This window comes from Colias philodice, chromosome 1 (assembly GCF_061535455.1).
Source record: "Colias philodice isolate Cphi_HAF_F1 chromosome 1, ilColPhil1 Martin Lab GWU primary, whole genome shotgun sequence".
Taxonomy (NCBI): domain Eukaryota; kingdom Metazoa; phylum Arthropoda; class Insecta; order Lepidoptera; family Pieridae; genus Colias; species Colias philodice.
In genome coordinates, this window is record NC_143086.1 from 5,503,330 (window position 1) to 5,575,418 (window position 72,089).

The window sequence follows — 72,089 nt, forward strand, 5'->3', positions numbered from 1 at the left end:
AACCTCGCGTCGTATAATATTTTCTTGGAGGGCCGGTATTGTTGATGGTGAATTGCTGTATACGCGAGACTTTAAATATCCCCATAGGAAAAAGTCGCAAGGTGTCAGATCTGGTGATCTAGGGGGCCAGGGTATGTCGCCAAAGCGACTTATTAATTTTCCGGGAAAAAGTTCTCTCACTTTTGCTATTGAGTGTGTGCAACAAATGGGAAATAAAACAATTGTGATTATTAATAATATTATGATGAAATCATTTATTCATATGTACATTCAAAATAATTGCGATTATTAAATCTGATGTAATTATTTGTTCATAAATATATAATTACAGATATTGCACTGCTAAATATTTACGTGGACACTATTTTGGATGTTCTTAATTGTATATTATAACATTTAACTAAGTAATGCATTCGCATTGGGATGTACAATCTGATTAGAAAATAATGAGGACAACATACCTATACATAGCTTTGATTTTAATTCAACAGATACAATTAATTTGTATTAAGTAATTTCAAATTATTATGTAATTTCAGAATTAAAATCTTTCTGAAATATTGTTTCCTTCTGGGATTTCAATGTAGATTTACATCCGTGAACGGAACAGTTTTTGCGCGCCATAATAGAATATGTAAGTACCTATGTATAATAAAATTATTACACAAAAAATACGACTGCGTCGTCCTTTCGCGATAGTTAATGCAAACTCAGCATGATTGCATTAAGCGGCCTGCGTCGCCCGACCCCCCGCCAGTTCCCCTCCGTTTCTCTGCACAAGTACATTCGTCGCCATACTGTAGGAAATATGGTAATACTGTGGTAATACTGTGAAACTGTAGTAAGAAAAGAAACGTAGATCTTCAATTTACTATAATAATATTATTATGTTCGTAATGATAAATTAATAAAAAAAAGACGGGTTGCACTCCGGGAGTGCCGGCAGAAGTGAAAACTTGATTAATAACGTTCAGAATGTTTGATATTTTGGAATGGTATCCGTCTTACGCATGGAATATAAGGGCTAAAAAAAAAACATTCGTCTTACGCTTTTTCGATCAGGCCACGTGTCCTGACGCGAGTTTAAGATTTTATACCCAACGCCGCTAAAGAAGTTTTCACTTCAAAAATATACAAGAACTGTCTTAAAGTAACTGTTTTTTATTACCATTTCTCTTAAATATTATAAGAACAAGAATATAATTTATTATTTATTTATGGGATCACATAATTTGTTTGTCTACAGAGTTCTTATAACGGAACGCAAACTTTAAGGAACACGCGCTTCGTGTGACCATTGACAGATGTCAAATTGTGCTGTTTTGTTTTGACTGTATGTATTTGACGTTTTCAAAGTATAAATTCAAGTTTACTTCTATTTCTATGAATAAAGTTGATTTCAAATGAACTGTATACCTGTGATTCATGAATATTGAATACATTAGAGCAATATGTCTGCACCGGCTGAATTAAGTTTCGATGAAATACTAAAATTTATGTTAGCACACAACGGAAAGGTTACAAATCATGATTTGGTTAAACATTTCAAAGTATTTTTGATGAACCCGAATATGAGAGGTGAGTGAAATGTTCTATGACACATAATCTAGGTTATTATCATAACACACTAGCGTTTATAGCATTATATACATAAAGTTGAAAATGGCATGGCTATTTAATTTTCAAACTCAATGTTATTGAACTTTTTAGATGAAGCAAGAAACACTTTCAAAAAACATGTCAATGCTCTAGCAATAATTAAAAATCAAAATAACGAGAAATGGCTGATATTGAAAAAGAAATACTTGCCAAGCAATTTGAGGGAAAATGAAGGTGTATCTCAATCTGACAGTAAATTAAATGAATCAGTAACAACTCAGAATGAAGAAATGGCAGAAGTGGAGAAACCCGAACCTGTGGTTGAGCCGCCATACAAACCTCCTCCACCACTTCAACTAAATCAAGATTTTAACATCCTCGGGACAATATTACAAGACACTGTTATGGCCACATCACCAATCCAACCACTAATAGAAGAGCAAGATGAATCAAAAGAAAATGTAGAAGCAATAGAGGACGTGCCCCCAAAAGTACATCCTAGAAGGAAATCGTCAGAGAAGTCAATAACTGAAAAACAGCAGAATGTGCTTAATATTAGTCCAAGAATGTCTATACCAAATGATAGTATGGATATGAACGAAACCCCACCGACTTTGACATCATCAAGAAGTGAGAGCATGCTTATTGATAATGAACAGAAGATTTCAGTGAAGGAAAGAAAGCAGATGTTTAATAGAATGGCTTCAGAGAGTGATGTGTTGAAATCTAATAAACTAAGCTTCAATTCATCGGTAAGTTATACATTTTTTCACTTTATGGTCTATTGTTAATTACTTGGTTACTGGGAAATCTTGGATTGGTTAGTTGTTGGATGAAGCTAGAAGAAATATCTTTTTAGTGCTCAGGCTACAAAGACTGCATTGCATGTTTATAAAAATAATCAGTAAAAGAAATGTGAAAAAACTTATAACACTTGTAACTTTAAATTAATCGTTACATACTATCTTATTGGTACAGAATTTTAAAATATTATCACTACATAGTATAAAACAAAGTCGCTTTCTCTGTCCCTATGTCCCTATGTATGCTTAAATCTTTAAAACTTCGCAACGGATTTTGATGCGGTTTTTTTAATAGATAGAGTGATTCAAGAGGAAGGTTTTAGTATATAATTTATTATGTTTTAGACAAAGCGGGCGAAGCCGCAGGCGGAAAGCTAGTATTATTATAATCCATATTACATAGCACCAATATTGGTGAAAATTACTAATATTTAACTGAACTAAATATTATGATAGTCATATATTAGTAGTATGTCAAGCTTCCAAGTTAGGATTTTATGTTACAAAATCATAATTAATGTTTTTTTTACAAAATGTACATATACTTACATATATATATATATTGAAATTTGGGTTATGTGAACAACTTCTTATATTTCATGTCCAAAATAATATGCTTTTTTACTCTATTTTATCACGGTCATACATTTAATAGTTTCAGTCATTGTCTGATATAGGTTACTATGATCATTGCATACTATTAGGATTTATGCATCATCATCATAGTCGTCATATATTAAATATACATTCCCACTGCTGGGACATGGGCCTCCTATGACGGTACAGGCTATAATCCACCACGCTGGCTAAGTGCAAGTTGCTAGATGTCACAAGTCGTTGAACTTATGATTCTTTGACATATTGGTTTCCTAGCCATGTTTTCCTTACTGTAGTGGTTATTCATATAGATAAATTGAAAAATATATTTATTTTTTGCACGCTCGCCTGGTCTTGAGCCCCCCTTATTAATTTTAATTCCAATGTCTTCACCACTGAGCCACCACTACACTTACATTGTTTTCTCTTCTATGTATTTTAAGCAAATAATACAAATCTGAATTGTTCACACTACCAGCTGCGCACGTCTATGGATTTTTTACTATTATTAAAAAGGTCGGAAAATACAACTAAAAATGTTAATAAAACCAACCAACCATTAAGTATATCATTTATTGTGATTAATTATTTATTCGTTTTGATTTGAGATGTTTTTTGTCATAATCGTGTATTAGACACCTAATCACATTAATAGACATTAAAAAAAAATCTTCATACAGAATAAATAATAAATAACGCTAAAGCAGAATCGACTTCAACATCAGTTCATGTTCCACCCAATTTGTTTACGAAATCGTCAAACCAAACGTCTCGTAAAAACGTTTTAAGTACCTAGTACTAACTAATTGTATTTTAATTAGCGCTTTCACTCGCATCGTTATGTATTTACTTAGGTAATTATAAGTTTGTATGCGGTCTAATAACTTAAATTTTGGGCCTCTGCTTGAGGTGCGCACCTGTTTGCCGGCTGTGTAGAAATATTTTGACGTGATAACCGTCGTTATAATGATTTAACTGTGTGTCACGATGTTTTGTAATGATTTGGACTTAGAATTGAGACATGATTATGTTTTTGTGTTGATCCGAATTGCCATCAATGTACATAATTGGCTTAGTGTGTTTTCGGATTGGTTTTTGTTAGTATTTAAAAGGTTTAAAGTTGGTAGCTTCGCTGCCTGCATCGTTACAACTGTTTAACGAGCTCTATATTACCTACATTGAAAAATATTCATAATTAATTCAATGTACCTACCTATTACGTTCCCATAAATCTGATGGAATACTTTGTACACGAGACTATCTTACTTTGCCAAATTGAATGAATAAATATATCTAGATTTTATTGCCATCAAACATTATTAGAAAAATAATATCTTAATGTTCAGTAGGTAGGTACTTAAATTGATGCTCATATCTTAACTCGAAAGCAATGATTATGGTAATGAAAATTCACCACTAACCGCTAACGTATTCGTGTTTATGTTCGAGTTTTAAAATTAACTCCTTATTCAAATGTGACATTTAATCTATAATTACATAATTAGTGCCATCTAGCTAATATACGACATAATCAGGAAGACGGCGAACATTATCGGAATGAGCACTCGGAATTAATAACAGTAGTTAGTTTTAAAACGTCTGCAAGGCCAGAATGTCACAACTATGAAAGTCGTGTTTGTTCTAATGAAGCTCTTTTGAATAATAAATAGTTGTTTTTGCGGTTTGGGCGAATGTTCTCTACCCGCCAACACCTGGCACGGCTAATTGAATTGTAAAACCGTCATGACCCTTTGGCGGTCGGAATGACGTGAATCAGATTATTATCGATATTAATTTTTCGTGATCGCGCCGGGATATCGAGGAGGTAATGCGAACGGCTAAACGCTCTTCGCGGCGCCCGAGGAAACCTGCATAATATTACAAACCTGCAAGCTAATTTCTATTATACACACCGACCCCGTCAGCGGCCATAAATTATTTTTATGAATATATTAATATTAATATTATAAATAAAAACGTACGAGATACGCAATGAATCCCAATGGGGACATTTAAAAATACCCCAATATTAACCCATTACGGAGAAAAAACTTCAATACGCACGAATGGGGCAGCCCCTGCGAGGGTTACAATGCGAAAAACAAAAGCATCTAATGACAAATATTAGGCCGCAGTTCGCACGCCTCCGAACCTAATGGCTCTGACAATTGCCTACCTACTGCATTATACTCCATTTTGGTTTGTATTCTCATTGAGATTAATACGTGATCTTTATTTGGGATCATAATCTGTTCAGTTCAGTTGTAATAATTGATTTTATTTTCTTTTATCGTTTAATAAGTAGGTACCTATCGCGAAAATAGCTTTTAATCATCATGAATATTTTTCCATAAATCAATGAAAACGATACGTTTAATTTTGCATGCCAGCTAACGAACATGTGGTCGAATGAGCGACATCAATACATCAATGTAAATACTTAAACACTCTATCTAACAATTAGCGACGCACTTACATGCTTTCAAACAGGATTGACACGAGTTTATGTGATATAGAAGTTCAATTACGGCCGACGCGGAAGCTAATAAATTATAAAGGAACAATCCACTCACTAATATGCCACATTGCCACCCGGCCAAGGAGATCCTGTCGCATAAATCAACACTGAAATAGACCGTCGACGCTCGCATCCGTTCGTCAATTGAAATACTTTCTAAAAAATTAATCTACAAAGACTTTATGAAAGTGTAGTCCTCTTTCTCCTATGCTATAAACGGATGCTTTAAACCCGAGCGGCTTATAATTTTAACTTTATTTTTTAACCGCTTCCTCTCGAAGGGCAATTTCGATTTTCAATCTCGTACGGTATCCAGTAAATGCGAGTAATGCCGTAATTTCGTTATTATTTCACAAATTTCGACGAAATTAGAAGTATAACATGTGCTGATATCGGGCAGGCTCAAGACACGAGGCTTTAAATCTATAATATCAAAATACATATTATTATCAATATTAATATTTACAATTTCTGCGTTGATTGGTTCCTAATTACAAGCCCAAGGGTCTAATTACAATGTTGGAGGAGAGAATCAATTATTTGACGCTTGAACTTTCTTGGCACTTTGTCCATTTTGAAGATAGTGAGGCGGAAACTTTGTTCTCTCGATGTCTTCATTCGATACATAAGTTTTAAGTTCCTAACAAACGAAGTACATTCTGTAGGTATCAAGCTCTTATGTTTCTTTTTGTAAAATCTAACAGATTTATTTAGCAACATTGAGTCGCAATAATCATATCTCAAACATCAGACAAGATAAGATTACATATCTCTAAATATTGTGCCAAAATTCATTCGCAACATTTATCAATCCATATAAGCAGCTGTTTGTGAAATTCACTCGACATTCCGTAAGACGAGTGCACGTAAAGGTGAATTTGCCGTCGCACCTGAATGCCAGGGTTATATATTCTCAGATCATCAAACTGTAATGGACTGCGCTCGAGCCTATATTGTCTATAATGTCAATATCATCATCATTATTCATGGCGCATAGTGTTTTGAATACACCCTCGTGACTTGAGGTCGATTGTCCCTCGACAATTACCATAGTGTGACTACAAAGCGCACGTGCGGCGTTAATATCGGACTCTAAAAAGGTCATTCGTGCATTTTGTCGTCAGTACTTTTGGCTCTCTTAATACACTCTTCGTGACTGCTCTACCCGATCTGATATCCACTGATTTAGCCACGAGCTTAATTTTACATTCATTTTTATGACATTCGAACCTCTTTATTGTCAAGTTAATGTGTATTCCAAGAGGCTAGCTTAATGTCATGATTTTAAAGCTTCTGCTAAGTAAGTCCTAAACGCAAAATTCAATTCCTTTTTAGTAGTGTACTACTCCTGTAAACGATTTTATTACCATCGCCCCTACAGACTCTGGTAATTTTAAAGCTACTGATGTCATTACGAGCTCTGACAACATGTCCTAAAATTAAGCATCATGATTGGAGATGGAGATACATTGTTACAGTTTATTTTTTATTGAACAGTGAAACATTAATGTGTTTAATAATGTTTGTTTATATTTTTTTTTCTTGTAATTGTAAGTAGAATATAATGATCGTAAGTACTTAAATGAATAAAAATACATTTTGTTGGACTTTTGGAAAAAAATAATAAATAATAATATGAAATATATCCTCGTAGAAATGTTGATTTCTTACACATTTTCAAACCAACAAACAGAACATAAATATTGCAACGTTCCGTTTAAAGTCGCAAACAATGCGATATGTTTGTAATAATAACGGTCTTGTATGTTTAACTATTCGCAGTACAACATAATAACGACAATCGTTAGATCAATAAATTGCGAAGCAGTTTGGATTTGTTTCCATCACATTTTGAACGTCCGCCGCAGTTTGTCGTTCACCAGCCGACACTCGTGTGAATCGGTTAGCTGTATTGTTGTAGGTACAGCAAATCATCTGCGTTGCGACAAGCTCGCCACTCTATCATCGATTGTAACACAATAATAGTCTTAATTAATTTTCCCATTAACGCGTGTACGTTACATATATCAATTAATTACTAATATTAAATCAATTCACGGTTGCCGCATGTCCATTTACTGCGATGTTCAACTGACACCGATCCGTCAAGAAGTTAGTGAAAATAAGCATCGTCAGTACTTACAGGACGTCATTGTTTTGAACGAACGCAGCACAGTTGTTATGCACGATGCGAGCGATAAGCGATCACGGTCCGTTGCGATCTGGCAGGAAAATATGACCGATTTCATTGTTCTCGCGCTGCTGTTGCGGCCTGAGAATCACTTGCAGCCATCAACGGCGCGGATGCCGCGACCAACGAGCCTTGTCGATCCTATGGAAATAGGAACGGATGAATTAGCTGCCACGTATCGAAAGATACGAGGTGATACACATTATACGCTCCGCGAGAAACAATCGAATATGGACTCAGGAAGTCTACAGAAAAAGTGTTCAATAGAAACGATTTGCATATACACGATAAAGAACGGCCTGCAAATTAATAGTCGAATTAAGTTAAGATAGTTCCGTGGGTATCTGATGTGCGATAACATCTTATCGTGTACCGAAAGCTCCGTCTAATCCCCTTGTCTATAATGATTCTTGTCGTACACAATCAGATACAAAATGTTGTTTGCAATTGTGTTGATCGGTTGTAGTTATGTAAATATAGTTTTGTCTTATCTTGTTTCTAATAACAGGTCTCGACTCATCATCTGTACGGTCATGAATACTGAAAATTACTTGCTATTTTATAATTATGCTAGACGTAATTTTCCTTACCGTCGCGTGTTGCAAATTATGGTCATAAATGTTGTTAGGAGTTTACGAAAAATAATAGATGTATTTTAATGAGATGTAAAGATAACTAGACAATCATAGTTAACTATAGATAAAATAATGAACGTTTGTTTAGGTGCATGTGTTTATTCAATTCTTGACAACGATTTTTTTCTAAATTCCTGTTGTGTATTCCATTGTTTATTCTTTTGGTATAAAGTAAACTAAACTTGGGTAATTTTATCATTAAATCTGCGGAAAATCTGAGAAGCATTGGAACTAGATTATTTTCGTTCGACCTTCACATTACGTGTTGAAATGATAGCCGTGATGTTTATGTATTTCTTTAGATTTTATCTACTAGATGATTTGTTGTCTTTTAATGTATGATAAGACATTTTGTTTGCTTCTTTAACTGACGTTCCCAAACACAATGAAGGTTTCCAATGCATAGAGTATTCTTATTTTCTAAAAGTTGTCTCTATAAGGATTACCTACACCTTTCTTTAATATGACTTCCTCAGCGTTTGTAGTCGACCTTCATAACTTTTCTGTCACGTTGTTCTCGTCTCGTCTTGTCTCTGCTGGACGCAGGGCTTTGTCGAATGCTATGTGTATCGATCGTAATGCCGTGCCGTCGCCACCATAATGTGGCTTCGCACACCCTGACGCGGCGTCCCGTTGTGACGCACGCACGCCCTACGGCGACGCATTGGCGTCATGACTCCTTTCAATACGGTCGTGCTCCTCTCGTAAATTTTAAGACGTCACCTAAGTTTGTCCTTTGCATAATGATAACGAGGAGTAGACGTTAATGTGAGCGTGCTGGTAGTTGGGATTTCATAGGAGTTTATTTAGATGCTATGCACGCTCCTGTGCTGCTGACCATATGCCGTTGGAGTTATGTATAAAATTATCCTTAGCTTAAACGATGTGTACGGTTCGGATGTTATACGACAATTTAAAATATTAAGAAAATACCACCAACTTTGTGTCTACTTTGGATCGTATATCAACATCGACAAAATCTTATCTTCAACACTCAAAAATGTAACGTTTTTAGCTGTCGCATTAACAGTCGTTCAACCTTCAAGAGACATGCACTACATGTTAATCCTATTCATTACCACATAGATTAGTTACGTGTTAACAAGGAACTGAGGCTTTATTGCTACGTAGGTGCAACAAATTAGCCTTGTTTCCATTTTATTGCAGACAATTTCCTAGACGTCTAGTCTTAAAGCTTAGACCCTCCTTAAGACTCGGGAAAATGTTAATGACTTTGTATTAAGGAATTGCTTCATGTTAAATGTTTACAGCCCTTTTAATGGCATTAGATCTAATATTTTTTAACACTAGATGTAATGAAGTATTTATTTATTATTTAATATCGATTGATATGAACAACATAATATAAGCCTATTTAATTATTTTGATATATATGTATTAGGTTCCTAATGTATCGGAGTTATTATGTATCGATAAGCGAAATACGACTTGACAGTAATTACTATTAGAATAACTATAGTGGAGCCAATTTAATAGGCAACATTTGACGTCTATCAATTTTATCTTCATAGGGTGGTAACCTGCATAAAAACATCGATTAAAGTGAATTAATCGATACGGACTTGAAACATTTGTCAATCGAACTTGAAACACATGTCAATAATTTATGATAATTTTTATTCCCAAGTAATCAATGCATTCGATTCTAGATGTCTGATTTCGATTTTTAGAGTAACGTCTCTGGTATTTAAAAAGAAAAAAGGTTTATTGACACAAAATTGTAGCGACGTCAGTTCTTTAAATCAGAAATTGTTTATAATGTTTAGAATGGTTTATCAGTAAAATCAAATCCTAAAATTACTTATATCGGTCATTATTATAATAAATATGTAATCGTAATTGAAAAAAGTTAAGCAAATGTGCAGTTCTAACAAAACGAAATATCATGTTATTCTATGTTGTCGTTACTAGGTTACGTTGTTGAATTTTGTTGAACTGTCAAATGTTGCCTATTAAAATGGCTCTACTATAATATTAATGTGTTTCGGACAGAATATTCAAATGACTAATGCGTATATAATGAGGAAGTATAACAATACATCATTCTAAGATTAATAGTTAATTGTTGTTACCTAAGTACTTAAAAACTGGGAACGTACAAACTTAATCTCCTTATTAAATCAAACACATCACATTAAGGATGTTATCTTGTCAATATCGAAGTCCCTAACAGTGGGGCCAATAGTGTAGACATAAATATGTAACGACAGGTGGTAAAGTGGTCATGCTGGGCAACGCACGTCCACTGCTCCGAGCCGAACCGAGCTATCTGCTACCAATTGTACTTCGAAATCAAACCTTATTATTAGCCAATAAGTATCATTATCCTCATTATCTCCAACTGCCGCATCTGGCACTCCATTTGCGCCGTCAATCGCATCGCAAGCCTGAAGACGGGAGAATTCGAATTTATTGACCATTAATTCAAAATATTATTTTCACAATATAAGTACTCATTTATTAATTTTGAAATATTAGGTTCCGATTAATTTATATGTGTCTTTAAGATATTTATTATGTATGTAAATATCATCTTTATTTATAATACTAATTTTTTTCAGACGATGACTGCTGCGGTGTACTTGATTCAATAATTCTTGAATATGCATGTTTAAATGCTAGAAATGTTCAATAAAATTGTCGTTTATGAGTCTCATATTATGGTCAGACCGAAGCGGTATTATCGCTCTTAACCGATGGACTATAAATAGTTGAAGTGTTCCGATACGTAATCAGTGATGCAATATCTAAGAAATTTGTTTATTTTCAGAGTGTCGACGAGGAAGATAGAGTTTCGGTGAGTAATAGATGATAAGAATTACCATTAGCCACCTATTTATAACTATTAATACTTAATATTAATTAGAGAAAGTCAGAAAGAAAAAAAAAGATAAGGATTTCAATATAGGAAAAAACAAATAACTTCTTGTACATAAAGTCAAAAAATATATAGAGAATATCGTCATCACTTGTTAATCTAATTTGTTGTCCCTATATGAGAATTTTAATAATTGTAAATATCGTGTAAAGTGTCACTAACGTTAATATTATTAAGTTCTTTTCCACATTTAGGTACTTACTGCCATCAAAATGGCTTTCGTTCGTAATACGTGTAGTTCTATGATGAACTATAATATAATTTCTTCTCTACTCATTATTTATGTAGTCATGAGCATATCAGATCTCAGGCAGAATTACACCACAGGTTTCGCTCAACTGGTAATTTAATAAGTATCATCCAATATTTTAAATATTTCATATTTATTAGTTAGATCACAAGGAATCAGATCCTCTGGACTCGAGACAGAAGCAATGGATCCTCTGCGCCGCTCGAGGTGAATATCATGTCCTAGCCAAGATGTGTAAGGAGAACGCTAAATTGGTTAAGACTAAAGTAAGTGATTTTTTTATATTTATATTCCTTTCCCTTAGCTTTTATCTCTTATAACGGGTAACGCATTTGCAGAAGTTAGACAGACGCGGAAAAACAGATGCGTTTCCCGCTTTAAAGAGATTTACATGATGCATTTGCAGACGCCGTACTTCTGGAAATGTACTTATTGTATATGGGCAGTAGTGATCGCATACCATCAAGCGAAACACTAACTCGGATGCCCGCGCTATTCTAGAAAAGCATATCCTTCAACTTGCCTTTCTCGCTTCGCTCGCGTTCATACATTTCATATAACTTTGAAATAAAATAAGGTCATATTCATCGTTTAATCAACGTTATAATATTTAGGTACGGCCAACTTACTTGTTAGCTGATATACTTTTCTGATGTGGATTCGAAGCCAAATTGGATCGCTGAATGACTGTAACGGAGTTTCCATTATAATATTAACAAAAACCGTGCCAAAAAAGCTGTGCCAATATAAAATTTTGATTTGATTTTAGCACATTAATCAGCACAGCCTGCAATCTCAATGTCCCAACTTCCACCGGACCAACATACGGGTCGCCGTGACACGGGACCAAACTATTTCCGTAAACAAAATTGGCGATGTCAAAAAGGCGATAAACGGTAACGGATGGAGGTCCCTCGAGAGCACATGTCCAAGGTGTGCTTCTAATTGGGTATCGAGATCCCGGCGCCGGCGCAAGCCCCCCGCCGCAAACTATCTTGACATATCTACGTCCCTTTTATTTTTACGAGCCATCTCTCGTTTTTTTCGACTATTGTTTATTCCGTCTGATATATGGACGTCATATTATTCGGAGATTGCTAATTCTGCAATGCTGCAAGTGGGTTTATTGTTCTATAGTGATGTATTACTATTGTAGTGCTATGTATCGGTAATAGCGTATAATTCGCTATTGATATCATTACTGTGGGTAACAACGTATGATAGGGTCATCGGTATCGATATTGGTGCCATCTTCGTAACTTTAAATTTTGGTACACGTCAAAAAACCTTATGAAGTAACAACTTTTTTTCTTTGAAAATAAATATTAAACTAGGAAAAAAAAAGTGTCAGCAATCCACGATATACATCATTATTTTATACGTAGGTACCATTAATAATGGATAGTAGAACCACGCCAAAATTTGTGAAATAGAAAGTGCGGACAACATGTAGGTAAACACTATTTGCAGACGCTGTAAAGAATCGGATGAGCTCAGGAAATGGCTCAACTTTAAATAGAGAACGATTGCACTATTCCGCCCCTTAATCGGATTAGGATTTTAATTGATCGTTTGTATAATGTATTTAATCATTTCGTTGATTAAGTTTTATATGACATCCTGGCGCTCGCGAGACTACATTACTTTTATTGTGTACGCAATAAAAACTGTTGTGATAGCCTTCTCATTTATTGATTCGTTGTAAATCAAGAGTCGACGCAATTGGATTTGAATTTTATTGCCATCCTCTGCTATCCGAATAGTTGTTAAATGAACTTAATGAGGATTGCCACGGGTTTGTCTCTTTTGTATAGATTCATGTGCTTACACGAGGTTTTCTGACCTGTTCATTATTCCATTTATAAAAGCTTCAAAATTTACAAATTTTACGAATTCAACTCAAATCGTTATATTCACAGCTTTGCTTACGAACATATCATTTCATATGTTATGGCCATTTATTTGATTCGCTTGATATTTCTTTTCGCAAATAATATTGTACAAACTCACCGCTGTTGCTTGTTGTTTAATTCGGAGCGCACAGTGTAAACGCGACACGACATAAAAAGCGAATCTGAAGTCACCAATATAACTGGAACACGACTAATGATAATATAAAATTTGTCTCCAATTAGTCCATCAGTGCGTCTACAGCACATAACATCTGCTTTGAAATTTCTAAAGGCGGCTGTTTTCATTCTCTCATACACCGGGACCTAATAAAGCAACAGTAAATATTGTCAGACAATATGTAACACGTGTTTGCTACTGTACCATACTGTTTGACATTTGTCGTCTCTCTACTAAAAACACTTTGATGATTATTTTCGTATTTGCCTCTCTCGCTGATGGAGTTATACGTCGGTGGAAATATCTCTGTGTGGGTCCGCGTGTCATTTTTTATATGGTCCACTCGTATCAGCAATGAGACACTTAAATATGTCATCGTTACTTCCTATCCCAGCTCGGATATTAATTGACTAAAGACCGCCCGCCGCGAGTCTAAGTTTTGATTTCCGTTCAAGTGGCATTCTTCGAATTTTTAAACGGCTATTTGGTAATTTTTTTTGTATATTTTTACCAATATTTTACTGTCAAACGTGTTACAGTTTGACTCTAAAACAATCTTACGTAATCAGATAGGAAGGCCGGGTGTAAAATTAAGGATGTTATGACGTCAGCTAATTCCAAGTTAAACGTCATGGAGATTCGACGAAATTAGGTCACCTTTTAAATTTGATCCACTTTAAAGCGAGCGTTTTTGTGTTGAACTAAATATTTATAAGATTTTAGATGTTCAATACATTCTTCCTTGTATTCTATTGGTTTACCTCTGTCACGTAATTATAAATTATTGTCAAGAAGAAATGCGACCTACCACATTCCGACAAATATTTTAATGTATAACACATTTTTAACAAGGTACATTTGAAATACTACCTGTCCCTACGTAACAAAAACAAACATCTTGCAATTTATCTATTTGAGATAAGCACATGCGGTTTTTTCAAGTTTCGTATCCTTATTCCCGATGGAGAACAAAATACCTTTCTCGTATTACAAACAAGACAACGTGATTTAAGATAATCTCCTAAATGCCTGTATTTGAATGATAGATAATGACACTGTTGTCTTTATAGATAAGTGTTTAGTTTTAATTATGTGATGGAGTGTTCTTTACAGGATGTACCTAAATGTAATATTGCAGTTAAAAGTATGACACATTTTTCTTTTGTTTTTATGATTTTAGAGAATACAAATGTCGGGGAAAATATTGGTAGGTTATCAGTATTTTTGTAACATTTATATTGTATATAGTACTATACAATAATATAATTATGTATAATAATGCTATTAAATAATGTCTTCATTCTTAAATGAATCTATTAAGTATATCGAAGGCATTGTTATGGGGTCGTTTACGACTATAAGACGATTGTTTGCTTTTCATCCCCATTACCCGTTCTCAAAATACCAAATCAAATTTATATAACTGTCTCTTAACGACCATGTAATTGTCATGATAAAAGTATATTTGGTCAATAAAGAAGACGAAAGCTTAGCTTTATTATGGTTGATTTACGAGGGACCGCGCGGGCCGGCCGATCGGAATAATTAAATCGAAATTGACGTTTGTTAACAAACCTTGTATTAAATTAATAAAACGCAATACAATAATTATTAGCCTGTTTTATACGAATAAACTTTATATCTTTTATTCGGCTGAGATTTTAATCAATTCCTGAGCTCGCTGAGTCATAAAATATGTAAAATATTATTTTTTCATAACAAATTATTACCATTCGAGCTCTGGTTTATAATTAAATGATGTAGTAGCGTAGTTTTAAAGGAATGTAAATTGAACGATGTGTAGTTACGTATTACATTTCTGAGTGTAGGTACTTCGAGCTAAACGTCCAATTAGTTCTCTCCTACGGAGCTGTATTTAAATAAATCTTGGTTTTCTAATCTTTTTTACACATGTGGGTACGCTCAGATGCCCGAGATTCTATTTCAAATTAAAAAAAGATGGAAAACATTCGTCTAAAATTTCGGTTGCACGCGCTATTAACGCCCAGTCGACGGTGGGAGTGTCGTTGCGGAAAGCAATTTAAGTCCTGATTTATTCCGTCCCGAGACATCGGGCTCCGTTGACATCTCTCATTCTAATTAAGACACTGATTTTACTCGATGATTTATGCACATCTATATTTACATTGCAATTTAATCGGCCAATTAAATCCGTCGCCTTGCATCGCTGCGATTGCGGTTTATTCGCGTTTATAAATAGCGAGCAGATAAGGATATTCTCCGGTTAGATATTTCAATAATCGATTCGAAGTCGGCCCTTTCGTTCCGCTAGCCTGTTACGTCGTGAAGTGAAGCGCGACCCGGACGAACTTTTGGTGTATTGTTGTAGTTTTTTTGTCGCTTTCGATGGGTGTGCTAACTTCTCAAATGTGTCGAGCGGCGCCAACGCGCTGCAACCCGAGAGCCTTCGCCGCGCCTCATTTGAAGCGTCGTCCGTGGAAGGCGCGCGCTCTTGTTTGTGTGTCGACTGTCGAATGCGGGACCGACAAATATGTTTCTATATTATACAGTTTTTTGGCATGTCATCCATCATGAGTATCGAATTCATTGACACTAAATGGAGTAAAGGTTAGCCGGAGCAGCATTGTATGAATAGATTTTTTATCGTGACATATTATGATATTTTAAAGCCATTCGGGATGTCGCTTGGAATGTTTTTGTATGATCAATTAGTTGATTGTACTCGTATATGTTTTGCATTGTTATGCTGATTTCGTATGATAATTTACTATTAAGTAATAACCCATTTAGGTTTTTTTTAATTTTTTTTTATTCAAGATAGCCAGGCATTTGACTGCATCCTACCTGATGGTAAGTATAGTGATGCAGTCTATGAATATATTTACGTATAAATAAAATATAATGAACTTTCTCGACCAGTCCTGTTAACTTGATCTAATCTTGGCCCTAATTCATTTCCGCCAATAAAAAAGAACAACCAGAAATTAGAACAAAATAAAGGTTGCATTGAACCGATAAAACGGTGAATCTAAATACATTGTTAAGACGCAGCATAAGGCACTTGCGCGGGATTGCAAGTCATTCAAACAATAAGTGATTTCGAACAAGGTGACGAAGCATTATTATAGCTGTTTGTTTAGTGGCTCTACCTTACTCGTGTATCGAACTAATCATATATGCCTACAGTTTTGTTTTTATAGGACGTTTCATTATAGAGTTCATGGGCGTGTGATGTTGGGCACAATCAAATTTGAAAGAAGACAGGTTGGCGTACCCTCTGCTTGGTAATTTGGTTCTGGCGCCATGGACGAGGTGTTGGCAGTGCCCTATTCAAACTTACTCTTTGGATTTTATTGTTTCGTTTCCTTATTGTTAAATTGTGTTTTACATTGTTTGTCTATTATTTTATGTGCGACGTTTTTAACGTTGCTGTTTTAAAAACTGATTTTCGAATGTGGCATGGTTAGTGATTGTTGCGCATACATACAAAATTCAACAAAGATGCGAATGGCGTAGCTATGTTCAGATTTAAAAGCCTACATTTACCGTATAAGAATGTCTTACTATTATTATTGTAGTAGATAGTTTATATCTAAATTTCATTGAACATTAAATAGGATTGTCTGTTGATATCGATTAGAGAATTTATAAATAACAATACATTTTATTAAGAAAATAGAATAGGATACCATTTCTTTTCTTTTAATATTATCTAACTTGCTACTAGCTCCTTCATAAAATAATAGGGTATAAAAAATGCTTTGTTGTTCTTTGAAGATTAAACTAAAGAAATTTAAATATTAAAATGATTATAATAGCCCGGAGCCGTTTCATGTACTTATAGTCTCGTCGAAAAAAGGTTAAATACAATGTTATCGATATAGTTGTTTGTCACGTGAATTAGGCCACAGATCATTCAAGCTTTTTTTACTCGGTCACAAGTGACCGTATAAAGAGGTATGTTGAACCTCTGAATGAACGAACTTCTAAAAAAGAAAGGTCTCGTTCGCGTCGGATTTATGTATTTCCAAAAGGATGCAGGCATGTGGGTGTTTGGGTCCTTGGTCGGAGCTTGTTGCCTCGGGAAGGGGATAAATAGTGTCCCGAACGACTTATACATTTGTAACACGCACAAATTGCGCTAGACTTGACGATATATTGACGACGCTTGCCAGTTTATATTGGAGACAAATATAACTGAAGATATTTGCATTATTGTAAGGATTGGTGACTGTTGTGGGCTTTGAATTTGTGGGGATTCTTGGTGTTTGAGTATGGCATAGTATAAAAAATGGTAAACAAGATGTTTCGCTAGAAGTATTTTTTTTGCGGCTTTGTGGTTCTTATAAGCTCTTGTTTAACTGCAAATTAACAAGTGATTGGACCTTGTTTTGTTATTTTTAAGATGTTTTTGTTTTAGATTATCATTGTCATATCATGTTTTAGATTGTTCAAGGATATTTGTTTCATTCATTATATCTACTTTAATTTCATTTTTATTGTACGCATCGTAACTACAATTTTCGACACTGAGTCTGATCTTACGTTCCTTACTTATTGTGCATACCTTAATCAGTGCCAACCTCAATACAGCACACACTTAGAGCATTTCACCAACTGTTATCCTAATATAGAATTCGATTTTGCGTGTGCCATCGCAAACAAGCGTGTTTGATATACACCAGGGATGGGATAATGAAGGGGAGAAGCCGTCACTCAATACACCGAAGATCGCGACAACTACACACTAATATATGCTAGCGATATTATCTATATGGGTCATATAGTGTACGGTGTAATGTACGCAGTGACGAATGTAAATAGACAGGTTGAGTACGTAGTGCTATTTTATTCCATTATTCTTGGAGGAGATACGGTGTTATTGGTAGGAGTACAAGCGCTTGGCTCAAAAATTAGCAAATGAGATTTTGTTTTAGTTCCTATTTTAATTAACCTATATCATTATATAGGTAAGGCCTTGTATCTCGTTAATGTTTGTATAAGCACATAAGTGATTAATCAGTTTGTACTTGTTTGTGACTTAAGTAATTTATGTTTAAATTTTAGCGTTATCTATTTCATTTATAAGAAGTTACAAAGATTTTGTGAACACATTCGTGTACATAAAAACGAAATAAAACAATTGGATTATGATGTATAAAAATTATACAATTTATTTAATTTATAAGTATAAATTTTTATATAACCCAAGGAAAATAAATTTATACAGGACTTGAAGCGTAATTTTATTCAAACATTCGCATTGAATGATCAAATATTTCAACCGGCGATCCCTGTAGTTGCTCATTTAAAAACAAATTGCGATAACGTCATTTTCAAAGAAAAATAATAATTGAACCGAACCAATCACGCAATACCTCGTAATAAAATCAGCAATTTGACAAGCATCCAGTCTTTATTACGGTAATAATCTGTTACGGTACTTTAGTTTTGAAAAAAATATGCGGCCCTCACGATAAATTGATAAATTGATAAGGAACGTTAATTTTTTTATCTAGACTAAGCTATCTTGTAAAAGAAATAGCGTGGTGTTATTCTATTGTTTTGCAAGCAACCGCTCATATTTCAGAGCGTTGATGTAACAAAATGCAGCTGCTCTCGAGGATAATTAGCGTGATAAGTTGTGCCTTGAAGCAGTGGCTTTTATTCAATATCCATATTGTTAGTGTTGCAGTCTTTTTCTTGTGTAAATATTACTTTATCGGGAAATTATATTTAAAGGAGAATGCGTTTTCATTTTTTACATCTTATATAAACTTTTAATAAAAATGTAAGAATGAATTTCTAATTCATATACTTACATCAAGAAAAACTTTTTTTTCTTATTTTTGGTTTGCGTAAAATCTGGATAAATATTGGCCCTTTAATCTCGGGCTGTTATACTATGCAATAATCGCGTGCTATTGGGGGACGAAGCGACAAACACTTTCGCTTGTACAATATTATAATATAGATTATACGACTAATTTCACACCATAACAAATACAAAACAAAATTGGCTTTCAACCCCGAAAATTCGGATACGTCGTGACAGAGTAAATTAATACACTTTTTTAATCCACCATAACCCTCACAAGCTACAGACAATTAGCGTTCCATCCTTTATTTTCGGTCACCAGTGTTTAGTCGTGAAGTTTTAATTTGCTCGAATCGGAGATATCGTACATCGGGGAGATGGGTGCACAATTTAAACTCGTCGGGGACGAGGGAAGTACTACCAGGCAACATTAATTAACCGCTCGGAATCTACATACGGTACGTACAGCGCCCACTGGTGGCAAGAGTAGATTTACGACTCATTCGACCACCATCTATCCGATAAACTAATTGCATAGCCCGGCTATTGTTTCTAAACACCGGCACAAATGGAGCTCCCAGTTAGGCCTACGATTGTCCGGTTGGGACACATCGTTAGAATCTTTGATTTGTGATCGATCGAGACTGCTGTTTATGCGCTTTGGGTGTGCTCTTGTTTTGTTCTGTTGGTTGTTGGTTATAACTTTCACGAGATTGCGTAAGTTATGGGACGGAAGATGATAAAGCTTTCACAATTATGGCAAATGGATTTGTTTGATTGACATTAAAGCGGATATTTATTTTCTTGATAGGTTTGAGGACGATTTGAGATTTCATACTAAACTTTTGTTTTCAATAGTCAATTCATTTATATTTTCGCAACGTAGATCCAAATTTCGATGGACTTTGTTTTAATTAATATACATCATACAAATGTTGGTCCCTTAAATTGAACGCTCCGTTGTTATTGCGGTAACCGGTAGCGCTAAAAATGTTCCATGTGTAGGTATTTTGACGGTTGCATTGAATGCGGCGTAAAGCCTCATTTCTCGTCGGCCGCCGGCGTACACGGCCTTTCCCTCTGGCCAAATTGCTAACAGCTCCCGTCTGATATCGGTCATATAGTTTTAACTACTTTTCTCAGAAACCACGTTTGATACGGCGCAATCGAAAATTCACGTTTGCTCTTTATTTACGCTCACTTAGAAATATTTACAAAGAACAACAATTATTGGCGTGTGCACAATAGTCTCGCCTGCCACTAAAATAGCAGCTAACACATGTTTTTTTCGGTACATTCAACGGCTAATCCTTGCAAATGGTACAGGCGTCAACGTGTCTGCATTCACTTTCATCTCGAACTATACTTATAATTGTATCAGAAGACAAAAATAATTGTAGGCGCGAAGCGGTAGGCAATGCGAGAAACTCCGTTAAGCCACTACAATTCGTTTGCGGCGGCAATGAGCGGCTTGTAAATCAAAGGGATTCTAACATAATTAAGCTCATAATTAATGTAAAGACTGCTTTATTTATAGGCGCAGTCATTCTTAAAATTACTCCCGTTTTGATAAAACCCCTCGGAGAACGTGATTAACACATGTAATACGTTAATGGGTGTAGATAATGAAATCTCAAAACCGTTTCGGAACGGCGCATTAAAATAACAAAATGTTATTTGACATAATAAAACAATAAAAAACAAGCTAGAGATATAATAAAATATGAGTTATTTTCATAAAAATTATCGCTGCCGAGTTATGTTTCCTTTAAAATCATAATCGTAACATCTTCTTTAGACAGGAAACGTGTAAGTTATAAAATCTACTTCGTATTTAGGACGCTGCCGTGGCTGATTTACAACTGTATCGTCAAATATTTTTATTCCCGTAATGACAGCGCTCCAGTGTGATCCAGAGTGTCATCTATACCCCATACGTCAGAGAGATCTAAATTACGTCCGCCACCGCACGCAGGCTCCCTATTAATTTGTTTATATTAGAGCCGTTCACTTGCGCAGTCAATCACGATTGTCGTCAAGCGCCCGATACACGATTTGTTTTCGAAAGATCTTAACCGTGTTTCGGTTATTTCTGTACAATTGAAGCTTTTAAATTTAGTGTCACCGCAACTCTCCGGAGACGCTCTAAACATTTGTCTTGGAATATTTATCGCCGCGGCACGCGGAGTATATCATCCGGCCGCTATTGTGGCAATCGATCAGAAGCCGCGTGGGCCACGCCAAATTGATTATTTATTCAGGCTTAGTTAAATCTTTGAGAGCGGTCGCGTTATTTGTAGACTAAAGAGGCATGAGACTGTTAAACGCTATTGAAATTTAATTGTGGCGCGCCGCGTCTTCATTCGTCCGTGTGGTTTTTGTAACAGTTTCAATTATGCAGACGTATTTTATGGAACGCGTTACGTGACGTTAATGAGACTGATGATCCTAAACTTTCAATTCGGTGGAATCTATTAATGTAGCCTAATGTTATAACGAGGTAATGATAAAGTTTAGGGTTTGCTTAGAAACAGTGAGGAGGTTAATTTGGGCTCATCATTATTGTTAAGGGCCCAGACAATAGGCGCACTTTCGTACAATGCGAGTACATTAATGAGGAGCGGTGGAGTTCACAAGTCGAATATTATGGGGATCGCTTTACACACAAAACGTTACACATCCGGAACCAAAGCTCAACCGTCGTGTCCCTTTGTAATTATGTTACTTGACTGTACTTATGTTTGTTACGAGGGCCGAGGCATGACCTCCTGGGGCAAACGGGGATGAACACGGCGCACTCCGGTGAAAATATAAAACATGTTCATTATTTTAAGGCTAATTGGGGAAGGCCGCTTGCAGCGAAGTAGGTGAGAGAGGCCGCCCGCCCACGGCAGTACCGAATTCGAGAGCTGTGTAACAGCCTCATTATATACACACGGATTATATACCCACATGAATTGTGTCTACTGTCTATTGCACGAAACGGAAGCGCTATATGTGCTACTCGTGTTTATGTTATGGTGGTTAAATTGTCCAGAAATATATTATTTGTGCAATGTACCTACATGTTTTGGAGAATTTATTAACATAGAAAAGTATTCGTTTAATATCGCAATAGAAATAATTATGTAAAATATAGCTAGTAAAAGATGCCGTCCTATCGTAAATATTCAATTCCCTCGACCCTTTTCTTTCGAAACAACAGTTGTATTGTGATCGAAGGAAATAAAACCGTGAACAAGGATCAAATATTTTCTAGTACTTGTCCCTTTGTTAACCCTTTTATATTATCGCTTTCTTTTAAATAATGATCTTGGTAAATAGATGGGCAAGTTAGGGATTGTTCTCAGGTTTGAGGATCTCCTCGCCCGAGGCGTATACGTTATTGTAAAACTTTTATATTTTGTTGCAGATTCGGCTTTGTTTTACTGAAAAACTTCTCTTCTAGAACACAAAAGAAGTTTAGTACAACCCTTGCGTTAATACTCTTTTGAATGTAAAACTTTTAATTAAATTTAAAAGATTCTCGGAGTTGTCTAACCCAAACTCGAGTATTGTAAACAATTTTATTTTAGCGATAGGCAAATGTCGATACGTCTCAATGTGAAAGTGGCATTCATTTTTTGTTTGTTTTCTCATAGTAGGCTATTTCGTATATCTCGTGTCAGACCTCGTCAAATATCAATTCAAACGTCGCTGTTGTCATGTCAGCTAGCCCATCCGTCCATAACAATAGACGAACAAACTACACTGTTTCGATCTAACGTATCAAACAATCGAACGTTCATATAGCATTTTATCTGTGTCATTTTCATCCTCATACTTTCACAGAGCTATTGTGAATTCATTAGTATTTCCCTCGGTAGTGGAAATGTATAACGTTCAAATTAACAAATCCTTACGGGTCGGCTAAATTGAGTCGGGACTCGGGACGATTTGCTCGCAAACGATTCCAAGTCTAATTCCGAGCGAAGACACGGCCCGCGCTCGGGACCAAAGGCGGGCTATAGTTAATCACTATTCGCATCTGTGATGAAGTGTGGCACGATTGTAATTACTTCGTGTGTTGATTTAAGCTTTATCACGAAGCGGCGCGAAGGTAACCGCGGTTCGGCTCCAGCTTCATTCAGTTTATCCCTCCGGAGATATTTCATACAATTACTGGGCGAAGTGCCGCCGCGGAAACCTATTAAAATATAAGAGATAAGATCAAATTTTTAGTACAGCCGAAGTGGGCCGGGCGCCGTATAAACAATAATCGGATGCCGGCTACTTCCACTCTCTCAATCTCGTTTATAATTTCTGTATCTTCAATTGTTTTTAATTGCGTACCGTTCAAACATTCAATTCAATATTGTTTGTAATTATATAGTGCTGTTAAATTTTATTTGTAATTAGTTCTTATATTGGCTTCTGATAACGGATGGAAGATATTTACTGTTGTGTCATAGGGCGTGAATGGATAAGTGTCTTGTTCATAGAAGAAAAAAGAAAGTTAATATTGTTGTGGTTAGAATTTAGTCATTTATATTAATCTCATCTATCAGATTAGTTAAGCAAAAGTTTTAAAATAAGAATTTGTTACTACTTTTCTGGGGCGTACTAAAATTTTTCTACACCATTGTTACATCGACGAATCGAATCGGGAAATGTTGAGATATTTGTAGTCCATTACTTAAGTAAATCCATTGCTTTATAGAGTAACAGATAAACAAAACAGAAACTGGAGACAATCAGCCGGAGTGAGGAACGGCCGCGGGCCACCATCTGTGAAATATACGACTACGACTGGATATAGTTTTTAATTAGGACCTGCCTACCGACCCGACAAGACCTCTATTTGTTTAACGAAATAAAAGGACAAGTGAGATGAGGAGGCCGATAACCGCTATCACGAATTCTCGACTCGGGATTTTATTTGCGAAGCGGCCGTTAGAAAGATTTACGCGCAGCTGTACCGGGACGGGTTAAGTACCACAATCAATTGACTAAATGGAATTAACTACAGATAGGGTAGACCCCTAAACAATATTCGGTACTGTTTTACAATTAGGCTATTATGGAATTTGCATTTTCAAATTGTTTTAATGCTCCGCTGGTAAAAACGCGTACGTAAAGACGGTCTGGTCTGGCTTGGATATCTGACGCGTATTTGTTAATAAATAGTAAAGTTGTAAGATCACGCGTAAGATTGATGATGTTGCTGTCATCCCAAATTAAAATTATTCCGAAGATTTTAATAAGGCCTTTGTCAAGTGAAAGTTTGGGATTTATGTAAATTACTAAGTTTGCTGTTTGACGTTCGTAGGTATTTGGGGATATTGATATACGTCCAAAATTCGTTTACCATCCAGTAATTTGAATTGCTGATATTAAATTCTCTTTTTAATGTTGCTCTTGAATTTATGTAGGATTAATTTATATTTGTAAACTACATTCGCTACATGAATGAATGTTTAACTAAAATATATAGATACGAGCATGTTTTAATTGAATATGAATTGATATTTGGTCCAAAAAGGCGCCTCGTGTTACTTCGAATTGTAGCGATGCAATCTGTAAGAATCATTTATATTTATATTCGCTACCGTCGTTGAATTGGCCCAATGAATGAGCCGTTTTGCATAAAAGCCTTCCAGCTATTTACAATAATCGATGATATGTTTTTACGTTTTCAATTTATTGATATTCATTTTCGGTTGAACGATTTATTTATATTGATCAAAGGCTTCTGTTTATTTTTAGTCGCGTAACGATGACGGGTTTATGAATGTGGAATCCGTTTTATGTATTGCTAATTACAAGGTAATATCGAATTCGTTTTTTATCTCGATTCCGAGATCGGTATCGACGTTCATTGATGAAATTTGGGAATGTCGTGGAATACGAATGGGTAAAAAAAGGAGCGGACCAAAGTGGATCCTTATTGTTTCCGTTGTGGGTTATTTTTTTGGGTGTCCAACCGGAGTGAACCTCGGGAAGGCAATGACTCCGGTGCGCTGGGCGCGTTGTTGGCGCAACTAACCGACGACAGCGAGTGGGAACATTTTTTCACTTGGCAGAACGATAAGTGCATTTGCTTGTCGCGACACGGCGCGGCGCGGAGATCGCCTACGCCCTTAGATATACGCCCTTCTGTAATTAACGATAGTAAAAAGAAATGCATATATCTCTGATTTATTCGTTATCGTGCTTTTTCGTCGTTTTTCGGTGATAACAGAATCGTTATCTCCTTTTGTTAAACATCAGTTTAATTTTAGATATTCATTTGTTTGGCGGTTGTAATGATTGATAATTGAAAACGCCTCCAAATGTTTATTCGTTTGTTTTAGGACGATGGTAGATTGAATGTGTCGATTTATAAGATAGTGATTTGTAATATCCTTTTTTGTTTATTATCGTATTAGATTTTTGATTAAGTATATTTTTCAAAAAACCAATATTAGCAAACTTTAAACAATAACATATGCGTAATTTACCTACATTTGATATTAATACAATATTACATTTTTGTGTTACATGTTATGTTATTGAAGTGTGCTTATGAAATACATATTTATGAAATTGCTCAAATGATGAATATTTTAACATGTTATTAAAATATATTATTCTATTGAAGCACGTAACGCATACAAAACATGAAAATTTTTAGATGAAATGAAAAGATAATAAATACTTGTTATCAGAAATGAAATTAGTTCGAGTGATACATTGCCTGTAGAAATCGTAAGCGAAGTAGAAAATGTTCGTGACATTAAAGAAACATGCTCGATTATTTCACGCGAAACGGATTAACCAGACTAAAACTATAATGCTAATGAAAACAAATAGAATGGCGAGAGAACGGAACGAAAATTGAACGTAGCGTTGATGAAATAAGAGAATTTAGGAGTAGAGCGTGAGGAATGAGACATCGACACAAGAGTGCAGAGGCGTTGGAGCAGCTGACACCTGTCATCGCGCAATTTATTAGTCGCTCCGAAATAACAGAGTCACTGAACGTTCAAACAAAATGAAGAGACAACGCTCTATTAACGACACATCCACGGCACCGCGGGGTGAACCGCTAACAGGCACGCAATTAAATTCACAATGTTTTAGACCGAGAGTGAAAGAAAAAATTGATACACGCATTCCGCGTGTCTTAATTAAAGTAACAACGTCTATGCGCTATTTAATGTCTATATCGGTTCGAGCATTGATTTCTTCGATATTGATTGTTTTTTATCGCGGTCGCAACGCGCTCGGTCGCTTTTAGATTGGTGTAAGAGTAATGCGATCTTATTTGTCAACTTGTTGATGTATGGGTTAGTTTCGTGCGGACGCCACACGCAAAGTGTGTATCATATGTGATCGTATCGGGTTCGTTTCGATGCCGTGTTCTAGCGCTTAATATCTGTCGACGAGTGTTTGCGTCACCGCCGCTGCATCGCTGCCGTTAATAAATTACTCTCTTATTTTAGAAATCCTCATTCACCATTTTCATATCCGCACGAAAATATCATTTACACGGCCGACACATATTACTCGTAATGACACACGATGACTAATTATTATTTACTGTTTCGCGGTTTTGTGATTGAGATTAATCGTCCGACACCATTTGTTTGTTTTGTTGCGGGCCGCGTGTTATGAAGTACACGTTTCAAATGTCTTTGACAATTAACTTTAGTACGGAAGTGTAGGTACCGAGAAATTTTGTATAACCGTTTTATCATTTTGGAGATGAAAGAGAGGGTGATTCATGAATTATATTTCATGACTTCTATTTTTCGACCCATCTTCTGTTGCAAGAGGAATTAAGATATATTATTTAACTCAAAACATTATTACCTACTATTTATAAATATTCGTTGCAACATTAATCCCAAACAAACCGTATGCACTTAATGTTTAGAACATCTTCATAAAAGCAACAACGCGGGCATGCCCAGCCAGATTTATTGAATAAACGTGAATTATCGTCGATGGGAAGGGCCCCGCTCGACCATTACTCCGGCCCATCTTTGTACACGCATTAATGAGATATTAAGGCTATTACGAACGCGAAATTGACGACGACCGACCGCTGAGGTAGCTACCCACCAACACTTATTAGCTCTATTACATATTTTCATATAATACGATCGGCTATTATGGCTGCATTAAACCGACGAAACGTATCGGCCGGGAGTATGGGAACTAAGATGATCTTCGTATTTAAACCTTTTTTAAACATCATTAAATAACGTTATGGCTTTCTGATTTTTAATGGATTTACAATTTCCTTGTTTTATACACTTACATTATATAGTTCACTTCAGTTATGAGTAGGTACCTAATAGATTTTTTATTTTTAGACTATCTCATTAATAACTTCACATAGAATATCCAGGAATATTCATTATGCAGAGTTTATGAACTGAAATAATGATCAGCGGAACTAATTTCGTCCAGATCGATACAGAATCTAGGCTCTGTTGGCATCTTGGCTTATAAATTATTAATAACACTAGAACTACCGATTCGACTATAAATACTTATAAATGTAATTATTATTCTACTATCTTACTCAAATAAAAACATTGTGTCATAAGTCTTAGGTATGTCGGATGCCTACTCAAAAACTTGTTAAGCAATTTTTAATCGACCGTAGGACAGGTATCTACCTATTCATTATTTGTTTCTGATTCTGTATTATTTAAATACATACTTACGTTTTTAAAATATTTCAGTTTATAGCTAGGTCTAAACCTTAACCCGATCGGTGTTTCGATCGAAATAATTAGTTCAGTAATAATTAGTTTGGGTACCTTTTATCCAATCTAATTGGTATTAGATTGAGGTCAATGTTGGTCCGAACATGAGCAGTTCTGCGTATTTAACTATTTATATCTAATAAAGGAAAATTGATAACTATTGCTATATGCACTAGGACTAGAGACTATATTTTAAAAATAAATTGCATTTAAAAGTCGTAATCCTCTTGTAACAAATATGTTTATTTGTCGTCTACGTTTTCACACCTTAACCACTGAACAACTGATTTAAGATATACGATAGGTGGAGAACAACAAATAAGGTTTCTTTTATAGCGGAAACTTAAAGCGGGTGAAATAGAATCATGGAAATTTGTATGGAAAATTGCTAACGCATGATGATGTGGGGTGAACGCAGGCTTATCCGCAGGCGTAAACCTAGAAAGAGCTAGATCATAATAAAAAGGGTTTCTATACCAATTAAAGTGAATAAAATACGTAATCATGACGCCTGTGTACTGTGTAATGTTTCTCGTCTTATCACGCGCGAAATCCCACTTCATAATGATGTTTATTTGAAAATATTTTATAGTAAACAAACGGGCGGGTCACAGTGGGGTGAACATTAACCGTTGTTATTTATATTTGTTAGACGGACTAGAGACGGTCCTGTTGCTTCACACGCTGGGAAATTTTCATAAGCCAATCGTAGGCACGTAATTTGCATGTATTCGCATATTATATACAGTTACCTACCTGTTCATGCGGAAGATTGCGAATGTGTACCCGCATCCCGTCAAAGCAGCGCGTTGGTACACGGTGAGGTTTTGGTCGGTAGGAATCCGACATAACCCACGGCTCCTTCCCCGGGAGCCGTGGGTATCTTAGGCAAGATTTCCCCACTTGAAAAAAATAAAAACCTACCTGTTGGAAAGGCAAAAATATGAAAACAAAGTATCTACTTAGGTCCACATTTTAAACGTGAATCCTGTTATCCTATTTTATAAACTATGCTCTTTAAAATATGTCATATGAACAAATAGAGATGAAATTGGAAAACCCTCATATTACATAACACTTTATATTTTTGGTTGCGAAAACTTCACGCTTATTTTGTTCGTGTAAATGCATAGGTATTTTTTCAATACGCCTACCTATACTTTTTTGGGAAAAAGATATTATATTTATTAAGATATTATTATTATCGCATTGTATTGAATATTGTTGTAAGTTTAAGATTTTATTATCTTACATAGATTTGTATAATAATGTATTTTTCCTTGTTTCAGGACCCCTTCACGGTATGTATTTGGTCTCCATTGCTTCATCGTTACGAAATATCTTATGGAAGTATCTGCTTAGTGCTACCAAGATTAAGTTTATAATAAACATAAAATTTTAAGTATTAGTTTTATAACTTCATGAAACGACGACGAAAATGTTGAATTTTTTTTTCTTTGGGTTATCTACCTACATAGCACTCCAATTTAAGGGGAGGCTCCCTAAATTTTATGTGAATTTGCATACATATTCTGAAACAGGCACACATACAATCAAAATGGAACTTTAGTATATGATTTCTCTGCATCTCTCTGCGTTTTTTACCGCATTTTCCACGGTGAATGCTCTGAAGAGCTGTTTGGTACAATACCAGCCGCCGAATTTCACCACCGAAGCGCACGCCACAAGCTCAAATTTCACCCACATCATCTCGATACTTGGCGTTCTTCCACCGTGCGTTTTAGGAGGAACTTCCTACCGCGCACTACTCCTCTGTGGAATGACCTTCCAAATTCGGCATTTTCCAAGGACTATAATTTAGAATACTTCAAGAAGAGAGCGTATTCCTCCCTCAAAGGCCGGCAACGCAACCACAATACTCCAGAGTGGTTGTTCATGGGCGGCGCCAATCATCGCTTTCTGTACGGTGACGCGCAAGCTCGTTTGCCGACTTATACATAAAAAAAAAAAAAAAAAGATTTATTGGGTCTTTTTCTTTCGATGTACAAGACAGTTACGTAATTGTAACATTTTCGCTCGATTCATTTTTTCTTCAAAAATTATGCCTTTTTTAAGGATTATTACATTTTTTTAAAGATTTACTTGGACTTTATGTCTAAAATAAATGTTAACAGTAAGAAAATAGAGTTTACTATCGAATCTCAAGATATTTTTTCTCTAGATCAATTATTACTTTAGTTATAAACGAAATAAGAATTGAGGCTTACTTTTCGAGCTCGAACGCGATCAAAGAGCGCACGCGATATTCAACTTTATTACGGCTGTGTTAGCGTCTAGTACCGTAACCGGTCTCTCAGTGCCAGAAATTATGTTAGGGAGCCTCCTCTTAACATCTTCGTATTTTATTATGGTTAGGGAGCCAGGTGCAAATTTGGTTAACTATTTCCTCTCAAGAGATAATTCGTCAGACGCATGAGAGTATAGTATTATAAAGCCTCGTGAACGTCAGCTGGCGCTCGGTTGGGGGGGTGAGCGGTTGTAGCCTCCCACGCACATAGGAAATTTTTTTCCATTTCCTCTCAGCTAAAAATTTGTCAAATTGTAGCTAACCCAATATCTCAACGAAAAAAAATAGTCAGCTGGTTACAACATGGTGTATTATACGTCAGCTGGTGTCTCGAACATGAAAGTTAAATTTAAAGAAAAATTTATTTTCCGTTATTTCCTCTCAAACAAAAATTTACCTGATGATAGCTTATATGTAACTGTGGATAAATATATATGTCAGCTGGCTGTATCTTGGTGGAAAAACCGTCAGCTGATACGGGAGGCTACAACCGCTCTTCCCCCCAACCGAGCTCCAGCTGACGTTCACGAGGCTTCATAATACTATACTTTGATGCATTTTACTAATTACCGCTTGAGAGGAACTTGGTCATAAAATCTGCTGCTGGCTCCCGGACCATTATTCCTTCTTCTTTTAAATGCATTTTCTTAGTTAACAATTCATTTAACTAATATAGTTAGGACAAAATATTAAAAATAAATTTCATAATTTCTAAGCCAAATTATTTATAGTCAACTATTATTATACTATTTATTTCTTTTTCATGACCCATTGGCTGTCTACATTCAACATACAGGGTGTAAGTATTCACTTTCTTATTAGTAACGGTGCATTTACATCAAACGAACATAGAGAGCTAGAGCAAGAGCATTCTTTCATGATCTTTTAGTGTAAACGAAAACTCGTGTCAGTGTTATTTAGTATTAGAACATTGCATAGAATCTATTCGAACGCATTGAACAACGAAAGAATGCTCTACGCCTGTTTACACTAAAATAATTTGACATAGTGGGGTTAGAATGAGCATTCTCTCGTTTGATGTAAATGCACCGTAATGAAAATACAAATAATAAATATACTTATAATCGTATAAGTGATTCGATTTAACCTCATTCAGCTTTCACTTACGGTTGTCTAAACCAAACGTCGTTAAGTGGATTATGTGCTTACGCCTTATAACATAATTGTTAAAACTTTATCGAAATATTAATCTAATTGTTACATGTATTCGGTTTAATCGTAAACTGCTTAATTTATTTTATGTATCGAGGTTCGTATTGGGGATGACTAAACACGTTTTAAGAAGTTGGTAAATTTGGTTTTTAATTGAAGTGGTATATTTTGAAAATAGTTTCAAACGATGTGAGAGTTATTGATTATTTTTTATGTGTAATTAAAATTATTGTTTCCAAACGTATCAGTAGATTTTTTTATGTAAACCGTTGCTTTAGATAAATGAAGTGGTAAAAATCTGAATTCTTAGGTATCTAATATTCAAAAGCTACTTTGCTTATTTGCTATAGTAAATTAGGTAAATGTTTATTGCGTTACATATTATATCATATTGGGATCTACATAGACATCTCTAGATGTCTATCTTGGCATGTACGCATGTACTATGCAGGTACCTATAGATATGATTAGCAGTAACTAGATCGAATTCGTCATTGTCACGCATAGTAAAGATGACTGGTAATCCTGGTATCATTCAAATGCTAGTGGGCTAATACGATGCGTATATCAACGTCGATGTCAGCCCGTATGCATAATTACATCTAGGCAAGTTGACAAGATGATAATTAGTGCGTCCGAAGACACATAGTTTCGCGGATCTTAATTGACGGACATGCAAACGCAATCAATATGACGCCGCAATGGATGTCGTACGGTCACGGGGGTCGCACCGTGACCGTAACCACATAATAATAACTAGTAGCTTGCCGTAGCCGTAACCGTCTCTTAGACGCTTCAGGTGTGGGTGTGCTGATGACCGTACTTTGGCTAGGCTTGACTCAAGATCTTACAGATGTCATGTATGGCAGTACCATATTTATATGATGTCCTAACGAATGTCGTGTGATACAAGGAGACGGTCATGGTGTTTATACAGTGACCGTAACCGTAACCATCCCGTGAGTGGCATTGAAGGTGATTGTACTTTAGTACTAGATACTAATCAAGGTTTGTAACCCTGGTCATTATTCCTCAATTAAAAATAGTCAATCTATCAATTTCAAGCTACGAAGCCTTTTTTTTGTGGGTCCTTGTGGGCAAAATATTAAGCTGATACGAGCCTATAAAAACACAAAATTAAGCTACAAAAAATAAGGACCTATTTCAACATGGACATAAAATAAATAACATATTACCTTTGATATAGATTTCTACATTGTATTGATTTATTTCGTGTCGGAACTCGGAAGTAGGTCTTGCATGTGAGTCTTTGTATGATGTTAATGTAGGAAGTACAAAAAACGCATTAGAAGTCGAAACTGACATTAATTTATTGTGATAAGAACAATATTATGTTGTATAGAAGAATATTTAAAATTCTAAATATAATATAAATAGAATGAATATAATTTGGATGCAATTAGCTGCACGAATACTGTTTGTATTCGATACACGCATTCGTAATATATGTACATATTTAATATATTCTACTAGAAGTAGGTCTTCTATGATAGCAAGCTTCATTATTATAACTGAATAATGAGATACTAAAAGTACCTACGTTTTACACGAAATGTATTTAAATTAGGGATGTAACGATACATGATTTTGCCGATACGATACCGATACCGATATTTGTAGTAATGTATCGGCGATACCGATACCGATACCGATATCGATGGCTTGGTAGAAAAATAAATAGTGAATTATGCATAAAAAGTTACCAACATTTAACAGAGACAATTCTGTTAATCGTATTCTTTTAAATAAAAATGCCAAATCAATAAACAACAAAACCATTTATTTTAGTATTATTATTTTACAAAGTCAGTTAAACTTTAAGTAATACACATACAATCAGTACCTAATAAAAGTTTACTATTGGTAGAGTTTTTTCAGAAAACAAAGTGCGCACGCGCGGGCGGCCTCCCGCATCGTTCATTGGGCGCGGGTTTTTGATTTTTTTGATATCAAAAAAATTGGTTGTTTGTAAAGTAGGTTTACGATCGAGATGTTTACGTGATAACATAATGCAGTGGCAGCGCTCGAGATGAAACGGGAGATCGGTCCGTCTCTCTCTCGTTATACCTGCAATCGCGCTCGTGAGGTTTTGGTGTGACACAAGTTTATGAACATGTCACCCGACTAAAACGATTTTAAAAAAGTTATCACGTTAAAAATTAAAAAAATTCAAAATTATTTCTTTCTTTCCTTTACATAAACAAATTTGTGATTGGAACACTCCTAGTAAGCAAATAAAATGCTTGTTTCAGGAGGTTCCGCTCTTCCTTAACACTATAACAGAAACAGAAATAAAACAATATGAATGAATACAATGCAAAAACATAAAAGAAAAGAAAGAATTTAATAAAAAAATATCGGTATCGGTTGATTTACTATCGGCGATACCGATATATCGGCTTGCCGATTATATCGGCCGATATATCGGTATCGGTATCGGTATCGTTACATCCCTAATTTAAATCATATCGCATAAATTATTGGCTATAACAAGATAAGTTATTGTATTACGTCATCGTTTGGTATTAAATGTTATCACTATCATTCATTATTTTATACTATCTGAACAAAAAAAAAATATACCGGCCGAATTGATAACCTCCTCCTTTTTTTGAAGTCGGTTAAAAATTCGGGATCACTGGGCAGAAGTATGGGCAGAGTTGAGCAAAGTTATTGTCGATAAAGTCTCAAATTTCCATGTGTCGGAAAAACTTTGTTTCACCCAACTTCGTATGACGCAACGGCGTAGAAAAATGTTGCGCAAACAGTGTCACCTGCACAACACTACACCGTAAGTGAATTCACTTAGCTGAACTAAAGTGATTTTCGTTAATGAGCGACCATACGCGTCGAGGTAAGTGAATACAGCGGCGTCCGGTCACAGAACACAAAATTGCTTTTTACGACGCCAAAATAAAATGACCTATAACAATTTACACTTTAGAGTGGTCGGAAGTCGAATAGTTTTATTGACCCTAAAACCGGTTCGGGCATTTGTGAATTTGTCTAAACATAAATTCACTTAGAGTTATGGACTCGGTTATTGTGAGGTCTCTAAATAATTTAATGCTAATCGCTAGTTCATTGCTTGACCACACTGTCGATCTGATGCTGATCGATGTATTTCATTGCTTTTTGTGTCGTATTTCGATCGCTTTAGGGTTCACTTTTCAATGCGTTTGCGAGATGAGTTTTGAAATTGGTACTGCAGTTAATAAAACTTGTAATTTAAATACATAATGTATTTTTCAATATCTATTTTATGTTACCAAACATTTTGAGACTAGAATATTATTTTTTAATATATTATAATTTTATATATTCACAGGGGAGGTAATAAATCATTACGGCTCAAAATTGTTGTGATAAACTTTAATTTCACGGAAAATCAATATAGCGAGCAATTCGCAATTAGTCGGTACCCAATATTAAATTAGTCTTACATGCAATAAATAGACTAAGTCGAGAGGAGATTTATATCAAATTATAAAGCTTTGCTTTGTGCACGAACCAAGTAATCCTGTTTTAAATTTATTAGCGTTAGCCGACGATAAATTAGTAAATTCGGCTGCCGGGGTACACGGAAATGTTGGCCTAAGATATCGCCTTTATAGGGATTCTTAGATTATTTCATTTTAAACTCGCATGATAAAAATATAACACTGACGGTAAAGTTTGGTTATCAAATTTTGAATAATTATGAGATCGTTTGTAAAGTGTTTCCTGTATCGCTTTTTAAATAAATTTGAATCAAATAATTATAATTTCATAAATCTGATTTATTCATACAATTTAGTTCATACAGCTGAATTTGTGGAACCTTCCAGACATTCAATAACAATAAAACATATCAAAAAGATAGCACGTACCTACATTATTCATCTAATATTGTTTTGATTTAAAAAACATGACTAATAATTTTATGAACTTTTTTACAGTATTTAAAGAAATTATTGATTGTATCAATTAGAATTTAGCGAAATGGATAAATCCTACTTGTGTGATAGAGAGTTGGTACATAATATAATCCTTTATACAAAAAGTTGTGTACTAACTTTCATATCGTTTGAAATAATTTTACAATCTTCTTATCCGCAAGAAAACTTGTAGGTAATTACTAATAAAATAAAAACCATAAAACAATTAAAATAATATCGGTATTGTAATTCAAACTGTAGCTATAATTCTAGCTTAATTATATTCCTCTTTAATTCAATTCTGTAACTGTGTCTTATGTAATTAATGTGTATGTAATAATAAATATTGTTTATGTCAGTGATGAAGTCGTAAATTCTAATTAAATGTAAACCTTTGAAACTAAATAATGTCCTAATTAATTTTTACATGTATATTACATTGGAAAAAAAAAGCTTTTTTGAAGTAACGCGTACACATTAATTTATAATATTTTTTTTTCATGTGCTGTGCCATCGTCGTTCTACAGTATGTAAGTATGATTTTTTTTAAACTTACTTTAAGAGCTGGTGGTGGTTTTGAAGATACAATATGAGTTTGTATATGCAGTAAAAGATAGTTAAAAACTATGGAATTTAAAGCGAAATAGCCGCCAGCTCTCCAGCTATCACTAAACAATGTAAAATACATATAACAATGTAGTGTGTTACCCCTACATAGACCGTTTCCATGCTAATTAGTACCAGAGCTATTAACAAAGTGCTCGTACATAAATCTAACATGTAATCTTTATGATTTCATCATTTTCCTTTCGTTATAACTTGTAATATCTACGGCTGTGATCTCGAATTGACCGCGAATGTGGAATTATTGAAATTTTATTGCCCAAATTATACTTTGTTTTACGCGAACGCTCGGTCAATGTGTTAATTATAACAGCCATAAAACTAGAATAATATTTTCAAATTACGACCACTTGTATGGACTTAAATAAATATTAAAACAATGGATTTTAATTTACACGAATTTTGTACTTGCCGGATTATGTATAATTAAACTAACAACGCTGCGTATACTATAATTATATACTAATAAATTGTAATAATGGTATTGTTTACGCGTCGTTTATCAAGCTTTTTATGCTCAGAGCCATTGACATAATCGTTATTCTTCAGTGATTTTCATATACATTGATAAAACGCTGGGTTCTTTGAATTGTATTAGCATTTATCTCGCAAATATTTTCCGTCTGAAAGCCACGATTTTGAGCTGGAGTCTAACAAAAGCACGCTAAACCTGAGCGAACAAGGCTGAATACTCGTCCAAAACTCTAAACTATATTATAGTTAGTAGATTGTATACTAGGTACAACATTCTATTAACCGAAGTAAAATTTATCTATATTTACCCTCAATTCCGTCTAGGTATATTATAATCCAGATGATTTATATTATGATCAAATAGTAATTTTAAGTAATAGGTACCTATGTTGAGATTATTATTTTTAAGAGAAACTGTTTGGAAAGTGTTGTTCTAATATGCACTAGATGTACCTTATTAGTTTCGAAAAGTTTATCTCTTATCGAAGGAATATTTTATATTATTACTTATTAGTTTAATTTATTTCGTCATTTCCATTTAGTTAATTACTTTCATTTGATCATCTTATCTAACCCTTTCGTTTCGACCCGATAAACAAAAACGCCACACACCATTTTCCAAACTATGAATTTATAGCGCCCCCATATAGTTGCTTAGATAGCGCGGGCACTTGGCCGCATCTGCCGAAAACCTCGCCAGTTTCGGTCGAGATACGAGCGACGTAGAAAATCGCACCGGCGGCGTATGCAGCAAATTAACAACGTTTCCCCACGTTCAATATTTTACCGACGTAGGATCTAGGAACGCCCGCCGCTAACAGCCCCACTGAATCAGCGATGATCACGCCTACATCTTGTACGTACGCCGATTGCTAGTGCCCTCAGATAAAGTAATATCCACTCGGTGTTTACCCCGAACCGGTTCGCCTTCGAGGTGCCCAAGAATGGGAATCGATTTTTCCTTTTATTTCGCACGTGAAATTTAAGACTTTTAACTCGCGGCGTTTAAAAGTGAGTGGTGGTACACTTCCATTCAGGATGAGCGAGCGCTTATTTGTTGCTTTTTTCATTGAAAATAAATCTTTACAATATCCTGGACTGGACGTTGAGGGGACTTTTAATTTATGTTTTTGTTAGTATTATGTTGCATAAACACATTTTTTTAAATATTGTTTTTCATCTAAGGCAATGTATTGCCTTAGATGACTTATGTATATTCATACAAATATTGGAAATAGTCGTGATAATAATATCACAAAATTGAATAGTATTCCAACGAATAAACTTTTCATTAATTGAAAGGCTTTTCATGTAACTGTTAATCTTAACCTGAAGCTAATTTTAAAGAGAACGTCGCGAATCGCGATCGATAACTATCACTTCAATTAATTGATGCCTATATGAGTCAAGTTTAGACTCTGACCTGAGATTTGAAGACCAATTCATTTCCAACGCCGCGCTTCAATATCAAGCTATCTATGGATACAGCCAATAGATACCTTTTATAATATTACTACCTATTCCATGTTTGCTAACGTTAAACAATTTTTTACCTAACTTGAACATCGGCAAATTTGCAAAAACAAACAAAATATTAAACGCTTCACAACATTCGGGATTGCTATGAAAATACGTCTCGGCATCCGTTACACGCATGTAAACATTAGCTGCTCTCGAGACACCGGTTTCTCCAAGTTTCCGTGCCGTTTAACGTATTAAAAATTAAAATGACCACTTACGATAGCCCACCTAATTCCTATAACTATGCTAATGACGCCTGCCTTCACCAAAATATAATCTTTAATCTGAATGCAAATCATCCTAATACGTTCCGATTATAAAAAGCTATAATTTCGACATTATATTGTCCATCAGAATGTTTTACATATAAAAATAAAAGGCGAGCAATCAAGTAATTTGTTTTCGACCTACTAAACTCTCTTCGTGATAGTATCGTGTTTTGGGCTTAGGCTTTAAGTGGCGGCCTTTGGTTAGTGGACTCGTAGTATATACTTAGAGACGCCTTGGCGCTATCAGCTAATAAGATTGGTTGGGAACGTTTCTTTGCTTTAATTTTAAACAGTTGAAGCAGCGCAGCAGTTACACTCAATGTAGCTCTCATAAGTGGGATCTTGGATGTAAAACAACCCGCTTTAGGAAGATCGGTATTCAGTAAACTAAAACTCAGTAACAACTTCTATTTTCCTGCAAATTTAGCTTAATTGAATACATATAAAATTCAAGTGCTAAGCAGTTGTCACCCATCAGTATGTAGGTTTCGCTTCTGTAATTAATAGATAATTTACTGTACATATGCCTTATTCTACAGATATGTAATAATATGATAATATGATATTTCTCCTATATTAAATGAAAGAGATCCAAGTTTTTACATTATTTTGCATACAAGCATCCCGTAAAAATGGATCATGGGACCAAACTGACGGGATATGCTCGCTTATCTCATTCTTGTTTTAATGACCTTTCGTATATCGCACTCATAATTAAATACTAATAAATGTAATGAATTTCAGACTGCAATGCACTGGGCTTGCAAGCGTGGTGATGAGAACTTGGTTAAACTCCTGGCTGGCATTCACCGGCATACTGTTAACGAAAGATCCGTAAGTATATATGCTATGAGATAATTTGGTTAAGTTACTAAAGTATCAGATGTAATTTAAAAGATAGGATTTGGTTATGTATCGGTGTTGATAAAAAAAAAACTTTGATTAGGTAGAACGAATAAATTGGTAGGTGTTATTTCATGTTTTATTGTTGAAATTAGATTTAAATATTATTTTCGTTATAATTAAATCAGCTTAAAAACAGACCAGTAGTAAAATTAGTCGAAGGTAGTTCGTTTGTTTACAATTGGGAACAAATAAATTTTCTCCACCATTGTAAGCTTTCTCTCAAGAATATTATACGGAGAGGAAAGTAAGGTTTATGTTGTACATAATATAATGCCTTTCGGCGGGGGCACACGATGCGTTGCGGCGGCGGTCCGGCGCCGGAGCGGTGTCGTTGCGTCGTCTTACATAGAAATATCTGTGGCATGTCACACGATGCGCTCCGGCGCCGCACCGGACTTGTAACCACCGAGACGAGGCGGGGAGGGGTGAATGCGGTGCGACGTCGGAGCGGCACCGCTCAGTTGTTTTGCGTCACAAGGAAGGACACCCTGTGCAACGCTGCTACGACGCCGCTGCGACAGAACAACGTTACGGCGCCGCACCGCTCGTGTGCCCACTGACACGGTGAAATCTTTGCGGTGCGGCGCCGCAACGCATCGTGTGCCCGCGCCCTTTCTCAAACGGGTTATGTACAAATATATTCTATTTCTGAACTATTTTAAGAAAATCTTCTGAATTGTCTGAGCTTTTTAACATTTTATAGAGATATTGAGGGGTTAACAAGAAAAATAGTTTTGTTAAAGAAAATCAATACTCTTCATATTATAAAGCTGAAGAGTTTGTTTGTTTGTTTGAACGCGCTAATCTCGGGAACTACTAGTCCGATTTGAAAAATTATTTCGGTGTTAGATAGCCCATTTATCGAGGAAGGCTATTTTTATAGGCTATATATCATCTCCCTAAGACCAACAGGAGCGGAGCACTGCGGGTAAAACCGCGGAGCACAGACGCACATATTTTAATTAAATCGATGTAAAGGTTGGAGATAACAAGTAAAATGATTTTGTATAAGAATATTCAAAAGCTAAGAAAAGTTAATTTTAAAAGCAATCAATTATTATTTGATATTAATAGCCCTCATGTCTCATTTCTGAGACATGATAATCCGAAGCGGGTGAGCGATTAGTTTTATTAGCTACAAAATTAAACAATAATTAAGTACTAGCGGTCCGCCCCGGCTTCGCCCGTGGTACATATTTCGCAATAAAAAGTAGCCTATGTCCTTTCTCGGGTATCAAAATATCTCCATACCAAATTTCATGCAAATTGGTTCAGTACTTACTACGAGTTACTTTCGCATGTATAATATTAGTATGGATTTTATACCATGTGAGATGCCAATCTTCAATATGGGTTAAAAGTTCCTCAAAATCTTCACAGCATTTAAAGATTTTTTTGACATATCTACAACTGAAATAGCAACATATTTTGTAGTTTGGCTGAAAGCGCTAATCATAATCTATTCGTCCGAATTAAAAACATTGATTTTGTGTTGCGAAAATGTGAAATATATTCCTTTGTGTAAACGTCGTTGCGTGGCTCAGCCAGTCATTTAGAGATGCATCCTATTTGTACAACGATAGTCAACAATTAATTATCTAAACATAAAACGAATGTCATTACTCAAATCATAGTTTTCAAAGGCTCCAAAGCGACACGACGTTCACAAATCGTAAACGTTTAAATTTGCCTCGTTTTAATAAGCTGTTTACGTAGATAGCATTGATCGTTAGCGGGGTTTAGTGCTCAATCAAATCTCGCCGCGGCATTTACGGGTTAAACTTTACGGTACTATTAGGGCGAGCGCAGATATGGAGGAGCGCAGCGCAGCGCATTTTTTATTGTCAGACTATTATCGACATTGTTCTCATTAAAATAATATTCAAAATCAAATAACCACAATTTATTCCTGAGGAGCATCGAAGCGTAGCGAACATGCGAAAGGTAGCGCTGCGCTTTTGAATATTATTTTAGTGAGGACAATGTCGATAATAGTTTGACAATGAAGAATACGCTGCGCTGCGCCATATCTGCGCTGGCCCTTAAAGTGTCCTCTTCTTTTTCATGTGGCGGCGACGGATGCAGAACGGGGTAAGTCGGTGTTTTATCGCTTGCGGGGACTATTAGGATTTTTAAGTAGCTGTTTGGGAGTGTAGTGACTGTATGAAGGATAATGTTTATTGGATAAATGATTTCGCTTTGATTCAGGGACTATTACAGTTTTTAAGAAGCTTTTTTGGGAGTGTAGTCACTGTGTAAAGGCTTTAGTGTTTGTGGGATTAAATATAAGTAGAAAGCTTGTAATTTCTCTAGTAGTAGAACACTTGTGAATTCTGTATGCATGTGGTGTGCATATACAAAATTGTATTGTTTTTTTAATAATAAAATATGTTTCTACATTTCTAGATATAGATCTGCAAATAGTTTTAAATTGTAAACATGTCAATTATAGTATTTATTAATATTTATTTTGCACATAGCATGAAATAAAGGGCATCATAAACTGTACATAAGAGCACTAGCCAAACTTGTATGAACTAGTATTGACCGCTGCGCACGCACATACATACTACTATAAGTAATAACTATCATATTATTTGTATACCTTTTAAGGGTTTATATACCTACCTACTTGTCGCCGTCATCTGATTGAATCTGCTATTTGATTGAATGACTAGCGCGTTCAGTGTATGACGACATAATTTTATTAAAAAAAAATTATTATGGCCATTTTACTCATTAGGTTAAGTACTTTCGATATCAGTTTAAAGTTTTTTGATATCTGCAATAGTTACGGAATAGTCGCCTGTGCACACTAAACGATTACACCCTGTATAGTATGATACATTTAGTATGAGATATGACTATCCCCAACATCTATTGAAAGGTTTTGGTTATTTTTTTGGTTTTGTGCTTAAATTACTTCGCAAATTTTATTAAAAATTCATTTAGAAACTGTAAATAGAGCTCGATGTGGAGTACAACTCTCATCACTCCGAACATTTGTTTTGAATACAAAATGTATGGGAAATTAAATGTATGGGCGGATTTGATGTAAATTTTTTTCTATATTTCCCGTTTTATTTTTAAAAAGTTATTATTGTCATTTTACTCATTAGGTAAAGGGCTTTCGATATCAGTTTAAAGTTTTTTGATATCTGCAATAGTCACGGAATAATCGCCTGTGCACACTTAACGATTACACCCTGTATATTGTACTCTAATCATCATATTTGTATGGAACTGCCTGTTTTCAGTTAATCGTAATAATACAGTTCAATCCCTGGGCGTGGTGTGGGATACATTAAATTGTGACGCCTATTATTTTCCCTCTCTCGTCGCTTTTTGTGTTACAGCTGTCACTTTAATATTGAATCTGAGTTTAATATGTTTGATGTGTGTTATGAGATCCTTATGGGGGCTAGCGTTGGATGGAGTTTTATTGGTTTAAAGGAATATTAAGAAACAGTGTGTGAGGAATGAACGAAAGGTTATTGAACTGAACAATTCTTTAACTTGTATTGTTTGATCTGTAATGACTAATGAATCAATTTTTAAATATTTAAACGTATAGTTTTCATAATAAATGTTATCAACAGGTTATAATATTTTTCAAGTATTTTCAAATAAGGGTGAAATCTCACGATTATACAAGTTTAAGTATTAAGGTGCTTTTCCACCATAGATGTGGTATGCTACGTTGATGTGGATGCGTTTGATATCCACCAATCAAATTTATTGATGCATATAGCTTAGCACTGGTGATGGTTATGGTTCAAACAAACATACGTTTTTTTATATGGAAATGTGTACAGTGTATCTACATAGTTAGGCATGAATTGTGTAGCTATGTGTAGAGCGATGCCTACTAATTAATATATATGTATTACCTACACAGCTCGATCTCGCACATCTACTTTGCGACGGCGCGTCTTCATAGCACATCTTACTCGCACCGCTACAAAACTTAGCATAGCACATCTCTGGTGGAAAAGCACCCTTAGTATCGTACATTAAACTATTATAACTGATTGGTGTAACATTTCAGGGTTATACGCCTTTACATATTGCGATGCAATTTCGACATGAACACGTGTACAGACTACTAGTAGAAGCATATGGTAAGAGATTATTTTAATTGCTATAAAATAACACGATAGAATATGTAATTTGTTTATAAAAGTTAGTGCGTATATTTTAAAAAGCTTTGTCACGACGCGTTAAAATTGCAGAGCTTATTACATGCATATTTATTAAACACAATTAAATATATGATATACTAGAGGTCCGCCTCGGCTTCGCCCGTGGTACATATTTCGCAATAAAAAGTAGCCTATGTCCTTTCTCGGGTATCAAAATATCTCCATACCAAATTTCATGCAAATTGGTTCAGTAGTTTAGGCGTGATTGAGTAACAGACAGACAGACAGAGTTACTTTCGCATTTATAATATTAGTATGGATTTTCGAGTACACTTCAGATAAGAAGTCTCGACATCTCTCAAACTCTAAAAAAAATATATAATATGATCCATCAATGTTAGGTGTTATGCAACTTATCAGCATAAATAGTGCAAATTTGACGCCACTCATACATTTTTAGTAATACGAAAAAGGTAGATAAGCCTCTCATCTAGAATCTAGATTATCTCATTTAGATTATGTCTCTTCTGTTTCTAATATTATTTAAGTACTTTAATACTGAATTTAGACAATCATTTTTCCATAAATAGTTTTTTTTTTTCTATTGCGGTAATCTTGATGAATACTTTTGCATTTAATGAATAATCTAAAAGCGTTATTTATAAATATACGTAATAGTTTCTCAAGCTCTAGTTATGTTCTATTTAGCTTATCCGATGTGTAATAAATATTAGTAAACAATGTTTATAATTTTATTAGTGTCTTTGTAAGACTATAGCTGGCCCTCTGTAATAGGTATTTCTTTAATTCAAAATATATGGCAAATAGTTACCCTCTTCTCTAAGTGAACTAATAGCGCCATCTACCAAAGATTGCCATAAATAGGTACCTACATGAAATGCAAACGAAGGGATACAAATAGTTCTGGATGGGAATCATAGGTGTCCCTGTCTAAATAACATTTTAAACTATTTTCATGACATTTCATTTTAAAATTTTTTAGACTTGAATGCATTTATAACACAACAATACATTTATAATAAATAATATAATGATTTATTAGATCTTCTATTTTTTTGATAAAGCTGCCATCTATCGTATACATCAGAAGTTACTAGATGCAAGTTTTGTTCCCTGGAATGTCCGTCAATTTTATTAGTGTCCTTTAGTGGGCATGAACACTGGGATGGGGTTGCAAAACTGTATGTCGAACTTTAAGTATATCGCCATCTAGCGTAAAATGAGCATACTTAGTGAATAGTTTCTTTGTTTGATTGGTTAACCAAAAGCATGTTGTGTTTCCTCGAATTAATGTCCTTCATTGACCTATATATATATATATATATATATATTGGGGTTGCAAAACTATATATCCCGGACTTATACTTTAACAAGTATAACGCCATCTAGTGTATTGTGAGAAAACCTAGTGAATAGTTTATTCTTCCTTGCTTCCTTGCTTAACCAAACACGGTAATCTCAGGAACTACTGGTTCGAATGGAGAAATTATTTATGTTTTGACCAGTTCATTTATTGAGAAAGACTATGAAGTAGGGCTATGAAATTGCTCGTGACTCGAGTTTTTCATAAATAAATATGAACGTATTTCTAGTTATTCATCTCTAGAAAATTTGTTAAAAGTTATGTTATATAATGGTTCCGCCTTTTTCAGATGCTGATCCAAATGTAAGAGACTGGTCTGGAAAGAAACCTCGACAGTATCTGGTTCACATGGACACATCGTTGTCCCCTGGTTCATACCGTAGTAAGTGTTTTCATGGTGAAATAGTATAAATATCATTTATTGTGTGATAAAATCTTTATAATCTGTCACGATTGAATATATTTTTTCAACAGTGAGACTATAATTCATCAATCAATTAGTTATAAAAGGTTGGGATTAAAATTTCAATAGAATCTAAAAAAATAAACAAAGCCAAAAACGTTACGTAAACGTTTTAAAAATAAGTTTAGGTATAGGTATTGATATTTCTTGGAAACTCAATCAGTGTATGAATAAGTTAAATTCAATTTATTTGTACATTATTCACTCCAATATAAACGGTTCAATCCGAGGAGAATATACTGAAGAAACTGACATGAGTCAGAGTTGAGGATTTTGTCCTAAAACCTCCTAGAAAGAATCTGTTCCTGCAGTACCAAAAACAAAACCTTTAAATTGACACCTCCACGTAACCACACGTCTAAAATATATCCAAGAAATTAAGTTTTGTCCGAAAATATTCCAGACTCAGACTCCTATAGCGAACGGCGTACATCCTCATCGCTGTCTATAAACAATCTCCCATACACGGGAGTGGCTCGAACGCCATCTTTATATCTGCATCCGTCAAGTAAGATAGGGATTTGTCACTTGTGTCGTCTTGTTTGTGTGTTTGTCTCAATGGCGGTTGCGGGTTAGATTGTGAACGTGTTAATGTCAATGATATTATAAGTAAACAGATGTAAATAGGTTAGTAGCGCTCCAAAAGTCATCAAATGGTGGCATTTTACTTCAGCTGTCTCTTTTTCGCTCACGTCAGTTGATCATGCTTTCTCACTTTGACGTCTAAATCATGTGTGCGTTCTTGTGCCGTTTTTCGTAAGATCGCATGTTGTGTTGGTAACCTATCTACACTGTTTTACTGAGAATATCATTGGTTTATATGTATTTTGTCTATAGGCACAGTTGGAATTACTTTACTAATTGTTAAAGCACATGTAAAACAGTTGTACATGTTGTTCTTTAATCCACAGTGTTGTTTTATAATATATTTTGTTACTAATATTCAAGTAAAGTACTCTTGTCTAAAGTTTGGTGAAGGATTGATATATATCCTCGTTTACGCAGAAAAGTACAACTTGATGTTTTGAAACTACTAGATTAGTAATTTCGTTGTCCTTAAATAATAAATCAATCGTTATAGAATTATGTACTTTAAATTCAATTCTACAATATTTTTTATATTATTTTACCTTCATTATCTCTACCTTTATATTCTTCATGTTGTGTGAATTATTTTATCAAAGATCCCAAAAATCATTTTGTAAAAATAACAAATAAACATTATTTTCCAGAGAAAGAAAGTTTCCTCCGCATCGGATCGCTGAACGTTCGAGTTAAGAAGACAACGGAGGCGTTCAGTAACTTCCTAGGCGTTGGTGCGACTAGATCCTCGGCGTATGTTCCTAAGTCGGCGAGGGAGAGTCTAGATAGGCGGTCTGATGATAGCGACCAGCTCAAGTCTTGGGGATCCGCTGATAATATACAGGTTAGTGAACTATAGAGATAAATATAAAGGCTATATTGTAAAATAGAACACTAGACCACTGAATACATAATAGTAGCTAAACGCTACAGAACGGACACTCTCCGCCTCCCGCCAAATTTAAACACTTACCTCAACCCGGCACGATCATGCTATAAATTGGACCCATTTTTCTGCAAGGATGATACGCAACGAAGATTGACAACATTAATCAAATTGACTTAAGTAATTTTATTATTTTGGATTTGTGATGATCGTTTTTCGTGGAAAATGGTTAGATATTGTGCTGTTTACGGTATTTCATCAGAAAAAACGCGATTTTTTTTTTCATTAGTCACAAATGTGCCAACCATAAAGCGTTAACACGGTTACCTATCTTAATCTCGAATTTTAATATTCCGAATATCATAATCCAGAAAACGTTTGGACATTTTTTCATAATCCCGAATTTTAAAATTTCGAAGTTTTGTTTGCCATATAATCACAACTCTGAATTTCATTTGCCCATTTCTTTATTTGTACGACGTTTTACAATCCAGACGAATGAGTTCCAGACATACGAAATCTAAATTCACAAAATCCAGATGACCGTAATCCATATGCACGAAAGCCAGATTTTTAAAACACAAATTTTTGAAATACAGTTAATTGATATCCAGACAAACAATGCCCAGATTTTTTAAATTCAAATAAACGATATCCAGCGAAACGAAATCCTTCCAGGGGGTCGCAGCACGAACCTAACCTAACCTACTGAATAGATTTTAACACTTTAACCTTTCTGTAATGGGCAAGTAAAACAATAGCGAGTCGGTTCTGGCACTCGCCGGCCGCTGCCGCGGCACGCTCGCTTCGCTCGCTCGGCTCGTGCATGGGGGGTCACAGTTCAAACCTAACCTAACCTACTGAGTCGAATTTGACACTTAAACCTTTCTGTAATGGGCAAGTAAAACAATAGCGAGTCAGTTCTAGCGTGGGGGTCGTAGTTCAAACCTAACCTACTGAGTCGACTTTGACACTAAAACCGGTCTGTAATGGACAAGTAAAACAATAAATTTACTTACTGACAATGTTTATTTTACGTCGATAGTAAAGGTATAATCACGATTGTATGGAAATCAAATAAAAAGATTATGAAAATCTGGCAATAGTTTATCTGTTATACGATTATATGGGAACCAAATAAAAAGATTATGAAAATTTGGCAATAGTTTATTTGGAAAATGGTACGATGGGAAACAAAAAAAAGTATTCTGAAAATCTGGTATAATGAGATCTTGTATTATGAGAATACGGGAAACAAAAAATACTTTTTAAAATTCTGGTTTTGGTTCATCTGGAAATTGATTCATCTGGGAAATTAAAAAAGGAATTTTAAAAATTTGTCATTCATTACATCTGTCTTTTAAAAGTTCTAACAACCGTTTTCGGGATTTTAAGATTCGGGTAATAGAAATTCGAGTTTTTAATAGGTTACCCGTTAACACACACATTTGCAGTCTCTACAGTGTGACTGTCAAAACGATAATTTTGTATGGAGTGTCCGGGGTGTGGTATAGAGATAAATATAAAGGCTATATTGTAAAATAGAACACTAGACTTATAAATATACAATTTATTGATTTGTTCACCCTGATTTGCTGAATGAAGGCTTATTTTAAAGAAAATATGACAAACAAAAACAATGTATTCACAATGTTCATAATGAATATGCATTTTTGTAATACAGAAATGCCCTGTTTGTTCTGTATCATCTATTAACTATATCATTATCTATTATTATGTGTTTCATATTATTTGTACCTATTTTTATTATGTATGTAGAAGACGTTTATGTTGACAACTACATGCTACAATTTCATGCAAACCATCCATGTGTGGTGTAAGCTGCTTCCATATCATACCTATTCCATAATGCAAGTTTACATGTGCAATGCGCAAACAAAACAATATCCTAACTTAAATTAATTATTCTCAGTTCTATACCAACCAATTTACTATTTACCCATTTAGGTAGTACCTAATTTTACAATTTTTTGTTAATTCTCACACCACCATATACCCAACTAAATAGTCTATCTATAATACCTACAATACCTACTATAAATTTATTTATACTTATAATAACAAGATAAAATAATTAAAAAAAAATTACTGAAAGTAAGTTTACTTTCAGTTGCACTTACCCTCACATTACTTTTATAAATGATTTATTAATTTTCAGATTTACAAAACTTTATTTTATTATTAAGTACTACTTATTTATAAATTTCTTCACGCTCTGTAAAAATCTGGGTTTCGTAACCCAGATTTTTACTCATAACATGTATTACAAATATAACATGTATAAAGAGGATAAGTTAATGCCGCCGTCTATGAGCAACAAATTCTGGCGACGTGGCATTAGCAGCAGAAGGATAGTTGCTTCTACAACCTAATATTATTTTTATCTCTAAATTAATACATTACATTTTACACACTTAAACCACCATTTTTATTCATAACTCCATATAAATATAGAAAGAGGACAAGTTAGTGCCGCCGCCCATGAACAACAAAGTGTGAAAACGCAGCTCTAGCAGCAATAGGACTATCGAAAACTTTACAATTATCACTATCTATAAATAAAATATTAATATCATCTTGTAACATTCTGCGACACCAACATTTTTATTCAATACTTCATATAAATATAGAAAGAGGACAAGTTAATGCCGCCGCCCATGAGCAACAAAGTACGGAGACGCGGCGCGAGCGGCAGAAGGGGTGTGGCCTCGCACAGTAGGAGCACACCTTCCACACCTGATCAGGTACTTTATATTTAAAAAAATATACACAAGAACATACAAATTCCTCCTTTTCGGAAATAGGGTAAAAAGGAAGAAAACATTTTTAACTGAACCTAATTTCATACAGATCCGATCAGTTTTTGCAAGAATGATAACCAAAAATGAATCCGTCTATTCACTTCTGTGGTTTATAATATTTTGTAGGATAATGAGGAATATAATATATTATTATATTTGATGATATTCATGCTTTTGTCCATGTAAATCCATCTGCTTTGAACATGATATTCAATATTTACGCATATTATTTATAAACGAAGTATGTATTTATTATTTAAGATGTAAACATATTTATAAACCAGTTGATGTAAGGGCGGGGGCACACGATGCGTTGCGGCGGCGGTGCGGCGCCGGAGCGCTGTCGCTGCGTCGTCTTACATAGAAATATCTGTGGCATGTCACACGATGCGCTCCGGCGTCGCACCGGACTTGTAACCACCAAGACGAGGCGGGGAGGGGTGAATGCGGTGCGACGTCGGAGCGGCACCGCTCAGTTGTTTTGCATCACAAGGAAGGACACGCTGTGCAACCCTGCTACGACGCCGCTGCGACATAACAACGTTACGGCGCCGCACCGCTCGTGTGCCCACTGACACGATGAAATCTTTGCGGTGCGGCGCCGCAACGCATCGTGTGCCCCCGCTCTAAGTACATGTTTTACCAATCTTATCTTAATCATTATTGTACATAAAGAAGGAAATTATATATGAGGCATCCTAAAGATAAGGTAAAACAATTCTTTCTAAATTAAAAATGAAATAGCGTTCTAGCTGCGAATACGGTCTAGTAGACAATATTCTATTGACGGTGAATTGGCAATATCTAATAACTCATTTTTTCATTTCATATTTTGTACCTATGACAAATATACGCACAGTAAACTAAGAATCATCTAAAAAATATTGAAATCCGTCTCTTGTAAAGTTACTTTTTGATAAATTGCCAATACACTGTCATTATAGCAATATAAAACTTAATTTAAACCATATATTTACTAATTTCTTATATTTTTAGCCCCGAGCCCAAATCGGTGTTTGCGAAGAAGGCGATTCCGATTCGGATTCAGCGGCTGGTTTCCATTCAGCATGGAGGCAGCAAAGAGCATCGCATTGCTAGTATTAATGTAATATGACACCTAAGGTATGGGAATAAGGCTTGAGATTGCTTGTCACTTATAGGAAGATATGTTTCGATTAAGAAAACTTTGTATACACAGTAGTATTTTCTTTATTGTTTATGTGCCAATTTTGGCTCTTGTATGAGATATTGTTTTTACTTTTAAATCATTATGGGACCATTTTGATTTAGTCATTAATAAAATAGGCCTTACATACATTTTTTGTTGATTAATGTGTGTGTGGCGAAATTCGGAACAATTAACTTTGTGTACAAAACTGTAGTATTTGTTTCTTATTAAGTGCCAATTTTGGCTCGTTTATGAGATATTGCTTTTTTTTACTTTTAAATCATTATTGGATCATTTTGATTTAGTCAACAATGAAATAGGGATCATATAAAATGTTACAAGCATCTTTTGGTGCGTGGCGTAATTCGGAACTAACGACGCCATCTTGTAAAACATTATTTGATAATAGATTGTTGTTGTTTGATGCGGTTATGAGGTTTCCATATTTACAATAATTTAACTTAACTTACATCTAACACTAATCTTACTTTATTTCTCACTCATTATACTTACTTACTTACTTACTTACTTATTATCTACTCATTACACTATTTGGAGATAATAAAGTTTCCTAATAACTAAAAGATCGGTTTATCGGCTATCCGAAATTCCCTGAAACAAAGGGAGATTTTTTGCATTGGCAATCTTGTAATATGTGTATATCCAATTGCTAAAAGATCCTTGCACTTCTGTAGTCAATCTCTGAAGTGGAATCATATTGTATTCGCGCTAACTGTCAAACGCGTGAAGTTTAAATAAGTTTTCTTATATTTTATTCTTTTTTCACTTTTTCTTAAGTTTTTCCAAACACCTTTCTTCCGACAACAATATAGGGATTATTTTTATATTATATAGATATTTTCTGAATATGTCTGGTGGTGTAGACATGTTTTCATTAGTGACTTTTCATTCATAATACTCTATTTATGACCTGAGTCGTTTGCCTTTAGAATTTGTACTTGTTATTTTCATATAAAGAAATGTCGAGTCTTTTCTTAAGAGAGGGTAAAAAGCAAAATTACCAATCTTCTATTAGATGATACGTGTAATATTCCAGACCAAATCTAAAAAAATGAAATATATTTCCAACTAGGTGATATTTTCGAGGATTCTGTTTGATCAAAATCATAAAATATTAAAATTGACTCTAGTAATTTTGCTTTGTACGCACTCTTAAGTGTCTTTGTTTTACTTTTATTTTATTTTCATTTTCTTTATTGGAAAACATACAGAGACAAAGACAGAGATATATAAAACAAAACAGATCTTACTAACTAAAGATACATGAAAATGTCTCCTTATGGTGTTTTCACTGTGAACATATATTATTTTTGCCAACACCCAGCAGTAGGAGAGACAGGGAAAACATACCTAGTTGATAATAATTAATATTTAACATGAGTAGTTACTAGTTACATAAAGACGGAGGTAAATACCGTTAACATTCTTATGTGTTCAGTAGCAGTTTTTTTACATTCGTTTTGTAAGACGAAGAGGAACAAGAAAACATATCAAGATCATTCATATAAGTATTATAAAAACTAGACATTCTGTGAAGAGGCACACGAAGACCAATATTGGTTCTGGCGGTCGGTATATGGAATAAATCTTTTGAGCGCGTTGATCTGGATGGGATGCGATAATTTATTAAACTAAGAAGTTCTGAGCAGGCTATTTCTCCTACGCATATTTTTCTTAACGTGAGAGAATCGATTAAGTTTCGGCGCCGACTTAACGAAAGAAGATTGTAACGACGCAAAAGATCCTCGTAATGTTGCCGACCGCCACTTAGGCGGAAATTTAAAATGCGTAGAAATTTCTTTTGAACCATCTCAATTTTATTTATATAAATATCGTAAAACGGATTCCAGATGGGACATGCATACTCTAATTGAGATTGCACAAGAGTTTTGTAGAGACATATAAAAGCTTCTCTATCCTTGAAAGTTTTAGTAACGCGTGTAATAGAGCCCAACATGCGGTAAGACTTAGTGAGTATGTGGTCTATATGTTGATCAAGTATTAAACATTCGTCGAAGTAGACACCGAGATCACGAATACAGGAAACCGAGTCCAGTAGGTGACCTCCCAGATTAAATACTGTTGGAATTTTGTTAATTTTTTTAGAGAAAGTAATATGTTTACATTTATTGTAAGCCAAAAATAATTTATTACGTTTACAATAATCATCCAATCTATTTAGGTCGTCCTGAATATGGTGTAAATCCTTAGTATCAACAACATTAGAGTATAACTTTAGGTCGTCTGCATACAGCAAAAATTTACATTTTTCAAAACATTGTGAAATATCATTAATAAATAAGTCAAAAAGCAGGGGCCCGAGGATCGAGCCCTGCGGGACGCCCGAGGAGACAACGACTTGAGTAGAAGTGTAACCGTTAATGACAACTGATTGTACTCGATTGCTTAAATACGCGGCAAACCAGCGTAGTAGATTTCCCTTAATTCCATTAAATGACAATTTTTGTAGTAAAAGTAAGTGATCTACTTTATCGAATGCCTTTTTAAAGTCCGTATATATCGTTTCTATTTGTTGTTTGTGATCCAGTGCATTGAACAAGTAATTGGAAAATACGAGAAGATTCGATACGGTTGACCTACCAGCGACAAATCCATGTTGTTGGTCTAAGATGAGGTGTTTTAAACTCGAATAGATGTGACGGTGTATTAAAGTTTCGAGTACTTTGGGAATGGCCGAAAGTATCGAAATGGGGCGGTAATTCTCTACGTCATTTCTCTCACCGGATTTAAAGATAGGTGTTATGTATGCTTGCTTCCATATATTTGGAAAGGAGCCAGAACTCAAGCATTTATTAAAGATAATCTCCAAAGGGGTACAGAGTGTTTTACTGGTTTGTTTGAGAAAAACTGGGCCTATTTTGTCCGGTCCTGGACCCTTGTTAGGATCGATGTTTTGCAAGACAGTGCGTATATCGGATTTGGTAAGACGAATGCAATTTATATTTATGTGCGTGTTATCATTATGATCGTCTGTGAGAATATTATCCACATTGTATGCCGCAGCAGATGTTGGCTCGAAAACTGACTGAAAATATTTTGAAAACATCTCAGCTATAACATTTGGATCGTCAGATTTAGAATTCGCGAACTTCATGACACGCGGGTACCCTGAATTAGAATTTTTTAGAGAAGACGTGTATTTCCAGAAGTACTTAATATTTTCTTTAAGAGACTTTTCAATATTAGCCGTGTAATTATTGTGACATGTAGTAAGAAGCTGTTTTACTCTAGTTCGTAACAAGGAAAACTCTTGATAATCTCTTAGAGAACCGTAAGTCTTCCATCGCGTCCAAAGTTTACGCTTACGCCTTAAGGCTTGAATTAAACATTTAGAAAACCAGACGGGGTATTTTGTGGACTTTACTTTAACCAAAGGAATGTGTGAGTTAATGATGTTATAAATATTAGCGTAGAAAATATCAATTGCTTTATCCGATGGAAGAGGTGTGAGTAAAGAGAGCCAGTCTATATTATTTATTTCATAGTTAATTTGGTCATAATTACCTTTGAAAAAGTTCCTTTTGGCTAAAGAATTCACAGGCATCACGTTAGAAGCAGATATCGAGCATACTATGTCTAAGGCCGGGTGATGAGGGACAACATTCAATAAGGGATCAGCAGAAGATTGAACACAATTGGGTATATTAGATAGTACTAAATCAAGCAGTTTCGCATTTTCATTATAAATACTATTTGTTTGCTTTAGGTTCATAAATGACATAGTACACATTAGAGATTTTGATGTTTCAGTGTGCACGGTGCCAAGAAAGGCGTCTGAGTTATCAAAAGACCATTTTATATATGGCAGGTTGAAATCGCCGATGATTAGAAAATTACTAAAACGTGAACTAGAATATACGTCACAAAGTCTTCGAAAATATGTATCATAAGAGATGTTACCTGAAGCTGGTGGAATATAACATGCGTTTAATAGGAGCCCCGAATTAGACGGAAAATGTAAAAATATTTCTTCAATTTCAGGTGTCTCGAGTTCAGAAGTTCTCACAGCCTTAAATTCTTTTTTGACAAATACTAACACTCCCCCTCCCCCTTTCTTACCTGAAATTGTGAGATTTCTATCGCGCCGAAAAATAACGTAACCATCTGTTAGAAGCTCCGCGTCTAAGATAGATGATGTCAACCAGGTTTCAACCAATATTATTAAATCATAGTTACTCGAAAGAATATTTAATTTTAGTTCAGTAAGTTTAGTTTTTATGCCTCCACAGTTCTGATAAAATATATTCAAAGTATTAGAATTCATTGTACATAGATATAGGATAGAAATAAAATATAATTATTCCTTTTAACAATATAACGACCGTAGAGTTAATAGTGTTCGTGTTCCTCTCCGCATCAAATACAAAATTAAAATAAGACATTGAATAGTTAATATAATTATTAAATAAGCAATAAACATGTTTAAACGATGACAATTTAGCATGCTTTATAAAAAAGTTTTTTATAATTAGTGTAAGGTTAACAGCAGCTAGTCATATGATTTTATTCAAATCATCAGTACATCGCACATGAATGACCTTGGAATCATCTGTTTTGCGCAACAAAATACAGCTATTTTTCACCCAAGTGTATTTATAATTTTTTTCTTTGGCTAGAATACGAGATTTACTAAAAAGAATTTTATTTTTAAGTGTAAGGTGTTCGTTTATAAAGAAGCGCGTATTTTTTGTTGCATCCGCCACTTGCTTATGAATTGTTATTAGTTATTACAATACATTATTTAATGAAGTTTTTGTACTTGTGAAGATTTCTACTCAGTTTTGATGATTTTGCTAAATTCTCACTGTTTATGTATTTTTCATATGTACTATGTAGGTTTTTCATTGAGATATTTTGAATTATTACACGTGTGAAAATGTTGTAAACAGTTTTCATAATTTACACATACGAGGGGCATGCCAAAAAAAACTAGATACTCGAAAACCATAATATTTATTATTTATTACTAATATCTATATTTTCAAAGTATTCACCCCGAGCATGTATACACTTTTCCATGCGTTTAAACCACTTGGAAAACACCTCTGACCACTCTTTTCCAGATACCTCGGAAATTTCAAAATTATAGGCAGCCAGTGCATCTTCCTTACTCTCAAATCGATTTCCTTTCAAATTTTCTTTAATTTTGGTAAACAAGTAAAAATCACAAGGTGCCAAGTCAGGAGAGTATGGCGGGTGTGGCAGGATAGACACATTTTTTAAATTAAAAAAATCAAGTGTTCTGGCGGACGAGTGCGCCGAGGCGTTTTCGTGGTGCCAAAGAAGGTGCCGGATTCCTGACTTCGGTCGCTTGTCACACCAAGCTAACAATACTGAGGGGGCACAAATTGACACATACCACTCAGAATTAACTGTTTTTTGATCCTCTAGCACCACAGCAGCGATATGACCGGTCTTGCAAAAAAACGAGGCAATTATTTGTTTCTGCGTGCTGCGTGCACGACGACATTTCGTTGGCGTGGGTTCATTATCGAAGCACCATACAGTCGATTGTCGTTTTGTTTCGGGGTCGAAGTTATACAGCCATGTTTCGTCACCTGTAAGTATATCGTATTCGTTTTTCTTCTCGCCTCCGTCGAATTTCTCTATCATAAATCGGCACCAATCTACCCGGCGGTCTCTCTGTTCATCGGTCAGTTTGTGCGGGACCCATCTTGAACAACGCTTACGGAGCGAAAGGTAAATAATGGTTTGCAACGCTGCTGATCCAATACCCAGTTCTCGCTCAAGCTCTAAATATGTAATTCGTCAGTTGCTTGAATATTTCCCTTAGTGACTGCGGTTGGCGGCCGACCTGTCCTCGCTTCATCTTCAAAGCTTCCCCGTCCTCTTTTGAATACAGCAAACCAATTAAAAACTGTTACTCGTGAACAAGCAGATTCACCAAAAGTAGTAACCAAAAGTTTAAAACATTCTTGCGGCTTTAAACCTTTTTTATAATCATAATAAATCATAGCGCGGAAATCTCGTCGATTGAGTTCCATTGTTGCAAGCAAATTCCCGATATATATTCCCAGATTGTCACAAAAATAAGCCTTTACGAGCAAAAAATATTTGAATTCAAATATGTTTCATATTTAAATTTGACACTAAATAACTAGTGTTTACGATGGTGTATAACTTGCCAGTATCAAATTATTAAGTAAAGAGCATCTAAAAATTTTTGGCATGACCCTTGTATGCATTGAAATGAAGTAATAGTATTACTATCGGACCTCTTACTTTAACAAAAATGTTTATATAATTTCTTCAAAATTATAAAAGGGGAATGTTATTTTAGACATTAGTTTGAGAAAATAAGAAAATGCACAAATTTCAAGTGACGTTTTTGCGTTATTATTGTTATATTAATAAAACTATTTTATAAGTACTTATTAGTTGAACGTTTTAAGTAATTGCGTGATTGTATTCTATCACAAAATAAGTATTTTTTTATTATATAATATGTAAAGTAATTGAATAGGATTATATGAACATGGCTCCAACCGAAAAGTCGTTTTTTTGGATATTTTAGCAATCACAAGGAATGAATTTAGTATTTTATTAAAGTGAAACTTTTATTACATCGTCTCAAACTTTTTGGTCTGTGTAGCGCATGTCGCGTGTATCGCGGCTGCCGAGTAGGTATACCTAGCCGACCGTCACGCGACATGCGCTACACAAAGCAGTGTTCGGAACCGTTCGAACAGTTTCACTTTTACCGTGGTTTCATAAAACCACACAACATTTTTTGTATAATTATAGTTTAGATATTAATATACCTAATTGATTTGTTTATATAAAAATCTGTTTACATTTGAATATTGTGGGATGTATACAGACACTCCATAGATATTAAGGCAGCAAACATTCCAATAATTATAACTCATTAGTTCATTACCTAAGTATAAAAATAACTTTGGTTTTGTTCTGAGTCATTTTGAATATCTCAGAATTATTAAGTTTTAATTTACTAGCTAAATGCAACAGCACAGTTTTTGTATTCTATCGATTAATTACTTGTTTTTCTTAGTTACTTAGTCCATAAAGCTTCTAAAATAAGATGTGTTGTATCTTTGCCTATCTGCCACATTTTACCTTGATAGAATATAAAAACTAGGCTTTTGTAAACTGGCGCATGTAGGTACCTACTATATTTTTGGATATTATATTAAGAGTCACGATAAAAAGTTTTTGTTCAAAATACATTCCATAAATTATTATATGTGTATATTTGAATTATGTATTACTGAATTTTTTTAGTGTTGTTTGGATATTGTTATGTTGATTTTGTAAATTAGTCGTAGCAGTTGTTTATAATATCCAAAATATCAATAATTATTCTCTGCACTTCTAACATCGATAACTTAAATCCTCAGATTTGAATGGTTTTAAACTGTAATATTATTAGTAATTTTTTACCTGTTTGTATAATACAGTTGTAAGAACATTTACATGTGTCTGCATTTTATAAAAAAATGTGTTATAAAAAAGTCAACAGTGTATTATAGTAATATAATGTATTAGATTACTTAGATATTCGAACAAAACGATCATATCACAAATTTACAAATAAAACAAGTTAACAGTACAGAGTGGTTTCATTTTCATCACCTTTCAATGCTTTTATATAATTTTTACGTCTCGAAGTAATCTTCGAGACTACCAGAACATTAAAAAAAGTAAATATACTTACTTACACGTTATTTTACACAGTAATTTTTATACCTATGAAAGTATTTTCTATACTGTGAATGTAAAGTAATGAGGATCTTGTGTACGTGGACTCAAAAAATAAAAGTACATACTAATATACTATGTACTTCAAAGCAAAATTCGAACGAAAAATAAAAGAAAGATATAAAAAGAGTTACGAAGAAAAAAACAACTTCTCTTCTATTCTCTGTTTTTTGTCGTCATCATCAGCACATATTTGTTCTTTCTGCAAGCACACATATAAGTACTTAATTATGAACTTTAAGGTAACCACACTGGCTATTATCAAATATCGAACTTCAAATTTTTTGTCAAGCTGGTTTCCAGATAATATTTTCTTTCACGATTAGAGCAGTGGTGGATGTGTATAATCTGCAGTTAAATTGAGATATCAATTTAATTTTAACACCCTCATCTGGCCCCGAACCCCCGATGCGAAGTCCATGCTACGCCACTGCGCTATCATGGCTAAAGAAAAAATAAAATTATCTGCAAAATGAAAATGTATTGTGAATGATAATATTCCATCGCAATAGAAGGTTAAAGGTCAGGACAGGATTAATTCGCTGAAATATTGATTTTGCGTGTATCGCGTAGGCATTGCTACTTCCTATGTGTTTGTATTTCATATGGTATTTTCGCAATCTATACTTAATATTATAAAGGTGAAGACTTTGTTTGTTTCTTTGAACGCGCGATTCTCAGGAACTACTGGTCCGATTTGAAAAATTGTTTCGGTGTTAGATAGCCCATTTATCCCTTAACACGGCAAGCCCTGAAATAATGTACCCAGATATTTCAGAATTGGTTTTAGTGATAGTTATTGATTAAAAAATACTATAGTTGAGAAAAAAATAAAACAAATTTTCTGTAAGTAGGTTTTTCAGGATGTCCGTTAAAACGGCCTTTGCCAAGAACCCCGTATTCATTGCTGTCTCAAAAAACGGACAACGCTGTAATACAGCTTATAAAATAAAAATGAAAAACAAAAATATTCACTTATTATAACACAATTGAAAACAATTTCAAGTAGCATTTTATTGTTTTATTGTATCACAGTATTTTCACTATCTATTATAACAAAAAAATCTTCAATTTTAACTAAATACCTAACAAATGATAATTGAGCCCTCTCGAGCTCAATCACACTATTTAGTTGTATGGAATGTTGAATAACATTTATTATTTCGTGTCAAGCAACCTTTGGTTTCATGTAATACAGATAATAATGGTTTTTCTAAATGTGAAGTGATATTTGGCCGATGATTAGGACATTTAGACGAAATGCATGTGGAGGTCGAGGAACTCCCGGTTCTATTGTAGACCCAACAGATTTAAGTGATCTTAGATTATATTCGTCATTTTGAACTTAATTAAAATTAAAAAAACTACATATAATTAAAGACTCTAAAGCAAGAAAATCCCATAAAAGTGATATTTTATTAAAGTACGAATCATGGTAACGTCCGTTTCTTGGGACATGCCAAATGGTTCTTAGTTACCTGTATCTACGGCACTGTCCCAAAAAACGGACCAGCTATATTTCGAATATTTTGTCATAGAATTTTTTGAATATTTCATAATCTTTAGAGCAAAAACAACATTTTATCTCACCAGAAAGTTAAATCAATAGAAATCAAACACGGAAACTATTTCATTAAAGCTATTATTGACCAGAAACACAAACCATCACTAATTCCGGGAATCCCTAAATTCAACAGTCACCTAGCACACGAATCAAATGTTCTCTATAATTGGCATGAAAAATAAAGGATTGTTATCGTACTTTCTCCAACGTAGTCAATTTTCTAGATTTTTTGGAACGTTCAAGATTTACACGGCAATAAGTACATGTACTAAAAAAGTGACAGAAAAGCTTTAAGGGTTATCGAGGAAGGCTATAGGTATCACGCTAAGACCAACAGGAGCGGAGCCACGCGGGTAAATCCGAGGGGCACAGCTAGTATAATATATGGATCAAATATATATATAGGTAAGTATATACAGAAAAGGTTGAGAAGAAAGGCATGGTATGTGTGAGTTTAATGAGGGTAGATTTGCATAAGAGAAACAAAATCACTTATATACAGAATATTCAAATGGAAAACCTAATACAAAATGCTTAGGGTGTGGTCTGTGAAAGTCATAAGATGTTGTTAAATTAAACTCAAACTCAAACTGATATACTTATCCCAGCTGGTAGCAGACAGGCATAGCTACTATGCTCCTGCAAAACTACAAGCATATCTTATAACTTTTTAGTACCAGTAACTACTGGTACAAAAAAGTTAAAAGATACAAGTATTTAGGGGCGGTCGTGACTACTTAGTCATATGAACCATCAGCTGCCCCTTTTTCTTGCGTAAAAGTCTATCATGGATACTGCGTACATTTTCAACTATTTTTAGATTACTGAATCGCACAAGGCGAGCAGACGAGCAGTAGGCGTTCGAAAATTTTCCTTAACCTTTGCCCTTTAAAGGTGATCAACGTATTTGTTAAGGCCCCACCTCTTCAAATGATCATGGGCGGCGGTGGTCTTACCTACCTACGTAGACAACCTACCCAGTTGCCTCCTATGTCATAAAAAACAAGCTTAATAGGTAAAAATTGCCAGGGGGCGCAAATATGGCGTTAGAAACGAATTATTTTACAAAAGACTGCACAATTATTACACGTGTCTAGAGCAGGATAGCTGCTAGTGTTCTATATGTATGTAATATAGCTGTGGAAACGCCCACTCAGGATATGCATAGATGTAATAAGGAACCTTATCCTGCCTAACAAATAGGGTTGAATTTGTAGTTGCAGTATATCGTATGCACTCAGAAAATCAATAGGATTTTAGGCGCATGCTTCTCTACGTCAAGGCTACCGGGCTCTGCCGGTGATTTTCCATTAGGTACGGTATTGATTTGTTAATTATAGAAACGTTCCCGGGCAAGGGATTAAGTTACCGACAATTGTTGTCTAGGTACACGTTGTACGTGATTTTCAATACAATGCTTCGAGCTTTATTGTGATAGAACTAGCTTTTGTGTCTACATTCTATTAATTTATAGATTTATCTTGAACAAGAATTTATTTCATTTTTTGTAATCACATGACAACTGAACATATCGCTCCCAAGTTTTGATATTTTGACAAAACCCTTTCCCTCCTCCTTGTCTAAGGCTAATAAGTAGGTATACTAATTACTAATACACTTACGTTACAAGTTTTATCAAAATCGGTTCAGCGGTTTAGGCGTGAAAGCGTAATAGATAGAAAGGGAATCTTAAAGTTCAATGTAGGTATTAATTTTACAAATATTTTGAAAGAAATAATCAATACAATGTACCTACCAAACACAGTAAGTACCAACACGTAGGTATTTTCGGAGTATTTAACATGTATTTTCTTATTTCATTCCTGTGGGGTATATTTATATACTTAAAAGGACGTCGTTTCAAACAAGAAATTCTTAGAGACAAGAAACAAGAAAATTTTAATTGTTTTTCATACAACGCATGTTTGTTCGTCTGTGTTTGTGTCTGGTATCGTAGCTCTTTTTAAATGGATAGACCGTACACAAGATGATAAACGATACACGATTACCTACATAAAAAAATTCGCATGAATCACATCAAATTTTAATAGGTAAAAGAAATGTGTTAGTTATTGATTAACTCAGATTGTAGTTCGATGGATTTATCCCCGCTTGAATTAAGGTTGGGTCGCCTAAGATCGGACGCATATGCCGAAAATTTTATACGTACTGTATTTTTTATTTTATTTCTCATGATTCGATGTCGTTTTTCTGTTGCGGTCAACTGTAAATTGATGACAAGAAAATATTGTTTAACCCCTAATTTTTTGGTTTGCGTAGATGCTATCTATCTAAGCAAATTTAGAGCCTAAAAAGCAGACTTTTTTCGACTTACCATAGTGAAGAAAATAACAGTTCGGCCGAAGATCGGACTATGTAGTATCTTCACTTCTATGCGTTTAATAATAATGTTAACATTAGGAAAACATCCGGACTTACGTCCATACATTGAGCATCAATGATTGAGTCAGGAAATTCCTCAAAAAATTTGACAAAGAAGTTTTTTTTTTATTGCGTTTTTTTAGTCCGGTCTTCCCTCCTCATCCTAATTAAGTTTCTCAAACTTTTATCCTCCGTGTTCTAGGACTAAATAATGAAAATGTACCTAAGGTCTGATAGTCATAGCGTCATTGGATAGTTAAATATATTAAAAGTTAATAATTATTGTGCATTATTGCATAAGGCGCAGTCAAGAGCTAAACTTCGGTCCGATCTTCGGCATTGGGAGGGAAGATCGGATCTTGGGTTGTGAACGTCCTAGGCGTAATCAAAGTATACAGATGGAAAGAGGATTCGCTAATTCTGCCCCAAAATAATTAATTACATTATTTCAATGAAAGTACTCTCCACAATGAGCCATCAAAATTTTGTAGGTAAGATCGGATCGACGATTTTCGCCACAAAATACACCTTTTCTGCTGAATCACCTGTGTACACGTCCCGTCTGGTCGCTGGCCGGCCGCAGAGTGAAGAGAGGGGCAGAACAAAATGGCGGATCTAGTAGTGTTGGTAGCAGTAGAGAATATTGCCTAGTTTGCGAGTTATTCCATGCATCCGATCTTATGTCACATCCGATCTTAGGCGACCCAACCTTATTATACCTATCGTTAAAAAAATAAATAAAAAAAAAACAATAAAAATCTTTATTTACCAAAAAAGCAGTGCATTACAGTATTACAAGAGATCCAAACTAGGCTGTTGCCTGTGTCTTGGATCTAAGAAACGATGTACAAGGTCTCTAAAAAGTCTTAAGTTTAGTTACATAGGAACACTTGGACAAATAGAAATAATATTTATTTAACAAAAAGTGTGATTGTGTATAAGAGGGTCGTGTGTGGTTCGGTCACACTACCAACGACTACGACGACCACGACCAAAATTCCAATCTTGCCGAAATTTGTTCAAAATCTATATTTTAAATCTCCCGTCATTCTGGTACTCGGAAATAAAAATTTCGAGGTCAATTAATATAAAAAAATAGGGTTTTTGTGATTTTCGCCGAGACGGTAAGTTTATCATACAATCACCTGAACCAAAATTGTAGATCATCTAATTATCTATAAAAAAGGTTAAATACATTTTTTTCTAGGAGCCACCGTTTCTATGAAAAACCTGTTTGTTTATCCATTGATCTCAAAAAAAAAATTCCAATCACCACTACGACAGGAAATTCTTAAATTTCATTTTTAATTGTGTTTTGCAACAATTTTATTTAATTGCGACTGGATGAAAATTTTGTTCGTGTCGTCGTTGTCGTTGGTAGGGTGACCAAATCCTTAAGCAAAACATCATACGCTTATGTCAATTTCTATCGATAGCGTATTCTATTCCTTGGCGTTTTGACGTTCGTCTCGGCCTGCAGATCTTCTGTGTCGCTATACGTTAATTCATGAAGCCAGGATTTCATTATCTTGTTGCATTTGTGCAAGTTACAATTCTTCAGTGATTTAGTTTTGCAGACATTATTGTAGGTGTGGATGAGTGAAATTTTGAAAAACTCACAAATACTGCCAATTTGTGCGGAGTCGGGGATTCCCGACATAAGCTCAATTATTTAATGCGTGATATTTTTACTGTTAGGCAAAAAAAATTGTAAAACCCTACACTGTTAAGAAGCAACCGATTTTTGATAGCATTCATAAAATTTTCATCATAAATTTTTTATCAATAGACCGTACACATAATTTATTGTGATCTATGGGATTATTGCTCTTTAACAAAAATATGTAAATATACATTGTAAATATACATTTCTCACTGATTGAAACAAAAATAACTCAATAGAAAAAATTAACATCACCAACAGCATATAAAAATCCAAAATCTGATAGGAGCCCAGAATTAGTTGGTACCTATATCGAAAGAGATTTTAAAATAACACACTTCTATTGGAATTGGCTTATTTAACAAATCTGTCCAACATAATATTTGATAAACTATCCAACACATTGTTGTACATAATAATATTACATTGTTCTTCAAAACAAAAAGAACAACAGGCATCTATACATACAAACCCATTAGCTTTATATTATATTATACAAAATCTTCATCTTCGCATCCATTGTTCTAGATCGCATATTAAAGCTGTTAACAAAAAGTTAAGTATCTAATAAAATTGACAGCGCACAATAATTTTGTGCAAGCATGCTTTCGCTCTGAATACACTAAAATTGATCACTGAAAATATAATGGAAAAACATATTATTGACCCCTATATCTGGCACTTATTAATTTTAAATAGGAAAACATTTAAAAGTAGATACAGGATAATCACAATACTGTTTGAAATACCTTAAAGCTTCTTAAAATAAAATAAAAAAATATACACTTGATATTTAAAATATTAACATTGTAACAAGTAAGACTAAACTACAACAAAAAAAAAGACATGAATTGAAGGAGGGGTCAGACAGCCTACTATCACCATAACAGCTATGAAATACTCGGTAGGTAGAAATATCAATTGGGAAAACAGAGGAATAAAAATATAGAACTGCCACTTAAACCAGCTGAGGTTCGCAGATATATTAGATTTTTTAGCAAAAACTCAAAAGAATTAAAGGAAACAGTTTAGATTATTAAATTTGCAGGGTAGATTTAGAAATAAATCAAACAAAAACCCAAATAGTCACCAATAAATAGTACCAACATTATTATTAGATTCCTCAAAATATGCATTAATCTTATATATAAAACCGGCCAAGTGCGAGTCGGGCTCGCGCACAAAGGGTTCCGTAGCAGCAAATATAATAAATTACAGTTAAATCAACCTATCTCAAAAACTATAAGAGATACTTTGATCAAACCAAAAATCGTTGAAAGAGTTAATTAGCATGCATCACCTCTATTTTTTTTAGAATTTTATACCCCGTAGTTATAAAAATAGAGGGGGGGGGGACATACTTTTTACGACTTTGAGAGCTGATATCTCAAAAACCGTTCACTTTAAGAAAAATGTTTTTTAGAAAACTTTATATCATTTTAAAAGACCTTTCCATTGATACCCCACACGGGTATGTACATCGAAAAAAAAAATTTCATCCCTCAGTTACATGTATGGGGGGCCCCACCCCCAATTCTTTTTTTTACTATTTAGTGTCATATTTTTGTAGCGGTTCATACAACACATATTCCCATCAAATTTCATCACTGTAGTACTTATAGTTTCCGAGTAAATCGGCTGTGACAGACGGACAGACGGACAGACGGACAGACGGACATGACGAAACTATAAGGGTTCCGTTTTTGCCATTTTGGCTACGGAACCCTAAAAATGAATCGCAAAATGTGTTGGTAAGCGCATAACTCGAGAACGGCTGAACCGATTTCGATAATTCTTTTTTTATTATATTTCTTGAAGTACGAGGATGGTTCTTATGTAGAGAAAACGTAAACATGTACCACGGGCGAAGCCGGGGCGGACCGCTAGTATTGAATAATAATATCATGTCGATAGCAATTCATATTTGGACAAACAGTTATAATTCAATAAACTAAATAATTAAGAGGAATTTAACAGTAGAGTTCGTTTAGCATGGCAAAAATGATTATCTCAAAGAGAAATTATCAAATGAAACTATTGTGCACAAGCCAAAAAATTTGTAAATCTGTCTATTGGCTAACATTGTATATGTATCAGACAAAGGTATTCACAAATAAAGTAAGACCGATCAACACAATGCAGTACATATACAAAGACATATAGTAAAAGTATGGAAAATATAATATTATAAAATGAGAAACAGTACCTATTTTATGAGAAAAAGCCTAGTTCTTTCTCTATCGATGCTCTAACGTAAGCTCTAAAATTAAAGTAGCAATGTGCTGTACACATTGTGTCATCATACCTTTTTATTTTTCACAATGCCTTATAATATGAGGACCAGTATGAAAAGACAACATTAATATAAGCAAACCCAAGTGCACAGACATATAGACCCACACACACATAAGCACACATGCACACACAATAACATTCACACAATAATGCACTCGCATGTAACACAACTTTAAAGTTTGGTCAGGATTTATTTAATTCCTTGTTGTTTTTCTACGTTTACACTAAGTTCTTATAACCTGCCGAAGACGGCTAAATAGGGATGATTTTAATATGAAACAATGAGACATACGAAAACACTATCTATCAAACACTATTATAGACAACCATAACATCGATTTTAGTGAAAAATAGCATTAAACAACGTTTGCAACCCAAACATTTTGCAGTACTTATTAAGAAGAGATAATATTCTACTTTAGGTATCAAGAAAAAAAAGATTACATTTTTTCCTTTTAATGTACTTTTTATCTTTCTACAATGTGCACCACACTTATTACGTAGGTAGGTACACTACAAAACCTGCTTACACCACAAGGCCTTGTCCAAAGAATACCACGCAGTATCCAGAAAAAAAACCAATGAATTATTTTCACTAAATATGACTTAAATTAAACAACATTTAAATTATATATTGAATTTCATACTCCAAGATTGTTATTTTGTAAGGTATCAATGATATGTTCGTATTGACAAAAATTAAAAAGTCTGTATAAAAATTACTAATATATTATTAAGTACCTACTATTCAAATTTAAGGAATATATTTAAAAATAAGGAAACAAGGAAGGGTTCCTGGTTGAGGTGTAATAAAAAAAACAATGACACCGAATTCATTTATTTTACATCAAGAGTTTAAAATTCACATTAATTACATACATCGGATACATAGAGCCCGAGCCATATAATAGGTAAGTCTTCTAAAATAGTATATTCCCTGTCAAATCCTACTGGACTTGGATCCAGTTATCAAGTTCCATTGTTACGACCACAAAAAATATTGTGAAGGTAGTTAAAGATTTGTTAAACTATATCTACCCTTATGTTTCTAAGCTCATGAATTTTTTTTAAATGATTATGATGATTAAATAAAATAATTAGTAAAGATTCTTGATATATTTGACTTGTTCCCAAAAGTCGGGTATATATGAATGAAGTGTATACGAATTTTGAACTACCCTCAAGTACACAAAATGTATGTTTTAAATAAAATCTGCGGTCCCAACACTAGACTTTTACCTCATTAGCCTCAAATTTAATAATTATGTGGCTCGGATACAATTTCACAGTAAATAACTTCTTATTTTTAGTTTAAATTATGTATGAAACATGATTACAAAATAAGTTTGTACAAAAATGCCTTAAGATTCAACAGTAAGATTTAAAATATAAATGAATCAGTCGGGGATAGCCTATAAAATAAAATATACAAACATTATCCAAACAAACTATTTGAGTAAAAGCTCATTTCGTTCTAAACATTTCATGTCTCCTCCTAGAACTAGGCAATTTTGTAGATAATATCAGTAATTAATTTCAACTGTCCAAAATCTTACTCTATCACGCTATAACGCTTAAAGCTCCCATAGTTAATTTATTATCACATTCCAAATGAATAATAAAAAATTTTGTTAGGTAAAGATAAATTGAGAGTAAAATAATTTTCTCTAACGATCCATTTCCAATGAACCGAAATTAATTCAACAAAATATGGGGTGAATAAATAGTTTACAAGAATAGTATCTCAATACGACCACGCAAACCACGCTTTACTCGAGTCCTACGATAGTAAAGAATGTTTCATAATGATCATGACATTTGTGTAAATAGACATTCATAACACCTACTACAGATAGACTATAACTACGTTAAAAGTACATCAATTTCATTTTCAATGAATAATAATGTTCAATAATAATACTTTATACTAATAATAGTAGTAGTAAAATATAAGTCAAAAATTAATCAGTCAAATCAAAGTCACACAACCTCAGATGTTTTCTACTTGTAAAAAAAATCTACTACATAAGTAAAACGTCTATAGAAGAGATCATAATTCCATAAAGTATAGTTAACATCAATTGTTACACCGTAATCCTAAACATTTAATAATACAATGATGCAATATATATGTGCAGTTCGGTAGCAACCGAATGACCTGCATAGTATAATATTATAATTGATAAATAATTTTAATTTTAATTGAAAAATAATTCTTTCAAAAGAATTATTTTATTCTTCCTCGTTGATTTCATAGCCCAAATTGTTACAATTCTTATTCTGAAAATTAAACACTTTCGTGATCCTATGAATATTTCAATTTCGATAGAATGCATGTAAATAAATTTCCGACATAAGATTAGCCGCAAATGCTAATAGTTGCAATAAATGTAGCAGAAATTGTAAAATCTGTAGCTTTACCTTTGTGCCATGTACTCGAGGCCTAACATTGGTAACGGCACCAGATGGAATGTGGTAATAGATCGGTGGCTCGCCAGGCTGGCAATTCATCTGCCATTCTGGCGGCAGACCATGACTATCTGCAAGTTACAATACTTTTTAAACGGAGAAACGGTTAATAAATATAAGATTCTGAAGCAAAAATAGGAAGAGTGGCCGTATAGCGTTCCTTTGTATGTAACGTCCTATTGTGTTGATGGTAATAGGGTAATGAACATGCAGAATTAGAAGTGAAGGTAATCGTAATCATGCAATGATCAACCGTGTTATTTTTTTAGTGTTTGTCATCTCCCGTTGCTGCACGAATCGTTTTATACTTAACCTTCAATGGTATCAAATTCTTTCAAAACAAAGTATTGAACTGCAGATAAATCCTCCGAGTAATAAACAGATTCACCAACCTCTAATTCATCGGATTTACATGCAAATTGAGAAATTTCTTTATAGATTTTACATCTCTTTTTTATGTTTCTTCGTTGTTAGTTTTTATTCGTTAATATGTATATGTTGATATTATAATGTAGTGTTATGGTGATGATTTTGAGCAAAATCTCTTAAATATTATGCAAATGAAATAGAATAATTTGTAAAACAATATATCAATGCACTATAGCAAAGCAGAAATCGCGCGTTTCTATTAAACTGATTTACCGTCAGAATTTTCTGACCCGCCGTCGCAGAAACTATCATCATCAGAGTCAAGTTCACTGACGATCAGCACTGTCTTCATTTTGTCAACATCTATTTGAGAATCGTGATCACCGTACGGCTCGTATTCGTCGTCTGTAAATAGATGTTGTATTAATATACTATTAATTGCGCCCTAGACATTTCTACCAAGTTTATTTGTCTTCCTACCGGAGTCTCCGGTTTCGCTTTCCCCTTCTCCATCGTCATCATCCGAATCAATCTCGCTGAGGATCAGAATCTCTTTCACATTCTGCACATCGCGATGTCCATCATCGGATACGATGCTCTGCGAATCATCAGTATGGTATTGTTCATCTTCAGCAATCGCCTTGACCGCTTCGTGAATCTCGCGCTCCGCCACACTTTGAGAGGCGGTTTGAGCCTCCACAGCGACTGCAGCCGGATCTTGCACTATTTCTTGAACTTCTTCCTCATTATTCTCAATAATTTCTTCGTCGCCGACCACCAATATCGGAATGGGTTCATTTGGCTTATGTAGCTTGGCGGGAGTGGCACCATCATCATCGCCTGAACTCATCTTCGAATCTGCGACAAAATAAATCATCTCAGTTGTTATTATACTCTTTATAATTATGTGCGAAGACGTTCTCTAAATTAACTATGTCCAAACATCTTTCGCAAATGTATTTCATACTTCATAGAAGTTAATTGTTTTTGAAATAAAATAATGAAATAATTTAAAAATGGAAATCGCAAATCAAAGTTATTAATATTATAGTCGAGCTAATTTAATAGGCAGCATTTGACGTCTATCAATTTTATCTTCGAAGGGTACCTCCCTGCTTAAAAACATCGATTAAAGTGAATTAATCGATACGGACTTGAAACATTTGTCGATCGAACTTGAAACATAATATATCAGTTTTAAAATTCATCAGGCGAATCCCTGTCCCAGGAATATACTTTCTTTCGTAAATTTAAGGAGCGAAATAAGACAAGTATCTACATAATTAATTAAAAAAAAACACAACGCATTTATTAATTTATGATGATTTTTATTCACAAGTAATCAATGCATTCAATTCTAGATTCAGATTTCGATTTTTTGGAGGTAACGCGCACGAGCGACTTTTGTCTCCGCAACTATTTTGTCTCGCATCAACTCTATGGGCTAGTAAGAAGCGACGCAACTCCCGGGAGACTTTTTTGTCCGCGGGTTCGGAGACAAGCCCGCGACGCAACTGTCGCCCCATCTATTGGTTTCAATGCAAATGCGCGCACGGCGACAAAAACGTTGCCGGTAGGCGGCCAGTTGCCGCTAAACCGGCGCAGCGATAGTAGATACGTATTTATTGTCAACGTATTATTCTCGTACACAGTAGTTTTTATTAGTAGTTTTTCTGAAGACAGAATACGAGTATCTTGATAAGCGATACCAGGTCGTAAAATTCTGCACATTTCATCAAAACTTTCTACTCATTCTGAAGTAGCGAAAAATTTTTTTTGGAAATGTTCTCAATTTTAAAAACATTGTATGGAATTTACCCAATCTCAGTCTATCACTCCATAATGAGTGCACCCAATATTGCCTTTCTCGCTGTCATCTTCAGTTTCTAAGGACAAGTGCACAGACCACAACCGTATCTTCGAAATCCATGTTGATAAATGGAGAAAATTTTAAAGAAAAAGTTGTGTTGCTGTCGCTTTCGTGTGCGCATCGTTCAAAACTTTGCGAGGAGACAGCGACAGAGACAAAATAGATGCCGGGCAACTAAGTTGCTTTTTTTTAAAAAGATAAAAGGTTTATTGACACAAAATTGTAGCGACGTCAGTTCTATAAATCAGAAATTGTTTATGATGTTTAGAATGGTTTATCAGTAAAATCAAATCTTAAAATTACTTGTATCGGTCATTATTATTATAAATATGTGATCGTAATTGAAAAAAGTTAAGCAAATGTGCAATTCTAACAAAACGAAATAGCATGTTATTCTATGTCGTCTTTACTAGGTTACGTTGTTGAATTTTGTTGAACTGTCAATTAAGCGCGTCACACACGGTGAAGATACTATAATATTTTATCTTAAGATACTGTAATATTTTATATTACAGTATCTTAAGGTATCCGGTATCAGCGTTCTGACCATCATTTTTCTTTTTGTCATTGTGTACTAAGACCCCTGTAGAACCGCGCCATCCTGTTACAAATTACCCACAAAATTTCGGGTCGGTTGTGTGACGCGCTTTATTTCATTAAACAAAGGGATGTATCGCAGCTGCGCGCGCCGGCTCATCGATTGATTCGTCGCTCTAGGCGTAACACGGTTGCTTAGCAACAACTTGTTCAAAATGGCGGCTTTGCAAATATGCGCACATTAAAATCGCAATCGCAAGTTTATTGATTGAATTGTTGATTTCCTTTTTTTATAACATACTAGCATTCCGCCCGCGGCTTCGCCCGCGCAGTCAAAAAAAAAACCCGCATAGTTCCCGTTCCCGTGGGATTTCCGGGAATGCGTCATTTTCCCGGGA

The 72,089-nt window shown here is 34.6% G+C and overlaps 3 protein-coding genes across 5 annotated transcripts in view; 2 read left to right on the top strand and 1 right to left on the bottom strand.

Annotated features, from left to right (window-relative positions):
* The first annotated feature begins 1,349 nt into the window (after positions 1-1,349).
* On the top strand, positions 1,350-29,547 carry LOC149491121 (uncharacterized). Its single transcript, XM_089701210.1, has 5 exons — positions 1,350-1,578; positions 1,711-2,351; positions 11,135-11,161; positions 11,633-11,758; positions 29,390-29,547. Exons 1-5 carry the CDS (start codon positions 1,452-1,454, stop codon positions 29,483-29,485), a joined length of 1,017 nt encoding a protein of 338 aa, XP_089557336.1. The 5' UTR covers positions 1,350-1,451; the 3' UTR covers positions 29,486-29,547.
* A 9,610-nt stretch (positions 29,548-39,157) lies between these two features.
* Positions 39,158-51,257, top strand: LOC149491122 (uncharacterized). 2 transcript variants are annotated; one of them, XM_089701292.1, is made up of 7 exons: positions 39,158-39,241; positions 43,362-43,434; positions 45,129-45,221; positions 45,706-45,810; positions 46,535-46,728; positions 49,422-49,535; positions 50,589-51,257. In XM_089701292.1, the coding sequence occupies exons 1-7, from the start codon at positions 39,158-39,160 to the stop codon at positions 50,688-50,690; spliced, it is 765 nt and encodes a 254-aa protein (XP_089557418.1). In that variant the 3' UTR covers positions 50,691-51,257. The 2 variants fall into 2 exon arrangements, with proteins under 2 accessions (XP_089557418.1, XP_089557499.1); XM_089701373.1 differs by lacking the exon at positions 45,706-45,810.
* Positions 51,258-68,647: 17,390 nt separating this feature from the next.
* The window catches only part of LOC149491123 (uncharacterized), a 4,160-nt gene continuing 718 nt past the window's right edge, over positions 68,648-72,089 (bottom strand). The window contains exons 2-5 of one of the 2 annotated variants that reach the window (XM_089705975.1): positions 69,765-70,142; positions 69,558-69,689; positions 68,868-68,986; positions 68,654-68,726 (exon numbers count right to left, since the gene is read on the bottom strand). In XM_089705975.1, the coding sequence (XP_089562101.1) occupies positions 68,679-68,726; positions 68,868-68,986; positions 69,558-69,689; positions 69,765-70,134 (669 nt within the window). In that variant the 5' untranslated portion in view covers positions 70,135-70,142 and the 3' untranslated portion in view covers positions 68,654-68,678. Of the gene's footprint in view, positions 68,987-69,557; positions 69,690-69,764; positions 70,143-72,089 lie in introns of both variants that reach the window. The other variant, XM_089705906.1, reaches the window with a different exon arrangement.

Coding starts and splice junctions, on each gene's coding strand:
- LOC149491121 (XM_089701210.1), top strand. CDS start 1,452: ATGTCTGCACCGGCTGAATTAAGTTTCGATGAAATACTAAAATTTATG. Junction 1,579..1,710: donor GATGAACCCGAATATGAGAG/GTGAGTGAAATG, acceptor TGAACTTTTTAG/ATGAAGCAAGAAACACTTTC. Junction 11,759..29,389: donor CTAAATTGGTTAAGACTAAA/GTAAGTGATTTT, acceptor TCCTTGTTTCAG/GACCCCTTCACGGTATGTAT.
- LOC149491122 (XM_089701292.1), top strand. CDS start 39,158: ATGCACTGGGCTTGCAAGCGTGGTGATGAGAACTTGGTTAAACTCCTG. Junction 43,435..45,128: donor ACTACTAGTAGAAGCATATG/GTAAGAGATTAT, acceptor CGCCTTTTTCAG/ATGCTGATCCAAATGTAAGA. Junction 45,811..46,534: donor TTTATATCTGCATCCGTCAA/GTAAGATAGGGA, acceptor ATTATTTTCCAG/AGAAAGAAAGTTTCCTCCGC.